Source organism: Rhopalosiphum padi, chromosome 3 (assembly GCF_020882245.1).
Source record: "Rhopalosiphum padi isolate XX-2018 chromosome 3, ASM2088224v1, whole genome shotgun sequence".
NCBI classification, from domain to species: Eukaryota; Metazoa; Arthropoda; class Insecta; order Hemiptera; family Aphididae; genus Rhopalosiphum; species Rhopalosiphum padi.
This window is the reverse complement of record NC_083599.1, coordinates 1,588,400-1,660,488: the sequence shown is the minus strand read 5'-3', so window position 1 is coordinate 1,660,488 and position 72,089 is coordinate 1,588,400. Positions and strand designations below refer to the sequence as shown.

At 27.8% G+C, this 72,089-nt stretch overlaps 1 protein-coding gene and 4 long non-coding RNA genes across 5 annotated transcripts; 3 read left to right on the top strand and 2 right to left on the bottom strand.

Annotated features, from left to right (window-relative positions):
• The first annotated feature begins 1,970 nt into the window (after nucleotides 1–1,970).
• LOC132923889 (uncharacterized) lies at nucleotides 1,971–10,408 on the top strand. The gene is made up of 2 exons (XR_009661274.1): nucleotides 1,971–2,095; nucleotides 10,110–10,408. It is a non-coding gene; the product is annotated as an uncharacterized LOC132923889 (long non-coding RNA).
• Nucleotides 10,409–19,988: 9,580 nt separating this feature from the next.
• Nucleotides 19,989–28,426, bottom strand: LOC132923948 (uncharacterized). The gene is made up of 2 exons (XR_009661279.1): nucleotides 28,302–28,426; nucleotides 19,989–20,287 (listed from the first exon to the last, which is right to left on the bottom strand). It is a non-coding gene; the product is annotated as an uncharacterized LOC132923948 (long non-coding RNA).
• Nucleotides 28,427–31,692: 3,266 nt separating this feature from the next.
• On the bottom strand, nucleotides 31,693–50,476 carry LOC132927480 (uncharacterized). The gene is made up of 4 exons (XR_009661737.1): nucleotides 50,247–50,476; nucleotides 48,115–48,179; nucleotides 34,824–34,935; nucleotides 31,693–32,469 (listed from the first exon to the last, which is right to left on the bottom strand). It is a non-coding gene; the product is annotated as an uncharacterized LOC132927480 (long non-coding RNA).
• Nucleotides 49,012–49,956, top strand: LOC132923796 (uncharacterized). Its single transcript, XM_060987768.1, has one exon. It carries the CDS (start codon nucleotides 49,018–49,020, stop codon nucleotides 49,954–49,956), a length of 939 nt encoding a protein of 312 aa, XP_060843751.1. The 5' UTR covers nucleotides 49,012–49,017.
• A 216-nt stretch (nucleotides 50,477–50,692) lies between the features above and the next one.
• LOC132927406 (uncharacterized) lies at nucleotides 50,693–53,182 on the top strand. The gene is made up of 3 exons (XR_009661719.1): nucleotides 50,693–51,029; nucleotides 52,001–52,327; nucleotides 53,124–53,182. It is a non-coding gene; the product is annotated as an uncharacterized LOC132927406 (long non-coding RNA).
• The last annotated feature ends 18,907 nt before the right edge of the window (nucleotides 53,183–72,089 follow it).

Here is a 72,089-nt window from a genome sequence, read left to right as displayed (position 1 = left end):
AGTATAATAGAATCTCTTTTGTTGCAGGCGACACTGTGTTCTGCGATCAGCCACCGTCGGCATTTTTCTTCGCTGTCTTGTAAACCAGTCGAACTGTCGAATCGATTTCTACAATCATTTGAGTTTTGAACACGATTCAACGTCGACGTACATTCCGATACAGCCTACAGTGTGGTCAGTGTTCTGTTCGCTACGCCATTTGCACGTGTTGTCAACAGTCTTCGTCGCAGTTTTCAACGTTTCGAAGGTCCATACAAGTAAATATGATTTTGTTTAATAATTATAGATTAATTATGTATGTTATAAATTCTAAAACGCGTGTAGTTAAGGTATATTATATAGCAGCGGTTCCCAAACTATCACGGTTCGCGCATTCCTAAAAATAAAAATAAATTATCGCGCCTCCTACAAATAAATAATTAACGATTTCATATTATTTAGTATAACAAAAATTATTTAAAAAAAAAAAACGATGACTTAATATATAATAATCAATGCTATGTGAACAATGGGTTTGTTTCCCGTTTATTATAAGGGGCCGTTACACCAGTATTTGTTTTTTATGTCTATCTCCCACATAATATAGGAACAAAGATACTCCGTATTTCCACGATTATGACTCTCTGGTTCAGTTTAGCGCAAAAGCATCTATTATATATTTAAAAAAAAAGAGTATTTCCTGTTCTCATAATGCTTCAAAATTAGTATAGCTCTGGTATGCACAAACAAAATTCGACCTTTTCCTTGTTCCGTGGCCTATATAAATCGGGCACCGTTCGGGCAGTACGTCAGCTATTGTTTGGTGTGTTGCGTTTGCTTTTTTCGTCACATCTGAATTAAATATTTGCGTTAATGCATATTTATAATTTATTTCATTGCCGTATTTATGCGATAACAGTCGCTCGTAGGAATACATTATTCGTAAGTGTTCAAGTATGTTTCCCAAACAGAACGTATATTCGTAAAAACCCATTTCCCTGTGCGCCATCGTCATTTTCGACACGCACATAGTTACGGCGGGTTACGTTCCGCAGAAAGACGAGTCGTTCGTACGTCGGATCTAGCGCGCAGATGGCACAGTTCCAGTGACTCGTCAGAGTTCCGCGTTACGGCTGTATCATTTTTGTTTGAGCTTCCCGTTTCGTGTGCCGCTATAATGGTCTGACAACGCGTGCGATTCGATTCAGATCCGATTATTCGGTGGCTGTGACGTCGTTGAATGACATACGAATCTGTTCGAAACATTGTACCTACACATTACAAAAACGTTAATAATTGTGTTTGAGTGTTTGTAACGTATAATAATTGTCTATTATACAAGATTGAAATAGTCCAAAGTATTATTCTGTATTATTCGCATAAGAAAAATTACACAGACAACCCACTCCACTCATCTCTACTCTAGGATAGCCGCCACTGGAAACAAAAAATAAATTTTTGCCCCCCACTAATTTAATTTTAGTTCGGTGCCATTGAGGATACATATTTTAATTGTAAATACCTACTACACATCGAACCTGCCTTGTCGTTGTCATCTACAATACATTATACACTTTAATATACAACATGCAAACATTGAGTGTGTGTGTGTGTGTGTGTGTGTGATCACTCTAATGTGTTTTTAATAAAATTAATTTCTCTGTTTTTTTGTAATCGGCTAGAGACCATTAACATCCAACACCTTAACAGCTAGCTACATATTTTAGTTCCGGATAAAAGTATAATTCAATAAATTTAATAGATCAGTGTGGTCTGAGTGTTGAGTATAAATAATTACTTGCGATAAGTATGAAATGGGCTCGTGTAACGTACTATACAAATACCCATGTATAAATAAATATTTTCTACTAATCCGAAAATTATAAAATAAAATGTTACCCTTTTACCACCCAACCCAACGCATAATTACGATACTGGTAAGTTTTAATGTGTAGTATATTCTTATGGAACATGTAGTAAATTGTTTTACACGATTCAACGTCGACGTACATTCAGTTACAGCCTACAGTGTGGTCAGTGTTCTGTTCGCTACGCCATTTGCACGTGTTGTCAACAGTCTTCGTCGCAGTTTTCAACGTTTCGAAGGTCCATACAAGTAAATATGATTTTGTTTAATAATTATAGATTAATTATGTATGTTATAAATTCTAAAACGCGTGTAGTTAAGGTATATTATATAGCAGCGGTTCCCAAACTATCACGGTTCGCGCATTCCTAAAAATAAAAATAAATTATCGCGCCTCCTACAAATAAATAATTAACGATTTCATATTATTTAGTATAACAAAAATTATTTAAAAAAAAAAACGATGACTTAATATATAATAATCAATGCTATGTGAACAATGGGTTTGTTTCCCGTTTATTATAAGGGGCCGTTACACCAGCATTTGTTTTTTATGTCTATCTCCCACATAATATAGGAACAAAGATACTCCGTATTTCCACGATTATGACTCTCTGGTTCAGTTTAGCGCAAAAGCATCTATTATGTATTTAAAAAAAAAGAGTATTTCCTATTCTCATAATGCTTCAAAATTAGTATAGCTCTGGTATGCACAAACAAAATTCGACCTTTTCCTTGTTCCGTGGCCTATATAAATCGGGCACCGTTCGGGCAGTACGTCAGCTATTGTTTGGTGTGTTGCGTTTGCTTTTTTCGTCACATCTGAATTAAATATTTGCGTTAATGCATATTTATAAATTATTTCATTGCCGTATTTATGCGATAACAGTCGCTCGTAGGAATACATTATTCGTAAGTGTTCAAGTATGTTTCCCAAACAGAACGTATATTCGTAAAAACCCATTTCCCTGTGCGCCATCGTCATTTTCGACACGCACATAGTTACGGCGGGTTACGTTCCGCAGAAAGACGAGTCGTTCGTACGTCGGATCTAGCGCGCAGATGGCACAGTTCCAGTGACTCGTCAGAGTTCCGCGTTACGGCTGTATCATTTTTGTTTGAGCTTCCCGTTTCGTGTGCCGCTATAATGGTCTGACAACGCGTGCGATTCGATTCAGATCCGATTATTCGGTGGCTGTGACGTCGTTGAATGACATACGAATCTGTTCGAAACATTGTACCTACACATTACAAAAACGTTAATAATTGTGTTTGAGTGTTTGTAACGTATAATAATTGTCTATTATACAAGATTGAAATAGTCCAAAGTATTATTCTGTATTATTCGCATAAGAAAAATTACACAGACAACCCACTCCACTCATCTCTGCTCTAGGATAGCCGCCACTGGAAACAAAAAATAAATTTTTGCCCCCCACTAATTTAATTTTAGTTCGGTGCCATTGAGGATACATATTTTAATTGTAAATACCTACTACACATCGAACCTGCCTTGTCGTTGTCATCTACAATACATTATACACTTTAATATACAACATGCAAACATTGAGTGTGTTTGTGTGTGTGTGAGATTACTCTAATGTGTTTTTAATAAAATTAATTTCTCTGTTTTTTTGTAATCGGCTAGAGACCATTAACATCCAACACCTTAACAGCTAGCTACATATTATAGTTCCGGATAAAAGTATAATTCAATAAATTTAATAGATCAGTGTGGTCTGAGTGTTGAGTATAAATAATTACTTGCGATAAGTATGAAATGGGCTCGTGTAACGTACTATACAAATACCCATGTATAAATAAATATTTTCTACTAATCCGAAAATTATAAAATAAAAAATGTTATCCTTTTACCACCCAACCCAACGCATAATTACGATACTGGTTAGTTTTAATGTGTAGTATAGTCTTATGGAACATGTAGTAAATTGTTTTTTTAAATCTGTATCAAACCTATCTATCTGTAATTTTCATTTTTTTAATCCGTGTAATAAAAATTCTTAAAAAATAAAAAATAGAAATATGTTTAATTTATAATATCAATTAGCAATATGTCATGTTATTAGTTATAGGTTTTTTTATTTTAAGTATAGTATACTCATTATCTGTATTATATTATTTTTAAATTGGACACTCGGATGACACGTATAGTAATAGTATATCATTAATTGAAATACGTAATGTAATCTGTTGACATTTTAGACTGATGTACTGCATAGATATTAAGATGAATTAAATATTACACTTCCAAAGGTGGGTGGCTAAAGCATCTTAACGCAATAACGCGCCTTTCCTTAAATCCGTGACTGAAAATAGTTAAGTTTTAGGTACACGGTACACTATAAAATTATATTAAATATACGTTCTATATACAAGTCAATAATCGATAGTTGAATAATAATAATGTAATTACATAAAATAATTTTATTTAATAAATATTTGAAAATATTACTCGTCTACGAAATGAGACGGCGGCAAGAATAAATTGGGAGTACAAACGGGATTGGGACAATTGCGTTCTCTCACTCTTACTCTCTCACACACTCACTCAATCACTCTCTCTGTCTATCGTTTTCTCTATCTTTCTCTAACCCATACGCATTTTCGTTTTTTTTGTCCGAGCGAGCGCAGCGAGCTAGTGGCGATGTCGGCATCACTGTAATAACTTTTTATTTCACATTGGTGTCACTGCTGGTTCACTAATAATTGTGGCATCAGAATCTGAATATCAGACACGGACTAAGATGGACTGGACACGAGATGAATATTGTGGTTACAAAATGTATTACAACAGGCGGAGTTCGGGGGGATATTTTCCTTTTAGCATTATTAGCGCCATCTTAATGGATACTTATGGAACTAGATCACATTATTACAAATTTAGTTCCAAAAATATCCACCAAGACGGCGTTAGTAATGCTAAAAGGAAAATATCCCCCTGAACACCGCCTGTTGAACTACATTTCCCACACCCTCCAACCATGTCGTGTCCAGTCCTGTATATCTTAGTCCGTGATATCAGATGTGTTATCATTGACGACGGTAGCTCCCAACTCTTTGCTCTTCGGACCTTCGTTAGTCGGCCGTTCAGTATTCACTAGTCACGAGGTACCTACTCCCTAGTATTTAGTTCTCGCTGAACACGCATTCTTGACGGTAACCTTTAATCGTTGCTTACTGATTGCACTCGCAAGAATTTTAAGGTATGTTGAATTTTGTTTATCTAATTAAATTGTATTGTCTATCATTTTTTAAACAACCACCCATGTATGCGGAATAATTTTTCGAACTATTAAAATTCATAATCAATATAATTTTAATAAATTGACAAAAAAAAAAATTTCAAATACAAATACAATTCAAACGTAATTTTAGACATAATTTTACTGTTAATGAGTTCCGCTTAATGTGATCACATTGGTTAAGATAATTTTGATTCTATTAACCGATTGATTCCGTAAAACATTTTTTTTTTTTTTATGAGTATATTTATATGTATATGTTTAAAATTTTAAAATTAAATTAAAATAAAACACATTCAAAATAAAGTGAAGAAACTATCTATTTTTGATTGTACTTGAGAATCTACTAATATCATTTTCATATTAGCCTGAAATTAAAATCTCTATTCAATTAATATAATATATTCATGATTTATAATTACCAATTTAAAATTAAATAAATAATAATTTATGTACATTGTACCTATAACTTTTGGAACAACTGAAAAGTAACATTTTTGCCATATTTTTGAATAGATCTTTTTAACTTTTTCAAAACAATTCTTGTTTCTTTTTAGTGAAAGTTTAAAATACCAATAAAACCATAAGAATGTTCTTAAAAATGATTCAATTATCCGGTACTTGGTGATTCTAATAAAAGTTTAATTTAACATTAATAACATAAGATCTGGTTTGGGATTTTCAAATATTATTCCAATAAACTGTTAATTCTATAAACCAGTGATCGCATTAAATGGAATTCACTGTATATAATCAGTTAATATATAATGATAAAGATAAATATAATATATGATATGTATAAAAATTACTTCATAATATATATAGTATTAATTTTCTTATTTTCTTAATTTCTTTCAAATACATTGATGTATTGATAATATATTATATTAAAAAAACTTTGTATTTAAGAATTAATGGTATTTTTAGTTTGTTGTTCTATTCTGCTTTTAGCACCAGTCATATATTTTCAAATAGATAATATGATTTCCTTGGTTGTTGTTTCGATTTTCTTACAGCATATGTAAAAAATATATAAACAATTCATTAATGATTTTATCTATTGGAATAAAAATAAACATATCATGTCATGAATATAAATTTATATTAATAAGTTATAAATAATAAAAATAAACAAGTAATTAACAAGTTATGAATTCTCAAAAACTATAAACTAACATAAAAAATTCAGAAGGTTAATAGATTAATTACCGAAAATAGTTTTATTAATGGATTACTGTATGAAAATTGTCTTTGCTCTCAAACCATAAGAGATGTATTTAGAAATTTGTCATGGGGTTCTTCACACTCCCCAATTACTTTTTATTAAATAAATATACCATATTTATAAGTCCATGTATATATTTTGAGTTTTTAATTATTAATTATTTATTTAATTTATATCATAAACTTAATTATAATAGTAAAACCATGATTAACTAACTAGATATATAAGCAGTTCACTAGTAAACTATAGAACTGTTGACATACCTAGTTATTTATTCATAATTACACAAATTATATATTAAAATTATATTTAAGTGTTATGAAAATAACACATGAGAACTTATAGACTGTTAACTATTTATTGTAATTAAAATTGAGAGATTTCAAATCAAAATCTAATTGCCTAGGACTTAGCGCCATTACATTAATAATTTTATCCATATCGAAAGGTGTGTCCTTAAGAATAGACTTCAATGCCAGTCCATTTAACCTATCCTATACCCAAATCAGATTTAAAATATAGTTAGGTTATAACTTTTATATTAAATATTTTCTAATTTCATTGTTTCATTCATAGTTATCTAAGATAACTTTTCAATCTTTTTATGATAGAAAAAAAGATCTTATTGGAGTAGCTGTAGATGATGACATTGTACAAAATATTTAAAAAATGTATATTTGAAAAATATGTCTTCAACAGCTCATAAGTGCTTTAATCCAATTTTGGTATTAACATTTCCATTGCTTGAAAGTTAATTTCAAAATTTTAAATTCTACAAAATAATTCGCCCTTTGAACTGGTTGTAAATAAAATTCAACTAATTTGTCAAATGCCAATCTTTCTTAATCAGTTTAAGTTGAGAATTAAATTTTTTATTCAAACTTTATCAATGATATTTATCATGAAATTTTTTTACTATTATTATGTTTATAAAATGACTTAATTATCCTATATTTTTTTTATCCAAGGTTAAGTAAATAATGAGTAATTTAATAATAAAACATTAAAAATTCATTAGATATACCAATTATTTTGGCTATATTAATATTTCTAAAAAGACCAAGCTTTTGTGATAATTTTTACAATGATGAGTTCAGTTATAATTTTCATTCTACAATATTTATATCGATAGACAGTCCTAATGTGCACAGACCATTATTTTACTAAAACAATTATAAATAATCAATTCATATTGTTGATTATGTATTTACGGACCAAGCATGATGACTAATTAATATTATCATTTATCAATAATAGTTTGATACCTATATTAAATTTTAATTAAGACCTATATTATAATACATAATAATATATTTTATTTTAAATAATTTAAATTTAATACTTGATTGTTTTTAAATGTTAGTAATGTATTTAGTTTTAACATGTTTAAAACAATTAAATTGTGTTCTAATTTTATTTTAATTATTTTAGTTTGTAAAGCAGTATGGATAACCTACGTTTTCTTCATACACAATTTTATTTAAGTGATCAAGTCATAAACGATTATATGAATTTAATCAATGAACGTAATTTAAACGTTTATTGCTTTGACTCATATTTTTTTGTAAGCCTCTGTTCAAGAGGATATGATGGTGTTAAACGTATTGTAGAAAAACGAGAATTTGATTTATTTTCAAAAAAAAAACTTTTATTTCCTATTTATTTAAAAAGTCACTGGACCTTGGTCTGTGTAAACCTTGAATCCAAAGAAGTTCAATATTATGACAGTCTCCAAGGTCGTAATATTGCAAGTCAAGAGACTATATTCAAATTTTTAAATAACGCACTGGCGTTACTTGTCATGACTTGAACTTTAGTCATGAACTCATAATTCATATAGCTTACATTATATAAATTTTTAACGAACTCCACGTCTCCACATACAAATAAATATTTAGCGGGTCTGTAATAACCTAAATATTGTCACAAATTAGTGGGCACATACTTTATAAATTATAAATAAGCAATTATAGCTAATAGATACACACAATTATAAAGTTTGTGATATTTCTACTTTCTACATAGAAACTTCGTACCTATGAATGATTGTGCAAACATTTAAAGAAGACTCATAATTTATTAAATTGTAAGCGTTTTTTTCAAACGATTTAAAATCAAGAATATCATTTTTTAGTTGCTTTGTTAGTGTTTTTATGTTTATGTGAGTTGTAATTTTGTATAATTAAATAAGTAAAAACCACAAAAATTTTTTTTTTCCATTTTTCCATTTATTCGGACTTTTAAAGCCATGCATAAATTATTATCGTTTATTGTTTAGAATGATGCGTAGTTTCTCAATGCTCTTTTACTTGAACTAAAGTGTTTTGCTGCAATAATAGGTAATTCATGTAACGTTGCCAATGATGTGGTAGCATAGGCGTGCGCAGATCTAAATTTCGGGGGGTGCCTACAATTTTTTCGGGCCCTCTTAACAAACATATACATATTTTAATAAATTATAATGCACGAATAAACATTACTTACATTATATCACATATCAAATCAATCAATGGTATTACTAGTACCAACTACCAAGTAATATAATATTTCATTAGATATATTTGGATCTAAAATCTATTTTTAAGATAATTGAAATATTTATTTATTATTTTTACTTTTGTAGTCAATAACATCTAGCTGTTATAATCATAATAAGTTTTAAATTTTATCACGCAAATTTAAAATATTTTATGTTGTATTAATTTTTTTATCCCGAAAGATAATATTTTTTTTTACGACATATCTTAGAAAAATTACCATTTTTATTCTAGTAACATTACTTAAAATATGGATTCATATAATATATGCTATAGGACTTAAATTTTAGGGCCCCAATTACATTTCGGGGGGTGCCCAGGCACACCCGGAACCCCCCGTGCACACGCCTATGTGTGGTAGACTTAATTGTCCATCAAACATTATAAACGCATCATTTAAGAATATAAAAATTCATTAGTTGTGTATATTGTACAAAAGGTTACTAAACAAATTAATAATAAATAAACATTAGCAAAGTAATATTTGGATTTGTTCTCAGACATTTTTTTTAGATTTGTTTAGCAATTTAATATTAAATGATATAAATTGAAAATGACTAAAAAAATTTAAAAAAAACACTTCTTAATATAGAAATTGAGGAGTTACCATTTCATTTCCCCCAGAAAATACCAATTAGGTACGACCTTATATATATATATATTACATATAAATGGTTATTCATGATTGTTTATGGATATTATTAATTATTATAGTAAGGGAACTTGCAATATTATTCTATTTATCTAAAAAAATCATAATAATGGTATAGAACAACATGCTCTTTAACATGCAACCTGCGGCTCTTTGGATAATTATCAATCGAGATCCGTAAAATATAAATTATATTATTCCTGCGTTATTATAGTGACAAATAAAGTTTTTTTATATTTTCTAAATTTAAGACGTATTATTATGTTTTTATTGCCTACCATTTTCTCAATGAAGTAATAATACTATCTTTATTCTAATATATGTACTAATAAAGTAATAATTTATACACCACAATTAAAAAAAAAGGTTGTTCAATCCTGTGCGGCTCCCTGGATATCATAGTTTTGTAATTTTTGAAAAAATGGCTCTTTCCTACGAAAAGGTTCCCGACCCCTGGTATAGAACAAAATAATATTGCATTATATGGTCATAGAATTTATTTATTGTTCATCACAGAGACTTAAAATAATATTTATAAATACATTTAATATGATATAATCGTTATATTACTTGTTGTTACATATAGTTTTCGCATTCAAAATGAAGAAGTCCACGAATAATGGAGAATCTTTGTCCAATCAGCCTCAGAACAATCAGCCTCGAAACTCACAGTCTCGACATGACATCTTTTTCGGCAGGGGCTTTATTGGTTTTAACCAACACGATCGTTTGCCGGTTATAACACGTGTGTGGAGTTTGGCATCGGAAACAAACAATCGGAAACCAACAAAATGGGATGGCAATGAGGAATAATATATTATGTCATATGTGAAGTAGTTATATTATATACTATGAACTTGTACAATATATTACTGTCACACATTATTAATTTTTATTTTTTTATTCTATACATATATGTCTCTGCTATAGCTTTATGACACAATATCTACATGTGAATTGTGTGTATTATTGTCTTAATCAAAAAAGAAAAGAAAAGAATAATTATAAAGTATGTTTTTTGTAGTTTTCTTAGAGAAAACGAACTAATATTATAAAATTATATTTAAGTGGCCATATAAGTAGAATTCTTCACAAAAAAGAATACCAAACAGGTACGCATAATAATTACACAGTATTATAAAAATATATGCGATTGTGATGTATCTCCGACTGACCAATATTTAATTGTTATTTGTTGATACAACTATTTTTATTTTTAACGTGCATAACATAAATATTTAATAAATTTAATAAATGTATAAATATGTATAAAAATAAGTCATTATCTTTAAATTTCTAAATGATTTCAGACAGTGGCGTATTTTCAATAATTTCTTGGGTGTTAAATATTTTAAAAATCATATGATAAAGCTTATTTGTTTAATTTTACTTATAAATTAGGAATAAAGAAATAAAATGAATATAATATAAACAATATTAATTTATAATATTGAAAAAATGTTGCCGTGCCGTTACCGTATCGCCGCAACGAATTTTTGCCCGACTAATTATTTTCATAGTTTATTATAACATCGTTACGAATTCGCGATGTTATTATATGGATAAATGGATTATGCAACGCTGCAGCTTGTGCGTAATAATGAATCGCAGATAAAAATACCGATTTCCCGTATAAACTGTAGGTTTAATAATATTAATTATACTTTAAGTATACCAATAATTAGTACGTAATTAGTTTGAATTTGTATGACCATTTTTGAAATTTTTACGCAACTCGTTCTACGAGAAAAATCCATTTTTGTGTGGGGTGGCTGGGGTAACGTTATTCGGGTTATTCCAGCCCCTCTCAACCGCTTAAACACTGTTTATAGAAACTTCAGGTATACTAATTGTACATAGTAAAATATGAGCTTAAGACGATTAGGTTAGGGACAAAATCACGTCTAGGACTTGGACTGCACACCCTAAAACAGCGGCGGCGGCTCGAAACTCGACGGATTACGGCGACATACATATATGCATTGATTATAAATACTAGTAAGTACCTATTCATAATTAATGGTATAAGATTGTCGTCGGACCACACGAATATACACGACGACGACGACGGACCGCGGGGCACTCTAAACCACGCGATTTGTACGACTTGTCGTTGGCGAGACAATAACGTGTCGTTCGAACGGTCTGTCGAACTAACAAAACAGCGATCACACTGTGCTATCACGAATGACGCGAAAAACGGTGAACCAAACGAAATCGTTCGTCGAGTCGCGACACTGGCACTCGAAACGGTCGTGTAAAAATGGCGAACATACGCTGTGTAGCCGGGCGTCGCCCGTTAACGCACAAACGCGCAAAATATGCATGGGACAAACCCGCACACAGATTTTAAAATACTGGATATCCCATTGCCGCACATTTATATTTTGGACGATTATCGTCACTTATCGACAATTATCTATAACGACATTATTAAACTTTATCTGTAAAAGATTGTATTCACAGTGTACAAATTGGTTTACATTTTAAACCAATATAGGTATCTATAATAACATTTATGTTTAAATTATTACTAATACTACTACAAATTATGACTAAAAATTATTTTTAACCAATTCTATGTAAAATTTTTATATTTAATAAATTTATGTGGTATCGTACCATTTGTTGTATGCGGAATTAGGCTATACCTTTTTATAAATCTGTGCGGTATCGTACTATTTTTGTGTGCGGTGTTGGGTTATACACTTTGTGCGGTATTGGGTCATGTTTGTGCGGTAATGGAAAGCGCCGGTGTAGCCGTGCGGCGAGGAAGGATGCGCGGAAAGGCTCCGCGAAGTCCGAACACTCCGAACGCCGAAAAAAAAGAGAACAACGACGAACAACTACCGGTCAGTGATGGTGTCGGCTGCAACGAAGCGGCGGCATTGACAACTTCGCGAACTTTCGTCTTACAGTCGCACCACTTTAGTGGGACCGGTTGTCCAGGTGGCGGGAAACATATCCGCGTTCAAACAAATTATAATATATAATTTTAATAAAAAAAAATATTTATTAATATTTTTGTATTACGTAAAAGTATTATTATAATAAAAATAATTATAAAAATTATAATATATTATTATATTATAATAATTGTTTTAGTATTAAAATTACAATTTTTGTATTTTTATGTACAATTTCAACACTGGACAGTTTGCTTAAATTTATATAATACTATGGTTATAAATGTTAAAATAATATTATATTGGTTGGCTATTATATTTTAAATAAAACATTGATATTAAGACATCTGGTTATATTATGTAAAATAACCAATTTAATACGCATTTGTATTAATATAAATTATTTTTTAACAAGTATAAAACTATATTGAAATTAAAATATTTATGTACCTACCTACTGTGCTCTACAAAATCTAGTTTTATTTTTAAATTTACATCATCCTATTAACGATTATACATTATTAAAATTATAATTTTTGTATTTTATGTACACTTCAACACTTGGTAATTTACTTTAATTTTTATAATACTAATATACTATGGTTATAAATATTATAATAATATTATATAGGTTGATTAATGGTTATTAAATTTAAATAAAACATTGACATTAAGGCATTTGGTTATATTATGTAAAAGTTATGACAATGTCGAATTGGTTTATATTGAAAACCAACTCGTGAATCGTGATACTTGTAGTTTGTACTACTTTCCCTTATAGTCAACAATTCGCTGATGATATTGAATTAATTTACGTCTTGACATCGTACAATTCGTACACCTTGAACAGTAGGGCATACTTGCAGCGTATATAATGCAGGTTCGTCGTATTCGTCGCAATCGCCATCGTAGTAACCCTCGTCACCGCCTAGACCCATCACATTTTGTTTTCTATAACACAATTATGAGATGTTAATCAGATGTGTAGAAAATATGTTGTCAAACATCCGTTGTTTGAAGAGGGACCGATATTCGTACCCATTACATATTGTTTTGCCGGCTTTGGGTACTCCTTGTCTACACCGGTGTAATGTGATAGCGCACTTTTTACCTTTTTTCTTTAAGCAAACACAAACATTTAAATAAAAATGAATTCAAAAAATATATTAACATTAATAATAACGTAATAGGTACGTAGTCAAAAAAAAAAATAAAAATAGAAATAAAAATAATACTTACATCACAGTAATTTATTATTACGCGTCAAATAAAAATAAATAAATATATAACAAAAATCCAGTTCTTATAACTTTTTAGCACAAAAACGTGGTCTTAATGTCAGCAAATAACTATTTAAAGATATCTCATTATTTTGATATTTTTTCCGAGTATTTATTATAAATGCAATATTTTCTTCTTGCTCTTTACGAGGTTTGTTAATATTTTGCTGTTTTATACTATACATTTTTAAATAAGATTCACTTTAAAAATCCAATAAAATATGTATAAATTGGTAAATACTAAATAGATGGACGAGATATTGAGATGTATTATATAACTGAGCGTTGTAGTGGCTATGGAAAGATTCTGGTCCATTGGTCGTCCTTGCTTCTGTTGAAGATTCAGTTGCTCATAAAATCGGTAGAAAAGCGGCATCAGATGATAATATATAATTATTGTGACCTAACCCAAATAGCATTTCCGTAATCATAATGTTATTAATATATTATTATTCCATGTCAATAAAAATATTATTTTAAAAACATTACAATTTCATAATTATAACACTTATATCATAACATTATAATAGATATGATTTTAAAATATTATATAAATATATTATTAATTGTGTATTTATAATATTATTAAAAAAATATTATGTAAATATATTATTAATTATGTATTTATAATATTATTAAAAATATATTTTTGAAACATAATTATGATATTATGATTATAATATAATTTTTGTAATATAATAATAATAATTATTAAGTAAACAAAAAAAAAATCATTTTTAGACCAGTATTTTATATTTGGTAAAAACAATAGATTAATGATTGTATTAAAATCATGTCTACGTCGTGTAGTTTAAATTTAAGACAGCGGGTAAATCCACTAGAATTATTTCATTTATTATGGGCAACGCCGAGCCGCTGCGCTTGGCGGTTGTCCCGCATACGCATGGACAACCAATATTATATTATTATTTGTTATATATACCCAACAAAAACACTCCGTCAACTCCGTGTAAAAAACGCTAAGTAAAAAAAAAAAAAAAAAAAATGCCATAAAATGTGTGATATAAGGTGGAATCTAAGTAAATGGTCTAATGTGTAAAATGTATTTATTAGTAATTAATTCAAATTTAATAAAATTGGGTATTTATATTAATTTATAATATGAATTATTTTAACTAAAATTTATCCAAATTTAGTTTACTTGGTCGGAAACAAATTTTTATTTATCTTAATGGGGTCTGCATTATTTATTACATAAACTTAGTACTTGACTATACATTTTTAGGCTGAATGTTCTGAAAGTAATGATCACTTAAATATCCACAGTTTTTTGATCATAACTAAAATATTATTCAACCGATTCTATTGAAATTATAAAAGCACGTAGCCTATGAGTTTCTCGATCGATTGATACCAAATTCTAACGATTTGGTCCATTTATTACACCTACAGCCTTTAATAAAGAATACCAAAATATTAACACATATTAAATGGGAATGTTTAGGTTTCTGTATATATACACGGTCGAGTGCTTCGCCTTTTTTTTTTTTACTTAGCTCGCGACACTACCGTGTCGCTGGATTATAGAATAGACTATACGACTCCATATTTCCATAATCAATGTTAAAAATAAATGTTATTATTATGTTCATATTGTGTAGTATATTGTACAATTTTTTAATTTAAGAAATTATATCAAGTCCACATATTCGTACACTTCTAATAGGTACGAGCAGTATAATAATCGTTTAGTAGGTACTAGAGATCAGCCCGGTCCCGGGTCAACCCGGACCGGATCGAGAAAGCCCGGACCGGATCCGGGTTAGGTCCGGTCTTGGTCAAAATATTTTATATTCTTGGTTTAGGTGTTCGGTTCGGGGCACAGTCATATTATAATGGGTTAGGTTTGGTTATATGTTTTTTTTATATAACTGGGTATGGTCTGGTCCGGTCTTTTTTATATTATAATGTACTTACTATATACTTGGAAAAATGGTATTATTTGTCAATTTATTTATAATGATTTATAAATAGCATTTGTTCGTATTTCTTAAAATATGGCCATTCGCTCGTCATGCTCTTATCGGTTATTAAATAATAATAATAATATTATTATGTTCCATCAGTACAGGAAATTATAAAAATAAACGTTGTTTCGCGTTTAGTGTTTACTATCGAATGTCGAATAATATAGTACCAGTGTGGCAGTGTCTAATACTCTAATAGGTACTTATTACTTAGTAGTCACTAGTCACTAGTCGTAGTCGTACGATGCCATAACTCATAACACTGTGCCACCAACATAAAGGTAAGCATAATAACCATTTTGAGTACCACTAACTATTAAGTATTAGTTATAAATGTTATAAATTATTAGGAATAATAAATTAAATATTAATTACACACAGAACACATTGATAATGATATACAGTAGACGCCGCTTTTTAGACTCACGGATATAAGGTTCAGTCGCTTATTAGACTCAAAATCGTCTGGGACGGTCCGGACGTATCCAAATACATTAAAAAAAAAATCGGTTATAAGACTCAACACTTCGGTAATAAGAGTAAATTTCGTAAAATAAACAGTAGAAAATAGACTTTTTTCGTTATAATTTAGAAAAAAATTGGTATTGCAAAATTAAATAATATTCGTGTTGATTATTTCTAGTTTTTGTTGGTACCTTATAACGTATAATAATTTTTATCGCAGATAAAAGTTCACATTTATCGTAACGATTATCGTTATTATAGTGAGGTATCTGATTAACTGGCGGCTGCACAGTTATCGTAATTCGAGTACTTTAGATCTGTAAGGAGAGCTGTCCATCACCGTGGTACTAATTTCAATGTTCAATACGAATACGAACAGTATATTTTCGGAATATTGGAACAAAATAAAAACCAACCTCGGAAAAAATATCAAAATAATGAGATATCTTTAAATAGTTATTTGCTGACATTAAGACCACGTTTTTGTGCTAAAAAGTTATAAGAACTGGATTTTTGTTATATATTTATTTATTTTTATTTGACGCGTAATAATAAATTACTGTGATGTAAGTATTATTTTTATTTCTATTTTTATTTTTTTTTTTGACTACGTACCTATTACGTTATTATTAATGTTAATATATTTTTTGAATTCATTTTTATTTAAATGTTTGTGTTTGCTTAAAGAAAAAAGGTAAAAAGTGCGCTATCACATTACACCGGTGTAGACAAGGAGTACCCAAAGCCGGCAAAACAATATGTAATGGGTACGAATATCGGTCCCTCTTCAAACAACGGATGTTTGACAACATATTTTCTACACATCTGATTAACATCTCATAATTGTGTTATAGAAAACAAAATGTGATGGGTCTAGGCGGTGACGAGGGTTACTACGATGGCGATTGCGACGAATACGACGAACCTGCATTATATACGCTGCAAGTATGCCCTACTGTTCAAGGTGTACGAATTGTACGATGTCAAGACGTAAATTAATTCAATATCATCAGCGAATTGTTGACTATAAGGGAAAGTAGTACAAACTACAAGTATCACGATTCACGAGTTGGTTTTCAATATAAACCAATTCGACATTGTCATAACTTTTACATAATATAACCAAATGCCTTAATGTCAATGTTTTATTTAAATTTAATAACCATTAATCAACCTATATAATATTATTATAATATTTATAACCATAGTATATTAGTATTATAAAAATTAAAGTAAATTACCAAGTGTTGAAGTGTACATAAAATACAAAAATTATAATTTTAATAATGTATAATCGTTAATAGGATGATGTAAATTTAAAAATAAAACTAGATTTTGTAGAGCACAGTAGGTAGGTACATAAATATTTTAATTTCAATATAGTTTTATACTTGTTAAAAAATAATTTATATTAATACAAATGCGTATTAAATTGGTTATTTTACATAATATAACCAGATGTCTTAATATCAATGTTTTATTTAAAATATAATAGCCAACCAATATAATATTATTTTAACATTTATAACCATAGTATTATATAAATTTAAGCAAACTGTCCAGTGTTGAAATTGTACATAAAAATACAAAAATTGTAATTTTAATACTAAAACAATTATTATAATATAATAATATATTATAATTTTTATAATTATTTTTATTATAATAATACTTTTACGTAATACAAAAATATTAATAAATATTTTTTTTTATTAAAATTATATATTATAATTTGTTTGAACGCGGATATGTTTCCCGCCACCTGGACAACCGGTCCCACTAAAGTGGTGCGACTGTAAGACGAAAGTTCGCGAAGTTGTCAATGCCGCCGCTTCGTTGCAGCCGACACCATCACTGACCGGTAGTTGTTCGTCGTTGTTCTCTTTTTTTTCGGCGTTCGGAGTGTTCGGACTTCGCGGAGCCTTTCCGCGCATCCTTCCTCGCCGCACGGCTACACCGGCGCTTTCCATTACCGCACAAACATGACCCAATACCGCACAAAGTGTATAACCCAACACCGCACACAAAAATAGTACGATACCGCACAGATTTATAAAAAGGTATAGCCTAATTCCGCATACAACAAATGGTACGATACCACATAAATTTATTAAATATAAAAATTTTACATAGAATTGGTTAAAAATAATTTTTAGTCATAATTTGTAGTAGTATTAGTAATAATTTAAACATAAATGTTATTATAGATACCTATATTGGTTTAAAATGTAAACCAATTTGTACACTGTGAATACAATCTTTTACAGATAAAGTTTAATAATGTCGTTATAGATAATTGTCGATAAGTGACGATAATCGTCCAAAATATAAATGTGCGGCAATGGGATATCCAGTATTTTAAAATCTGTGTGCGGGTTTGTCCCATGCATATTTTGCGCGTTTGTGCGTTAACGGGCGACGCCCGGCTACACAGCGTATGTTCGCCATTTTTACACGACCGTTTCGAGTGCCAGTGTCGCGACTCGACGAACGATTTCGTTTGGTTCACCGTTTTTCGCGTCATTCGTGATAGCACAGTGTGATCGCTGTTTTGTTAGTTCGACAGACCGTTCGAACGACACGTTATTGTCTCGCCAACGACAAGTCGTACAAATCGCGTGGTTTAGAGTGCCCCGCGGTCCGTCGTCGTCGTCGTGTATATTCGTGTGGTCCGACGACAATCTTATACCATTAATTATGAATAGGTACTTACTAGTATTTATAATCAATGCATATATGTATGTCGCCGTAATCCGTCGAGTTTCGAGCCGCCGCCGCTGTTTTAGGGTGTGCAGTCCAAGTCCTAGACGTGATTTTGTCCCTAACCTAATCGTCTTAAGCTCATATTTTACTATGTACAATTAGTATACCTGAAGTTTCTATAAACAGTGTTTAAGCGGTTGAGAGGGGCTGGAATAACCCGAATAACGTTACCCCAGCCACCCCACACAAAAATGGATTTTTCTCGTAGAACGAGTTGCGTAAAAATTTCAAAAATGGTCATACAAATTCAAACTAATTACGTACTAATTATTGGTATACTTAAAGTATAATTAATATTATTAAACCTACAGTTTATACGGGAAATCGGTATTTTTATCTGCGATTCATTATTACGCACAAGCTGCAGCGTTGCATAATCCATTTATCCATATAATAACATCGCGAATTCGTAACGATGTTATAATAAACTATGAAAATAATTAGTCGGGCAAAAATTCGTTGCGGCGATACGGTAACGGCACGGCAACATTTTTTCAATATTATAAATTAATATTGTTTATATTATATTCATTTTATTTCTTTATTCCTAATTTATAAGTAAAATTAAACAAATAAGCTTTATCATATGATTTTTAAAATATTTAACACCCAAGAAATTATTGAAAATACGCCACTGTCTGAAATCATTTAGAAATTTAAAGATAATGACTTATTTTTATACATATTTATACATTTATTAAATTTATTAAATATTTATGTTATGCACGTTAAAAATAAAAATAGTTGTATCAACAAATAACAATTAAATATTGGTCAGTCGGAGATACATCACAATCGCATATATTTTTATAATACTGTGTAATTATTATGCGTACCTGTTTGGTATTCTTTTTTGTGAAGAATTCTACTTATATGGCCACTTAAATATAATTTTATAATATTAGTTCGTTTTCTCTAAGAAAACTACAAAAAACATACTTTATAATTATTCTTTTCTTTTCTTTTTTGATTAAGACAATAATACACACAATTCACATGTAGATATTGTGTCATAAAGCTATAGCAGAGACATATATGTATAGAATAAAAAAATAAAAATTAATAATGTGTGACAGTAATATATTGTACAAGTTCATAGTATATAATATAACTACTTCACATATGACATAATATATTATTCCTCATTGCCATCCCATTTTGTTGGTTTCCGATTGTTTGTTTCCGATGCCAAACTCCACACACGTGTTATAACCGGCAAACGATCGTGTTGGTTAAAACCAATAAAGCCCCTGCCGAAAAAGATGTCATGTCGAGACTGTGAGTTTCGAGGCTGATTGTTCTGAGGCTGATTGGACAAAGATTCTCCATTATTCGTGGACTTCTTCATTTTGAATGCGAAAACTATATGTAACAACAAGTAATATAACGATTATATCATATTAAATGTATTTATAAATATTATTTTAAGTCTCTGTGATGAACAATAAATAAATTCTATGACCATATAATGCAATATTATTTTGTTCTATACCAGGGGTCGGGAACCTTTTCGTAGGAAAGAGCCATTTTTTCAAAAATTACAAAACTATGATATCCAGGGAGCCGCACAGGATTGAACAACCTTTTTTTTTAATTGTGGTGTATAAATTATTACTTTATTAGTACATATATTAGAATAAAGATAGTATTATTACTTCATTGAGAAAATGGTAGGCAATAAAAACATAATAATACGTCTTAAATTTAGAAAATATAAAAAAACTTTATTTGTCACTATAATAACGCAGGAATAATATAATTTATATTTTACGGATCTCGATTGATAATTATCCAAAGAGCCGCAGGTTGCATGTTAAAGAGCATGTTGTTCTATACCATTATTATGATTTTTTTAGATAAATAGAATAATATTGCAAGTTCCCTTACTATAATAATTAATAATATCCATAAACAATCATGAATAACCATTTATATGTAATATATATATATATAAGGTCGTACCTAATTGGTATTTTCTGGGGGAAATGAAATGGTAACTCCTCAATTTCTATATTAAGAAGTGTTTTTTTTAAATTTTTTTAGTCATTTTCAATTTATATCATTTAATATTAAATTGCTAAACAAATCTAAAAAAAATGTCTGAGAACAAATCCAAATATTACTTTGCTAATGTTTATTTATTATTAATTTGTTTAGTAACCTTTTGTACAATATACACAACTAATGAATTTTTATATTCTTAAATGATGCGTTTATAATGTTTGATGGACAATTAAGTCTACCACACATAGGCGTGTGCACGGGGGGTTCCGGGTGTGCCTGGGCACCCCCCGAAATGTAATTGGGGCCCTAAAATTTAAGTCCTATAGCATATATTATATGAATCCATATTTTAACTAATGTTACTAGAATAAAAATGGTAATTTTTCTAAGATATGTCGTAAAAAAAAATATTATCTTTCGGGATAAAAAAATTAATACAACATAAAATATTTTAAATTTGCGTGATAAAATTTAAAACTTATTATGATTATAACAGCTAGATGTTATTGACTACAAAAGTAAAAATAATAAATAAATATTTCAATTATCTTAAAAATAGATTTTAGATCCAAATATATCTAATGAAATATTATATTACTTGGTAGTTGGTACTAGTAATACCATTGATTGATTTGATATGTGATATAATGTAAGTAATGTTTATTCGTGCATTATAATTTATTAAAATATGTATATGTTTGTTAAGAGGGCCCGAAAAAATTGTAGGCACCCCCCGAAATTTAGATCTGCGCACGCCTATGCTACCACATCATTGGCAACGTTACATGAATTACCTATTATTGCAGCAAAACACTTTAGTTCAAGTAAAAGAGCATTGAGAAACTACGCATCATTCTAAACAATAAACGATAATAATTTATGCATGGCTTTAAAAGTCCGAATAAATGGAAAAATGGAAAAAAAAAATTTTTGTGGTTTTTACTTATTTAATTATACAAAATTACAACTCACATAAACATAAAAACACTAACAAAGCAACTAAAAAATGATATTCTTGATTTTAAATCGTTTGAAAAAAACGCTTACAATTTAATAAATTATGAGTCTTCTTTAAATGTTTGCACAATCATTCATAGGTACGAAGTTTCTATGTAGAAAGTAGAAATATCACAAACTTTATAATTGTGTGTATCTATTAGCTATAATTGCTTATTTATAATTTATAAAGTATGTGCCCACTAATTTGTGACAATATTTAGGTTATTACAGACCCGCTAAATATTTATTTGTATGTGGAGACGTGGAGTTCGTTAAAAATTTATATAATGTAAGCTATATGAATTATGAGTTCATGACTAAAGTTCAAGTCATGACAAGTAACGCCAGTGCGTTATTTAAAAATTTGAATATAGTCTCTTGACTTGCAATATTACGACCTTGGAGACTGTCATAATATTGAACTTCTTTGGATTCAAGGTTTACACAGACCAAGGTCCAGTGACTTTTTAAATAAATAGGAAATAAAAGTTTTTTTTTTGAAAATAAATCAAATTCTCGTTTTTCTACAATACGTTTAACACCATCATATCCTCTTGAACAGAGGCTTACAAAAAAATATGAGTCAAAGCAATAAACGTTTAAATTACGTTCATTGATTAAATTCATATAATCGTTTATGACTTGATCACTTAAATAAAATTGTGTATGAAGAAAACGTAGGTTATCCATACTGCTTTACAAACTAAAATAATTAAAATAAAATTAGAACACAATTTAATTGTTTTAAACATGTTAAAACTAAATACATTACTAACATTTAAAAACAATCAAGTATTAAATTTAAATTATTTAAAATAAAATATATTATTATGTATTATAATATAGGTCTTAATTAAAATTTAATATAGGTATCAAACTATTATTGATAAATGATAATATTAATTAGTCATCATGCTTGGTCCGTAAATACATAATCAACAATATGAATTGATTATTTATAATTGTTTTAGTAAAATAATGGTCTGTGCACATTAGGACTGTCTATCGATATAAATATTGTAGAATGAAAATTATAACTGAACTCATCATTGTAAAAATTATCACAAAAGCTTGGTCTTTTTAGAAATATTAATATAGCCAAAATAATTGGTATATCTAATGAATTTTTAATGTTTTATTATTAAATTACTCATTATTTACTTAACCTTGGATAAAAAAAATATAGGATAATTAAGTCATTTTATAAACATAATAATAGTAAAAAAATTTCATGATAAATATCATTGATAAAGTTTGAATAAAAAATTTAATTCTCAACTTAAACTGATTAAGAAAGATTGGCATTTGACAAATTAGTTGAATTTTATTTACAACCAGTTCAAAGGGCGAATTATTTTGTAGAATTTAAAATTTTGAAATTAACTTTCAAGCAATGGAAATGTTAATACCAAAATTGGATTAAAGCACTTATGAGCTGTTGAAGACATATTTTTCAAATATACATTTTTTAAATATTTTGTACAATGTCATCATCTACAGCTACTCCAATAAGATCTTTTTTTCTATCATAAAAAGATTGAAAAGTTATCTTAGATAACTATGAATGAAACAATGAAATTAGAAAATATTTAATATAAAAGTTATAACCTAACTATATTTTAAATCTGATTTGGGTATAGGATAGGTTAAATGGACTGGCATTGAAGTCTATTCTTAAGGACACACCTTTCGATATGGATAAAATTATTAATGTAATGGCGCTAAGTCCTAGGCAATTAGATTTTGATTTGAAATCTCTCAATTTTAATTACAATAAATAGTTAACAGTCTATAAGTTCTCATGTGTTATTTTCATAACACTTAAATATAATTTTAATATATAATTTGTGTAATTATGAATAAATAACTAGGTATGTCAACAGTTCTATAGTTTACTAGTGAACTGCTTATATATCTAGTTAGTTAATCATGGTTTTACTATTATAATTAAGTTTATGATATAAATTAAATAAATAATTAATAATTAAAAACTCAAAATATATACATGGACTTATAAATATGGTATATTTATTTAATAAAAAGTAATTGGGGAGTGTGAAGAACCCCATGACAAATTTCTAAATACATCTCTTATGGTTTGAGAGCAAAGACAATTTTCATACAGTAATCCATTAATAAAACTATTTTCGGTAATTAATCTATTAACCTTCTGAATTTTTTATGTTAGTTTATAGTTTTTGAGAATTCATAACTTGTTAATTACTTGTTTATTTTTATTATTTATAACTTATTAATATAAATTTATATTCATGACATGATATGTTTATTTTTATTCCAATAGATAAAATCATTAATGAATTGTTTATATATTTTTTACATATGCTGTAAGAAAATCGAAACAACAACCAAGGAAATCATATTATCTATTTGAAAATATATGACTGGTGCTAAAAGCAGAATAGAACAACAAACTAAAAATACCATTAATTCTTAAATACAAAGTTTTTTTAATATAATATATTATCAATACATCAATGTATTTGAAAGAAATTAAGAAAATAAGAAAATTAATACTATATATATTATGAAGTAATTTTTATACATATCATATATTATATTTATCTTTATCATTATATATTAACTGATTATATACAGTGAATTCCATTTAATGCGATCACTGGTTTATAGAATTAACAGTTTATTGGAATAATATTTGAAAATCCCAAACCAGATCTTATGTTATTAATGTTAAATTAAACTTTTATTAGAATCACCAAGTACCGGATAATTGAATCATTTTTAAGAACATTCTTATGGTTTTATTGGTATTTTAAACTTTCACTAAAAAGAAACAAGAATTGTTTTGAAAAAGTTAAAAAGATCTATTCAAAAATATGGCAAAAATGTTACTTTTCAGTTGTTCCAAAAGTTATAGGTACAATGTACATAAATTATTATTTATTTAATTTTAAATTGGTAATTATAAATCATGAATATATTATATTAATTGAATAGAGATTTTAATTTCAGGCTAATATGAAAATGATATTAGTAGATTCTCAAGTACAATCAAAAATAGATAGTTTCTTCACTTTATTTTGAATGTGTTTTATTTTAATTTAATTTTAAAATTTTAAACATATACATATAAATATACTCATAAAAAAAAAAAAAATGTTTTACGGAATCAATCGGTTAATAGAATCAAAATTATCTTAACCAATGTGATCACATTAAGCGGAACTCATTAACAGTAAAATTATGTCTAAAATTACGTTTGAATTGTATTTGTATTTGAAATTTTTTTTTTTGTCAATTTATTAAAATTATATTGATTATGAATTTTAATAGTTCGAAAAATTATTCCGCATACATGGGTGGTTGTTTAAAAAATGATAGACAATACAATTTAATTAGATAAACAAAATTCAACATACCTTAAAATTCTTGCGAGTGCAATCAGTAAGCAACGATTAAAGGTTACCGTCAAGAATGCGTGTTCAGCGAGAACTAAATACTAGGGAGTAGGTACCTCGTGACTAGTGAATACTGAACGGCCGACTAACGAAGGTCCGAAGAGCAAAGAGTTGGGAGCTACCGTCGTCAATGATAACACATCTGATATCACGGACTAAGATATACAGGACTGGACACGACATGGTTGGAGGGTGTGGGAAATGTAGTTCAACAGGCGGTGTTCAGGGGGATATTTTCCTTTTAGCATTACTAACGCCGTCTTGGTGGATATTTTTGGAACTAAATTTGTAATAATGTGATCTAGTTCCATAAGTATCCATTAAGATGGCGCTAATAATGCTAAAAGGAAAATATCCCCCCGAACTCCGCCTGTTGTAATACATTTTGTAACCACAATATTCATCTCGTGTCCAGTCCATCTTAGTCCGTGTCTGATATTCAGATTCTGATGCCACAATTATTAGTGAACCAGCAGTGACACCAATGTGAAATAAAAAGTTATTACAGTGATGCCGACATCGCCACTAGCTCGCTGCGCTCGCTCGGACAAAAAAAACGAAAATGCGTATGGGTTAGAGAAAGATAGAGAAAACGATAGACAGAGAGAGTGATTGAGTGAGTGTGTGAGAGAGTAAGAGTGAGAGAACGCAATTGTCCCAATCCCGTTTGTACTCCCAATTTATTCTTGCCGCCGTCTCATTTCGTAGACGAGTAATATTTTCAAATATTTATTAAATAAAATTATTTTATGTAATTACATTATTATTATTCAACTATCGATTATTGACTTGTATATAGAACGTATATTTAATATAATTTTATAGTGTACCGTGTACCTAAAACTTAACTATTTTCAGTCACGGATTTAAGGAAAGGCGCGTTATTGCGTTAAGATGCTTTAGCCACCCACCTTTGGAAGTGTAATATTTAATTCATCTTAATATCTATGCAGTACATCAGTCTAAAATGTCAACAGATTACATTACGTATTTCAATTAATGATATACTATTACTATACGTGTCATCCGAGTGTCCAATTTAAAAATAATATAATACAGATAATGAGTATACTATACTTAAAATAAAAAAACCTATAACTAATAACATGACATATTGCTAATTGATATTATAAATTAAACATATTTCTATTTTTTATTTTTTAAGAATTTTTATTACACGGATTAAAAAAATGAAAATTACAGATAGATAGGTTTGATACAGATTTAAAAAAACAATTTACTACATGTTCCATAAGACTATACTACACATTAAAACTAACCAGTATCGTAATTATGCGTTGGGTTGGGTGGTAAAAGGATAACATTTTTTATTTTATAATTTTCGGATTAGTAGAAAATATTTATTTATACATGGGTATTTGTATAGTACGTTACACGAGCCCATTTCATACTTATCGCAAGTAATTATTTATACTCAACACTCAGACCACACTGATCTATTAAATTTATTGAATTATACTTTTATCCGGAACTATAATATGTAGCTAGCTGTTAAGGTGTTGGATGTTAATGGTCTCTAGCCGATTACAAAAAAACAGAGAAATTAATTTTATTAAAAACACATTAGAGTAATCTCACACACACACAAACACACTCAATGTTTGCATGTTGTATATTAAAGTGTATAATGTATTGTAGATGACAACGACAAGGCAGGTTCGATGTGTAGTAGGTATTTACAATTAAAATATGTATCCTCAATGGCACCGAACTAAAATTAAATTAGTGGGGGGCAAAAATTTATTTTTTGTTTCCAGTGGCGGCTATCCTAGAGCAGAGATGAGTGGAGTGGGTTGTCTGTGTAATTTTTCTTATGCGAATAATACAGAATAATACTTTGGACTATTTCAATCTTGTATAATAGACAATTATTATACGTTACAAACACTCAAACACAATTATTAACGTTTTTGTAATGTGTAGGTACAATGTTTCGAACAGATTCGTATGTCATTCAACGACGTCACAGCCACCGAATAATCGGATCTGAATCGAATCGCACGCGTTGTCAGACCATTATAGCGGCACACGAAACGGGAAGCTCAAACAAAAATGATACAGCCGTAACGCGGAACTCTGACGAGTCACTGGAACTGTGCCATCTGCGCGCTAGATCCGACGTACGAACGACTCGTCTTTCTGCGGAACGTAACCCGCCGTAACTATGTGCGTGTCGAAAATGACGATGGCGCACAGGGAAATGGGTTTTTACGAATATACGTTCTGTTTGGGAAACATACTTGAACACTTACGAATAATGTATTCCTACGAGCGACTGTTATCGCATAAATACGGCAATGAAATAAATTATAAATATGCATTAACGCAAATATTTAATTCAGATGTGACGAAAAAAGCAAACGCAACACACCAAACAATAGCTGACGTACTGCCCGAACGGTGCCCGATTTATATAGGCCACGGAACAAGGAAAAGGTCGAATTTTGTTTGTGCATACCAGAGCTATACTAATTTTGAAGCATTATGAGAACAGGAAATACTCTTTTTTTTTAAATATATAATAGATGCTTTTGCGCTAAACTGAACCAGAGAGTCATAATCGTGGAAATACGGAGTATCTTTGTTCCTATATTATGTGGGAGATAGACATAAAAAACAAATACTGGTGTAACGGCCCCTTATAATAAACGGGAAACAAACCCATTGTTCACATAGCATTGATTATTATATATTAAGTCATCGTTTTTTTTTTTAAATAATTTTTGTTATACTAAATAATATGAAATCGTTAATTATTTATTTGTAGGAGGCGCGATAATTTATTTTTATTTTTAGGAATGCGCGAACCGTGATAGTTTGGGAACCGCTGCTATATAATATACCTTAACTACACGCGTTTTAGAATTTATAACATACATAATTAATCTATAATTATTAAACAAAATCATATTTACTTGTATGGACCTTCGAAACGTTGAAAACTGCGACGAAGACTGTTGACAACACGTGCAAATGGCGTAGCGAACAGAACACTGACCACACTGTAGGCTGTAACTGAATGTACGTCGACGTTGAATCGTGTAAAACAATTTACTACATGTTCCATAAGAATATACTACACATTAAAACTTACCAGTATCGTAATTATGCGTTGGGTTGGGTGGTAAAAGGGTAACATTTTATTTTATAATTTTCGGATTAGTAGAAAATATTTATTTATACATGGGTATTTGTATAGTACGTTACACGAGCCCATTTCATACTTATCGCAAGTAATTATTTATACTCAACACTCAGACCACACTGATCTATTAAATTTATTGAATTATACTTTTATCCGGAACTAAAATATGTAGCTAGCTGTTAAGGTGTTGGATGTTAATGGTCTCTAGCCGATTACAAAAAAACAGAGAAATTAATTTTATTAAAAACACATTAGAGTGATCACACACACACACACACACACACACTCAATGTTTGCATGTTGTATATTAAAGTGTATAATGTATTGTAGATGACAACGACAAGGCAGGTTCGATGTGTAGTAGGTATTTACAATTAAAATATGTATCCTCAATGGCACCGAACTAAAATTAAATTAGTGGGGGGCAAAAATTTATTTTTTGTTTCCAGTGGCGGCTATCCTAGAGTAGAGATGAGTGGAGTGGGTTGTCTGTGTAATTTTTCTTATGCGAATAATACAGAATAATACTTTGGACTATTTCAATCTTGTATAATAGACAATTATTATACGTTACAAACACTCAAACACAATTATTAACGTTTTTGTAATGTGTAGGTACAATGTTTCGAACAGATTCGTATGTCATTCAACGACGTCACAGCCACCGAATAATCGGATCTGAATCGAATCGCACGCGTTGTCAGACCATTATAGCGGCACACGAAACGGGAAGCTCAAACAAAAATGATACAGCCGTAACGCGGAACTCTGACGAGTCACTGGAACTGTGCCATCTGCGCGCTAGATCCGACGTACGAACGACTCGTCTTTCTGCGGAACGTAACCCGCCGTAACTATGTGCGTGTCGAAAATGACGATGGCGCACAGGGAAATGGGTTTTTACGAATATACGTTCTGTTTGGGAAACATACTTGAACACTTACGAATAATGTATTCCTACGAGCGACTGTTATCGCATAAATACGGCAATGAAATAAATTATAAATATGCATTAACGCAAATATTTAATTCAGATGTGACGAAAAAAGCAAACGCAACACACCAAACAATAGCTGACGTACTGCCCGAACGGTGCCCGATTTATATAGGCCACGGAACAAGGAAAAGGTCGAATTTTGTTTGTGCATACCAGAGCTATACTAATTTTGAAGCATTATGAGAACAGGAAATACTCTTTTTTTTTAAATATATAATAGATGCTTTTGCGCTAAACTGAACCAGAGAGTCATAATCGTGGAAATACGGAGTATCTTTGTTCCTATATTATGTGGGAGATAGACATAAAAAACAAATACTGGTGTAACGGCCCCTTATAATAAACGGGAAACAAACCCATTGTTCACATAGCATTGATTATTATATATTAAGTCATCGTTTTTTTTTTTAAATAATTTTTGTTATACTAAATAATATGAAATCGTTAATTATTTATTTGTAGGAGGCGCGATAATTTATTTTTATTTTTAGGAATGCGCGAACCGTGATAGTTTGGGAACCGCTGCTATATAATATACCTTAACTACACGCGTTTTAGAATTTATAACATACATAATTAATCTATAATTATTAAACAAAATCATATTTACTTGTATGGACCTTCGAAACGTTGAAAACTGCGACGAAGACTGTTGACAACACGTGCAAATGGCGTAGCGAACAGAACACTGACCACACTGTAGGCTGTATCGGAATGTACGTCGACGTTGAATCGTGTTCAAAACTCAAATGATTGTAGAAATCGATTCGACAGTTCGACTGGTTTACAAGACAGCGAAGAAAAATGCCGACGGTGGCTGATCGCAGAACACAGTGTCGCCTGCAACAAAAGAGATTCTATTATACTATATTATAGGCATATACCTGCAGAGGACCCAAGAGAAGGGATCGTCGTGGCTCGGGTGTGGTGCTATTGTGTTATTGACGTGAGTGTACATAGCGTGTAAGTATATAAATATACATCATGTACCTCAGTTGTATATACGTTTATGTCGTAGGTATAAAATTTAAAACTACCTGTACTATACGGGGTGATTCTTTTATCATTAAACACTCATATTATTTCGAAAAGTATTGACTTTTTAACATTTTTTTTTCAAAATATATATTTTTTTCATGCCTTTCTCCAACTGTACTTATGATATTTTTATTTTTTTTACATTTTTTTTAGTTAATAGTGAAACCACTATCGACTTTTGCTTTTCAAATGGCAACCCACGAATCATCCTGTATATCGTCGGATCCATCACATGTGCGATATGGCAGATATATTACAAACACTCTTAGCTACCCTCAGTAATAGATACACATACAATTTATGTGCATACGGTGTCGCATTTGACCTTGTAGATTATTCATTTCTAAAACGAAATAAATTGTACTTTTTGTTAAATAATTTTGTTAGACTTATCTAAAAGACTTATTTATTTCATTATATGTAATATATATAAATATGGTCAAATGGACCATAATAATGCGTACTCGTTGTTGCGCACGTTCGGCGTACAAAAATGTATACAGTTTATAACATTCAATTCGGATTCCGGATGCATGCTGGGTAGGTATATACTCGATACACTAGCTGTTTGTAAAGAATATTTTCGACCATCATTGTATGTAATATACTAATATAAAATACATTAATGTACTATATTATAATATGTGTCAATTGTGTTGTACACATCAGGCGACGATTTCTCTTTCGATCTTAAACAGAAAGAGACCGCTGAGTAAGGTACAGCCACACACGTGTTTCGGTGAATTTTACCATACCTCTTATGCTCACAATAATAAATGTGACCGATGAAAACGTTCGGGTACCTACTAAAAAAAAACACGATGGGCCAGGAACGGCAAATAGGCAGGGCGCTGGGTTATGCATTGTACTCGGCACGCACCATTAATAAAATACACGCCGACCGATATGAGTTTGTGTGTATTTATGTATACTCGTATATAGCACTCAACAGGAAGTGAACAGGGTTGCCGAGCAAATCCTGCATGTGAGTGTTAATGTATGGGTGGTGAGTGTAGACTTATACTATTGAACAAATAGCCAATAGTTAACTCGTATAAAAAAAGATAACTCAAATGTAGGTATATAGTAATAATTATTAAATAATATAGCGCAATACAATAAATAGGTTACGGCCCTTTTGGCCTAACAAGTAAAATATATTATGTAAAATAAATAGTCCGACTAAAATGCCGGTTTGGCACAACCAGTATAGTAATAATAATAATAATACGTAATAATTAACAAGTGCAAGTATATAAAGAAATTACATTCAGAAAAGTATAAATAGTAAATATAATAAATACACGGCTCTTATGACCTAACAGAATAAAATATGTGTGTAATAAGGTATAATTATATAATTATATAAAAACGGCACAGATTGTCGGTGCACATTATAGCTGCTACCTAGCAATAATAATACTTATAATACAAATTGATACACACAATACACAAATAATTATCGATAATATATATAAAAAAAATAGGGCCATTAGCGCCCATACAAAATTATACAGTTTTTGTGGCGATTCGCGTACACAATATAATAAGTAAAACAAATTAATGTGATGATTCGAGCGAACACAAAATAGTGGCGAATATCGCCTATATAATTTAATGAGTATTGGCGATTCATTTTCACTCCAATACAAAAATATATAATAAAAATAATAAAATAATGCCGATTTGTACCTATGTATATGATAAAAATTAACCCTTAGGGCTCTCAACTCACAATAATAAGGAAAAATAATAAATTTTCTATTAGAGTAAATACCAAAAAAAATTTGAAATCACATTATATTATTGTATTCACAGATGTTACCGCGACAACATACCGATCGAAAAGACCAGGTAGCCGTGTTATTCCGCGCACGAAACGGTGGCGAACGATAGTGCGTCTCTAAACAATATAATTATACTAACATGAGTACATGACACAATAATAATAATTAAACAAAAATTAAATATATAAAACATTAAACAAATATGTTATACGTGTCACACAGGCTTCATAATTTAATATCATCATAATACTATTAAATATGCCATTCTCGATACTTAATAAATATATATTGTATAGTATTATTAACTTAATTCATTGTTGTGAAATGTTTCATTAATATCGTAACTTACATTCGAAAATTGCATTTTTATTTTATTTAAAACCCTCAAAATGATAAGTTCTCGTCTTGATTCCATTATAATTTAATCGTCGATGTTTACCAGATAAAAAATTATATTAATATGCATTTTCACATCATGGAAAATATGATTACTATCAACAATAGTTAAATAAGATACGCAGACTCAAGTGTAATAAAATTTAAAAATAATATAACCAATATTTTAGATACCGATTAATCGTATAAACATATTATAGCCTTTGATAATTAATAATAAACAAAAAGATAAAGAACGTCGATACCCTTAGCCCCGTTATTTATATTTAAAGATACTTAACTATAACACCTCTTAAATTATTAAAAGGTAAAGTTTCATCAATAAGCAACATACAAGCTTATTTTTGATTCTTTACGTTTTTTTGATTTTAATATTAAGTATGATAAAACTTGTACTAGTTGTACTACATTTTCAAGATAAATTTAAAATTTTATAAAAATTAAACTATCTGACTATATTATTTTATGGACAATAAAATAAATGGTTGATTTTATCGTAGAATAAAAAATAAATCTGGAACGCGTAAAATATCCAAAAATATTTTGTCCGAACCGTATTTTAGCCGAAAAATATTTAATCCGAAAAAAATCTACATTTGGCGCCGGACGTCTGAGTGAATATCAAAAGAATAGATTAGAATGCACAAAAAAATGTGATTATATTGTGACCAATCTACGATTTCTCTTTGGATCTTGAATAGAATAATGTGTGCTCAGCCAGAGACCCATACCCGAATGGTCACACACGCGTTTCGATTAATTTTCCTTGCCTTTTATGTTCACAATAATAAATGACTGTGGACTGTGACCGATGAAAACATTTGGGTACCGAGTACCGACGAACTGCGTTTTATCCGCACGCATTTTACCTTTTTCATAATATACGATTGTGTTCGTTTTAACCGGGCAATAGAACATACATTTTGGGTAAGATATATAAACGAATCCATACTTACTGCGACGTCGCCAGATTAAGCAGTGTAACATGATTGCGCCTGACCTATCATTTTTACATACGAAAAAACCACACGACTGCGTTCGAGCCTATAATAATATAAACATATTTTATCATATATTTTTTTCATTAACATATTTTCCCAATATATATTTAAAAAAATATTTTTGACAGATATTTATGATGTCATGTATGATAAAGTAGGTATACAGTCGAATTCGGTTAACTTGAACTTGAACTTCGACTTCGAGTTAACCAAGTCCGAATGTATTTTTAAATAGTGTATTGGAAAATTGTTAGATGGCATATTATAAACTCAAATGCAATCGTGTTGCGTTTATCGCGGGTAAAAAGGTAAGGCAGCGCAATCGTGTTTCACCGAGATTAAGCATAAATTAATTAATTTAATTTTTAACCCATAAATGTTTAATTTAGTTGCAACTAATTAGTATTAGTAAAAATAACATTTAAAAAAAATATCGTAATTTAATTTAGGACAGGCTGGGTATCATTAATAAAATAATAAGTAATGCCCTAAAACGTTAATTGATGTACCTATACAATTTTTAGTCAATACAAAAATAATTTGCAATATGTTAGGTAGTTAGGTTTATAAAGCTGGCTAAGTCGCTAAGTTCACTTAAATAATTAATTAATTCGTCAAGTGTAATTTTATCCTTATAATTGTTGTATAAACTGATAGGTATGAAATTACTATAAAAGATGAAATAATACGACATTAATTATTACCATCGTATTGTTCGTATTATCAAATGTGAATATATTGCATAATCGTGTAATCGTATTTAACACGCGCAATCGTTAACCAAAAGGGTACGCGCGCAATAGTAATTCGTATTCAATAGTATAATTCCTCTAGTCTCTACCATAATATTTTGATGTATCGCGTACTCCTTTTAGTTTTCTCGAAAGAAAAGAACATTTTCAGATCTATCTAAGTTGCTATCCAATTAATTGGATTTATTTTATAAAATATATTAGTACATTTAATACATAATAATTAATTAATTAATATATTATATACTACAACTACACAATACGTTATCGGTTGCTACCACAGATGTTGTTTTATATTATATCTTTGTGGTTGCTACTTACTCGAACGATTAACGCGCGCTCGTCTGCAAGGAACCCTGGTTGTTACAACACACGAATTGGACGATGATCAAACTGACTCAACGAAAGTGAAACTCGATGCCGTCTCGGCAAGCTGTTGTTAAAAAATCAACGTTTTTATTAAAAAATTATATTTTAAAATATTTTTTATCCTTATATATTTTTAAGTTTTTTACTTTTTTGAATCAAAACATAGAGTTTTAATTTCATATTCTAAAGTAGAAAAATTTTTTGAGTATTTTGATACATAAAAATTTAGGGCAAGTAACTACTCATAAACTTATGAGTTATCCGTGTTTACAGTTTAGACAAGCGAAGAAGTGGACAAACATTTTGCGGGGTTAAAATTAAGGATAAAAAATATTTAAAAATATAATTTTTTTAACAACTTGAAACAATGTAAAAAAATATTTTCAAAAACATGAATACTATTTGAAATAATGAGTGATTCATGAAAAAAGAATCACACTGTATATATACGTACATTTATCGAAGTTTTAAAACTAATTCGAACAGGTCTGTAATTTTATTACAAAGTTCTAATAAGACTAAACCACATACACGATTATGAATTAGAAACAAAATGATTTTCAATGAAAGGTACTCTAATAAAAAAGCTGAATTAAAAAAAATATGTCAAATTTTGAGTAGGTACCTACAAATATTGACTAAAAAATATAAACCTATGCAATGATTGCAATGTTATAAATAATTTTTTTTACCATTAAATTACCATATTATATTATATTTTGTTTTATTAACTAATTAGTAATTACTAATTACAGATATACTGTTATACTAATCACCTATTTTGTATTTACTTATTATTATAAAATTACCAAATATTTTTTTTATTGTTTTTAATATAATTGCGTATAACTATTAGGTTAGGTTAATTTTTAACTATTATTTATATACATGTATATAATAATTATTATAATAGCTAATAAAAATAAAATAACCAATGTATAAATCTTTTATTTGTGTAAGTATGTGGGCGAGGGAGGGGGGATAAATAATTTTTACAAAATACCTAAGACTGATATTTTTATTGAGAAGCAATTCATTATTTAAAAAAAATTTTAATTAAATAATTCTAATTAACCATAATTATATGTAGATAATAGACATTATTATGTGTCTGTAAAATTATTTTTTATAACTATAACATATGTGAGTATTTATGTTTTATAGTGAAGTTTATGGACCACTACTTAATTCTATACGAGAGGTAATTAGTGTGTGAATTCTTTGGAGGCAACAGGCAACACGTACATAATTATGAATTACCTAGTCATCGGTGGCAACTAGTGTATATTAACTTTTTTATTTACGATTAGAATGGAAGGCAATTTGTATATTTTGGAAGGCAACTAGTATACTAACATATATGCACCGGGCCAATCAGTGATCAGACAGAAATGCCGAGTTTGACGTTTTGGTTTATGTCTATAAGGGGCTAGGTAAATTGGGTCCGCGATAATTTGTGTTAATTTTGAAAGTGGTAAGTCGGGCGTACATTTAGTAAATTTAGTAAATTAGCGTACTAACATTTTTTCCGGGACATAATTTTTTTATTATTTTTACTATGTATCATTTACTCCGAACATATTATAAAAGCCATATATATTTTTTCCGGGACCCAATTTACTGATATAAGGTCATTTAGGACCCAATCCACCAATCCACGTCGATAAGTGTTGCACTTGTAAATTCGGGCAGGCATGGACCAACACATTGTATTTATTGATCAACTGATGATTACAGGTTAAAGTGGCTGATGGGTATAATACATTATAATTTATATCAGTTTCGGGAATTTTATGTAACGAATTATAATGTAATGTAACTGGTATTTAATTTTGAATAATTGACCATCAACGATAACTTTTAAAATGCGAAAATAAATTATTTATTTATTTCTATAATATAATATGTATTAATAAAATTAATTGCAGGTTAGTGTTATATTGGTTATAATATTTCTTCAATTACTCCACACTATTATATTCTTCTAAATGATATTATTTTCACATCATCAGTTTGAGTAGTTTGATAACTATTATAGTTATAATATTATATAAATGTAATATATAATGATATATAAATTTTTTTAAGACCTTATCATCAGTTTGATAACTTAGAATATTAAATAAAGTATAGTACATAATATGTAGGTCTTACACCGTGTTGGAACTAATGTACGTACACATGTCTTTAGCCGTGTCGGAACTAAAATAATATGTACCTTTTCCATGTAGGAACTTACACGTCACATATGTATAGGAATTAATGTATGTAATTTTTTACCTGCAGCTACTCTCGTGTAGGAACTCATGATTCCCCGTAAATTTAACCTATTTAGAGGTAGTCAATTAAGTAAGCATAACATAATAGGTTTGTTCGTATGAAAAAAAATGTGTACACTAATTAGTTTAGTATCTGCAGGGGAGGACTGGGAGGTAAACGGCCCAGTATTCTACAAAAATAAACAGCCGGCCCAAACCCGTTTATACCATCCTCTACTATGAATACCTACTTTGCTACCTATTTTTTCGAATAGTTTATGAAATATTATGTAATGTACAATGTATATTATATTATTATTAACCATATAATTATTTGACTACGAAGTATTAACTTATAATAGTATCGTACCATTCGTACCTACCGACCGGCAACCAATAGCAGTAGTTTTTAACTGTTTAGTATTTAAAATTTAAAAATACATTTATTAGTAAATACTATACTATATGGGCATCGCCCATTTGCGCCAAAAAAAATTAATTCGTTTTGGTTATAGCCCATTTACGCCAAAATAAAAAAGGCATGTTTTTTCCGACCGCCCATCATTTGTGCCAAATTCTCCTGGTATAATTATAATAAAATAATATATTTTTTTCTCAAATAATAAACAACAGTTAGAATTTTATTTAAATTATAGTCAATTTTAAATATAATAATCAATAATATTTATAATATTATAATCATTTATAATTATAATTTTCTATTGCTTTTAAAGTAGTTTTTAATCTTTTTTTAACTTGTGAATTTTGTTTGGGGTTAGGTATATTTTTAATACTACTATTGACAGACTTATAAAAATAACTTTATTATACGTTACAGAAACGGTGTCTTTTTAATATAGGAATTAACCAATTATTTAATGTAAAATGTTTAAACAGGTAAATTTGGCACAAATGGGCGGCCGAAAAAACATACCTTTTTTTATTTTGGCGCAAATGGGCTTACCCAAAATGAATTAATTTTTTTTGTCGCAAATGGGTAACTCCCATACTATATAATATTGTCAATATTAATCATCATGAGCCCCCGGCCCGGTGTGCTATGGCTTAGTGTCTGGGTAAAGTGTAAGAGGTTTGATCAGATATTGAGATATCTGTGTTCAAAACATACTTTTTGAAGTAGATTAATCAGCTACTAATTTTTAAAAATTTTAATAAATGATTTCTATCTACTGATGAGAAATGATAACTGTTTGCGCCGCCACCGATAGTACCGTTATATCGGACTAATTAAAAGGTAGGCCGAATTCACGGGCTTCGAATCTTATCGAAGACGGAGAGTCAGCCTTGATATAATATTATTATAATATATATTTTTAACTACAAAATAATTTAAAATTTGACAATTTTTTTCAAATGCTATTGTAACGAATTATCTACAGGAACCTTGAATTAAATTTTCACGCTTCTTGACCCAATAAATTTAATAACTAATTTATTAATAACTATGGAATAAAAAATTGAAAATGTCCGTAAAGAGCTCAGAAAGAGTGAAAATGTTATGAAAATGTTATCAAGTATAGCAACTGATAAAATAGACATATAGTGTAAATTATTTAAAATATCTAGGTACAGTTATTTGTTTTTTTAATTATAACAAAATAAGAAAATCGCTAGGTACATGATAAATCGAGTGAATACCAATGTTGTAAAAATTTGAACTTTTCAAACACTCATAAAAATTCTATTTTAGTTTCTGGTAGAGATAATTTTTTTATAAAATTAGACAAACTTACGAAGAATCTTATATTAAATTTTTAAATTTTAGATTTAAAAAGTTTTAACAAAATAATTTGCACATTTTCTTCATTTGTTTGTATTTTATATTTTGTCAAAATTCGAACTATAAATGCTTATAAAAAAAAATGTGATTACTGACTATGTATAAAATGTATTATTAATATTTTTCAATTATTATAATTTATATAAAGCACCTCGTCCTTAATTTTTAAGTTTTTATTACCCAACAAATAACATTTGATTGACATTCATAGAAAAAAAACTAAAAAAATTGGAAACTTAAAAAGTAAATAGTTAAAAAATAATTTTAGTATTTTAAAAATGTTATGTTTTAGTGATTTATATCTAAAACCCAATACTCAACTACGTGTTTTCGAGCATTATGACAATATTATGGACGTTTAAAATGTTTGTCCTGTACAAACTATAATACTGTAACTCTTTAGTATGAATGGGTCAATTCAACACCATTGTCACCGGTGGGCGGTGACCTACCCATCGCCTGACATGATAAATGGTTTTGGGGTTCAGCATTGAGATGATAATATAGTCCGTGTACGTGTTTTATTGTAAAACTGCATTATATTATTGTAGGAGAGAGTTCAAAGGCAGTGCTGGAATATTAATCCCTGTATTATATAGTGTTATTCGATGGCCTACAGAGTCGTATTCTATTGTATCCACAGTTATTTTTTTCATTTATAAAATATAAAAGTATACAATAACTATAGTGAATACTCTGAAGGAGTTAAAAATAAGCCGATTTCGACGTATTCGTATATTATTATTATATTGTATCATTTTTGATTTTATTTTCACAAATCATCGACTGAATTGAATAAAAACTTGGAATCTCCATATGCTGTATAGAAATATAGAATAGATTTTAGAGAGTACGTATTTAGTGGAGTAGTGGAGACCAAAAAATTTACCACTTACCCATGTAGTAGATAATTTTGGCCTCTTATCTTATCTACCATTCGCATAATAATAGTTTCATAAATCACTATACAATTTGCGCTGAAGTCAATTCGTGGTTTCGAGGTCTAATTTCTCCCACCAAGTGAACTTGTTGTAATCCACCGCGCGTTACTGTTTAATAGGTAATTTACTCAATGATTAGTCAAAAACATAAAAAATAATAACTTTGAACGATTGTGTTACGTCCATGATACGCATGGGTCAGAGAGAGATAGAGAAAACGATAGAAAGAGAGAGAGAGAGAGAGAGATAGAGAGAGAGTGAGAGTAATAGAACGCAATTGAATAGTGTATAGTACCGCATCATGCTATTCACAATAAAAATATTATTTGACTGTATCCCGTTTGCCGTTTGGAGGACAATTTATTCTTGCCATTATCTCATTTCGTAGTCTAGTGTTTACTTTCCAAATCTTTATTAAATTATTTCATTTAATTACCTTATTATATATTCAATTATCGATTATTGACTTGTATATAGAACGTATATTTAATATAATTTTGTACTTTTGTAGAGTACCGTGTACCTAAGACCTAACTATTTTCAGTCACGGTTCCAAGGAAAGGCGCGTTAAGATGTTTTAGCCACCCGCCTTTGGAAGTGTTAGGTATATTTAATTCATCCTAATAGCTATACATTTAAAATTTAAAAATTCATATTAATAATTATTGTTTTTAATTTCATAATTAAAAATTTAAATTAATTCGATATACAAACTCGAAGAAAAAATTTCAAAACCATTTGTTCTGATTATTAATTCCTATAGGTAGATCTTAAAAGTTGAATTTGATTTTATAAATGTTCATTTTAAAATGTTGATTAAAAATCTGGTCGGTTAAGTTAGTATACACAGCAACATCATGACGTTTAGGCAAGACTATGGGACATGATATATTTTTGTATAACGACAAACCCATATTCATATACTATACGATATCGCTATAACCTATAGCCAAATACTTGAAATACTCGTGTTATATATTTTATATACTACAATAAAACAATACGTACAATACATGCACATAAAACTATTATAATATAATACCTACATGTTATAATACAGTTATGATAAATGTGTAGGTACAACAGTATAATAGTGTATGGGAGGACTTCATCGGCATACCGACGCAAACAACACGTTTAACAATTATGTACAAATGTAAAATGTTCCTATATAAATAAAAATTCTTTTTGACTGTGAAGTTTTTAGCTCTTGTAAAATAAATACTAGGCGTGTTAGGTATTTATTTTTTTGATATTCTATTAGGTGATTAAAATTTTACGAAAAAAACTCAAAACTTATTGGATTGTATTAAACAATTTTATTAATTTGCTTATTATAATAATATGCAAGTGCATTTAATATAATTTTGGTTATTATTATTATTATAATAATAAAATAGATATTTACAATTTTAATACAACGATAGGCCTATATAATTATGAAAAATAAACATAGATTAAAAATCAAAAATAAGCTCATAACACTACTGCTAAGTGCCAGTATTCTCATATATGACAGTGGTGCATTATAATTTATAATATTATAATTATTATTATTAGATATTTTATTAGTATATAACCAAAATGTGTTACAATTATACAAATAGACAGATTTCGAGGTACCTAGTCTTATATAATTTTATAAGATTATTTGGAAAAAAATAAACTCATTAGCAGTTACGAGTACTTTACATTTAACCAAAAACCGATAAATACTGCAGCGTATTAAATTCTGCCTCCGCCGCGACGAATCAATCCGTGACATCCCACACAATATAAAAAATTTCTGTAAACTAGAGAACTAGCCACATACGAATTTTAGTGGTATAATTTATTTCGACATAGTATGTATAATAATAATTTAAGTCAAAGATAATGTGTAGAGTTTGATTGTCATATAATATTGAATAAATATTTATAAACAACCAAAAACTGACCATAATTCATAAAATATTGTACTTACGGCTTACGCCTAGTAAGTATGTAGTTCATAAACCATTGAGATATAGGTATATAAGTCGTAAGTGCATTATTGGTGTGTTTTTAATCAAAATTATTTGTTGTCATTTAAATAACAACATTAAATCATCATTGAACATTTGATTAATGCGAAAAGGTTTTGGGATTCACCCCCCCCCCCCAATCACAAACCTATTAGTAAATATAATTCAGATAACTAACTCAACATATTTATATCTATTAGCATATTTTATAAACCATATATTAATTTATATATGTTACAGTTAAAATGTTAAATTATTTAGTTTATGAAATTACTAGGTAATTTATAAAATAATTAAAACGTTAAAAGGTAATGTACATAATTTATACTTAAACTAGTTATTTTATGTATTCCTGACTTCCTGTCATCACTTCGTTAATGTGTCAAATTGAACAAAATATCATGTATAGGTATATAAAAATATATAATATAATATAATATCATACAATATCGTTATTACTTATTTTGCTGTCTAGCATAGTAATAAATTAGAATAGATCGATAAGATTATCGTTGTTGTAATTAATATTGTCATTAAAATTGGTAAGGTTTAAAGTTTAGTAATAGTTTTCGGATTTACTATAGTTTTAATACGCATTCAGTGTTGGTTTGAATGGTTCGTCTGTCTTTATCATATTATTTTAAGTATAAATATAGCCAATATAAGTAGTTTACAATTAATTCGAATGAATAATATTTGATGAAAGAAAATTTTATATGATTGTTAAAAATCGTTCATTGAAAACAAAAAGTATAACTTTAACAAAAGAAAAACACATACAAGTTTGATGATAGAAGTGAAAAAAATAAAAATAAAAAATAAATCTTGTTAGTCGTGCGGCAACTGTACAGTCACTGGGGACTGGTCAGGGTTTCTTTAAGTGCACTTGTACCAATAAATGTGATACAAAGCGCGCGGTGTCTTTGCAGAAAAAAAGAAATACTGTGTAACTCTAAATAAAAAACGTCATACAGCCGACGACCGAATATCGGCCTATGCCCTATGTAGTTTTACGTGTAAAAGTAGTTTGATTTATACAATGATTTTAAAAACTTTAAATAGTATTTCTGAATTTTTTTTTCAAAATCCCATATATATTTATGCACTTAGAACGATGGTGTGATTTAAAATATAATATATCTTGTTGTTGCATACATTTTACATATTATAAATTATAATTTAGTAAAATTATTGAGTTCGTGACTCGCGAGTCGCGTTGCATTAACGCACAAACAAAATTTTACGAAATTGACTAATAGTTTTATTTACTATAAAAAACTAGAAAATATATTAAAATATTATAATTAAACAAGTGTCATAAACACAAAAAACACTTAAGGTTACATAAAAAAAATTTTAAAATATTATATTTTAACAATTGAAATCATTGTGTTAATCTGGACACTTTTGCACGTAAATATACGCCGATGTTTCGACTTCGGAACTATGATGTCACACGCATATTTTCAAATGCCTGTATTTCATTGAATAATTAGAGTTTAAGTGCGAGACCCACACCATATTTCTTAGATAATTACATACAATTATAAATCTAAGCAAACTTGTTTTTAGTGTTGTGATGTTCTTTAAGAATAATAAAACATTTGCTTTATTATAATTAGTCACCATATATTTCAATAAGCTTTTAATTTAAACTGATTAAAAATGAAAATGGATCATTCCAATAATAGTTTTAATTATATCAATGGGCTAAAAAAATTAAATAAATGAAGAATACCTACACATTAAATCATGATGAAAAGCATAATTTAAAATTTGAAGTCTTAGATAGGTATGAATTATTTATTAGGAAACTTGTATTCAATTTTCAAGCATCTTGAACCAAATAAATATTATCCACTTAAAAAAAAAATCGAAAATTCTAAATGTTTATCAAAGTTCAAAAAGAAAATATTAAAAAAAATATTTCATGTTGGAAATTTTAACATAAATATTTTGTAAACTTTTTAGTAGTTATTCGTTATTTTTTTTTAGTTATATTGAAAAAAAAGAATCGATTTTGTCAAATACGAGTTTTGCATAAACATTCGCGTTATTCATGATTTTTTTTTAAAAAAAGCGTTCGCAATTCTTAGATTTTTACATTGAAAAGTAATGAAAATAACCTATTATTATAAAATAATAGGGTTAAAAACTCACGATTTGAGTACCAAAATAGGTAGACGAACCTTTTTGATTCGTGTTACTTTTTCATCTACAGTTAATTATTGTAAGTAGCTCCTAAAGTAATATTGCCATAATAATTAATAAAGATATGCCAGGTTATATAAAAAATTGAAATGTAATTGTTTTAATATTATTAATTTCACCTATATTATATAATAAAAACGTTTTAAGAAAAAAATGTTATCCTTTAGATAAATTTATATTTTGAATTTTTATCATTTAATTCTATTCCCTCAATATACTTAAACTAATGAAATATGTTAAATAATTGTATAGAAAAATTAAACATAAATAAAAATAATGATGAAGGTAAAATGAATTATTAAAACTAGGGCTAGGATTTCTTTGCATTTGCATGTTATTTCCTTTATAATTTTTTCATAATAATTGCACATCTGTGAATTTCAAATACATTTAAGAGGACGTTATACCCGCATGTGTTGTCTCTGTCTCACTAATGTTGATCATAGTAACTTTTTGTTCAGCATAACACTTTTTGTGATGTTTACTTTAATATTAGAGTCAATTAACCTATTATCAAACTTAAAGATAATAATGTTATCTGGGGCATCTCATAGGCTTTTATTGGTATTTTAATTTTTAAGCGAGTTACGAGCATTTTAAAGTTTTAATATTTTACATAACCATAATTCACATAAAAATTAAATGTTAACGAAAATTTGCTAATCTACATTAGTAAAACAGAGACAACACATGCGGGTATAATGTCCTCTTAAACTATAATAATAATAGTTTATAGATGTTACCTTGGTCATCAATATAAATTTATTTTTCTTTAAATAATTAAGAATTGAATTAAGAATATAAAATAATATATTATGCTCGTTGTATGTATCAAATTCGAAGTGATGATTTCACAAATTTATTATTATTTATACTTATTTATACATATTATACAAAATCCCAATACCACACTGTCCTATGTTTCTATTGACTATTGAGTCTCTTAATCTCAGAACAGTCAGAACCCATGTGAAAAGTGCCTATAATATTAGTTAACATTTAATAATTAAATGCATAAAAACATTAGTCATAAGACCAGGTCCACACAGGGACAACAAAATTAAAACAAAAATATTTGAATTATTTTAAAACAACTTAGGTACCTAGTCCCGTCTGATTTAAAAGTTTAATTTTTGCTCCCAGCATTTAAGTAAAAATATATAAAAAACAAAAATTAATTAATCATAACTTAGATTTACAAAATAAAATCTATGAAAATTATTTTCAATTAGTATTAATACAATTTTTTTTTTTACAGTAAAATTAATGTTATTTTAAATGAAGTGGTTAAAATTGAAAAAAAAACATGTTTATGTGATGGTAAATCATATAAAATAAAAAGAAGGAGTTACAGATTGAAACGTGGACCCAATCAAATTCTTGCGGTAACCAGAATAAACACAAGATTAATATTTATCGTAAAATGGACAAATTCAGAGGATGAGGTGAATTTAATTGACTCCGAGGAATTTAATAAAAAATGGCCCAACTTGGTATTGGAACTTGGTATTATCAAGCCCGACTAATTTACACATCACCAAGTGGTGAACAACGGACGATGAGATAAACCTAAGGTAAATCTGGAGCCATATAATCACTTAAGTATTTAAATTTGTATATAAAAATGGCTTTGTATGAACTTATGTATTAATGTATTTATAATTTAATCTTATTGTCGTGGTCAATCACTATGACGTTGTCCTAATAAACACATTTAATAGGTATATATTAATATATTATACGGCTCTTTAATACAGTCAAGTACCTATCAAAGTAATACTTCCATTTTTATGCATGATTATTAACTTTACTTTTAACATAGTTATGTAATCGCCATTATAATGTAGCTATATCGATAGTGTACTACAAATACTACAAGCATTCATCATATTAAAACTAATAATTAAGTTAAGTTTTTATAACTAGGTATAAAATATCAATTTTTACTCTTCAAGCAAAGATTTAAAACAGTGAATGCTAGAAATTGTTAAAAAAAAAAGTTGTTGCATTTCAGAATATTTCAAAAAATACAAATAATACTACACATTTATGCATTGAAAACCTTAAAATATACATCTCATGTTCTCTTAGAATAATAAAAAATATGTTCAAATTCAAAATACTGTACACTGATTCTTTAATAAAATTTAAAACCATTTTATTTTGGTTAAAATTTAAAATATGTGAATCATATCTTCTAATATGATGTAACTATAAAATGCACCATAATCTTTTTCCCGTGCATTCTCTGCTAAACAAATCTTTACTTACCCTTGTCACTGCATATGCTTACAAAAAATAAAAATGTATGCTGGCCGGACAAATATTGAATTATAATACTTAACATGTTTGCTTATTTTACTTAGTTTAAATATTTTATAGAATTTTGTATAAGATTATGAATGTTTGTATATTATTATAATTATATATTTTATTATTTTATTCTGTTTCAGATCCTGAAAATGTTGTATTTTTTAGAAAATTAATAAAAGCTGTAAATAATTCATTTAATAATGTAAATAATTTGATAATTTTATGAAATTTAATATTAATTAATAAACTAAAATACATTTGCAAATTTAAATATTTTTAATTATTTAATTGGTTCTCTTGAGCTTTATAGAAAGACATCTTAAAATAATTGTTATTTTAGTCAAAGGTTGATGGTTATATTTCTGATTTTATAGTGGAGAGTAATTGTTTATAAGAATGCTAAATTTGCCGGAACAAGTTGGAATAGAGTTCTGGTTCATAATATTGGTTTTTGCATCAGTTCCGATTAGTTAAATTAAAATTTAAGTATTTTGTACAAGAAATGTATTAAATAAATATTGAAAAAATAAAGAAAGTTACTACTAGGTAAGATGTTCCCAACAGTATTATCAAAGTGATTAAAATTATTTGTTATTCTTTTAATAAAAAAAAAAACTGCATGCAGATAGATTGGACATGTACATGTATTATGACTACTGACTAATTAGGTATAGAACTAGGTGCTTACATAATATTATTGTGATACATATACAAATCATCTTAAATCTAATAGGTATTAAATGAATCAATTTGTTGTTAATTTTTATATTTATAGACAATTTGATTTTATAATTTACAAATTTATAAAATATGATTTTACTATTTATTTCTTATTAAATGTTAATGTCATACCTACTAAATGTAATGCCCCTAGCTTATCATGATATCACAATCACATACTACAATTTTCTCATGTGGTCAAGAACTATCTGATTAATTACACCCAACACTAAACAAAGATTTTTATATAGAATTATAATTTAAATAAATAAAATAAGTATTTATTAGAAATACAGGGGCGGACTGGGACCCAATCGGCCAACTGTTCTGCAAAAAACATTGTCCCTAGCGTAAAGCATTATCACACCTAGTGTACAAAAAAATTTTTACCTCATGTTTTTTTTTAGTTCTCAAATTATTAACTAAATAAAATATATTTATATTTATGGATTTACTGTTATTTAATTTTGATTCTCTTTAAAATGTAATTTATCATATATATATACTGTAAAATTAATTTTTTTTTTTTACTGATGTATCAAAAAATAATTTATAATAAGTTTTTTTTTTTAATTATTAAATATAATTAAATTAGTATATATAGATTTTATTTTAAATTACTGTTTAATAATATGAATATAAACATTGTTTATATAAATTAAAAAAAAATACTGGTAAACAAACTAACAAATGCTATTATAGCTCATACATAAAATATATATGTAGTATGATAATTACATACCTAGTAAACAATTTCAAAAAGTAACTATTTAATAAACACATAAATGTTAACAAATAATAATTACATGTTCCTCAAACTTATGTTTCTAACGAGTTGTTGACTATTAATTATTTTTTAAATCATAAATTAAGTATGACAAATTATTTTACATGTAGGTACCTACTAATAAAATAACAATTAAGTTAAATAATGTATACACAATATAATAAGAAAACATATAATAAGTAATATATAAATTAAAAAAGTTAACTCACCAAAGAATTTTCTCTTACAGCTACAGTTAAGCAACTTTAGTATTTTGGTTGCGTTACACAATCATCTAAATATTGGGAATACCATAGTAAAAAGTAATTAGATATATACTAATAATATCAAGAGAAAAATGAATTCAGATTTTATTTTAATCTGCAATTTAATATTAAAATATATGATGTATTCAGGGGCGGACCCAGGGGGGGGTTTGGGAGGTCAGCTGACCCACAGTTTTTTCCTCGGTAAAATGTGGCCTCTCAAAATGACAAACTACATAAATATGTACAATATTACAATAATCAAAATAGAAATAATATTAAATAATAATATGGGTGTTATAAGTCATTTACAAAATATATAAAATAGTTATTACTTACCTATTACGAATGTACTTATTAGATATGGGCTGATGAGCAATACTTTTATTCTAATTCTGAAGTATCAGAACCAAGATTTATTATAAAATTTATATCTAAAGAATAAATATTTATTAATAATAATTAAAATTCTCCTGTTAGATTTTTTTTTTTTAATATTAAATACCTGATTCATATTAAATAATAATTAAATTATAAAAGAAAGATTTATCAATTATTAAAAAGAAAAATTATCTTATAGGTAGGTCATAAGATAAACTAAGAATTTTAAAATGCAATATAATATTATATTTATAAATGCATTATTTAAATTTATATTTACTATTTCAAAAAAATGAATTGAAATACAAAAGTTTTGTGTGTCGTTATAAAATTGTTAGTTTCACTTTTCTCTAATTATTATATAATTATATTTAATAAAGTAAGTCTTGATTATACAATCTATATTTTATAGATATTATAACAGAATATGACATTCTACCTCCAGCTTCTTTCGTAAAAGAGGAATTATTAATACAAACATCTTACATGCCAGACGATTCAAAACATAAACAAACAGATTTGATACCTTTCAATGATAATATACCACAAATGGACAATTGTTCTTCTTCTCAAACCAACAAACAAATTGAACTTGCCCAAAATGTTTCATACTCTACATTAATTGATAGATGCCATGATTATCCATCAGATCCATATTTATTTATTGATACTGTGTTAACACCTCAAATAATCAGAACTCTTGTTGAAATAGGGCCTTGTCAACCTGGTTTTAATAGTAATAATTATGTTTTTGAAGAAAATGAGTGTGGCAAAAAATTTTCTCCCAACTGGTATAACCAAAATGTTAAATCAGGAATGAGCTGTAAAAGAAATTGGCTAGTATTTTCCCCAAAAGCTAACAAAATGTTTTGTTTTCCTTGCTTTTTGTTTCGATCTGTATCTCAGCATAGTTCTCAATGGTCTAATCCTAATAAAGGTGTTTCTAATTTCCGCAAAGGAAATGAAAAAATTATTAAACATAAAAAATCCAAGGACCACAGAGATGCAGAAAATGAATATTTAATTTTAAAAAGCAGAATTTCAAAAGACATTACAATCCAACAAAATTTAATGAAAGTTCAAAAGTCTCAAATAGAATTTAATCGAAGTGTGTTAAAACGATTAATTGATCTATCTTTATTCCTTTCAACAAATGGTCTTCCATTTCGAGGACACAGAGAGGACATTAATCAAGATACACAAAGTAAAGGACTTTTTATTGAAATAGTTAAACTTGTGTCAAAATATGATGCTGTTCTAGCTAAACATTTGGCCGAGTCAAATCGAAATGAGACATACTTGAGTCCGAAAATATACTGCAACTATATGTATACAAATATAATAATAAATATGTATAATCTCTTCTCAAAATCTAAAGTAGGTACTCAAAATTATTTAAATATTCCAGGTAAGTTTGTTAAATGAATTTCAATTTGAATTAATTAATAATATCAAAGTTTGTAAGTAAGTTTTAAATTGTATTAAAAGAATAGTTATGACTTGTGCTTTATCTCTTCTAGTTATAATAAATGTAATCAAAATAAGGTAAATCGCAGCGTAGCGACCGATTTTGTATTGTACATTTGATTGAACCTTCTACACAGTGGCCTCTCGTAAGTGAGGCAAACCCACAGTACTAAAATCCTGGGTTCGCCACTGGATGTATTGATGTAATATAAGTATAGTATACAGTATACTCAATTCTTTATACTTACCAACGAATAAGTTCAAAATAAATTTTGTTTTGACTCATTGGCAATAGCCTGCAAATTTACCAGTTTTTTTAAACGAAGTTTTTCAGCTCAGCCCTTTGGTTTCCTTTCCATAATGTATTATTGTATTATGCAATATTAAGTATTAAATCATAGCTGTATTTAATTCTACAGTAAGCAAACAAATTATTTCATACACGAGGACGAGGTTAGGTGCACGACACTACGGCAAACACAGAAATCAGTCAGTAATACAATAGAAACAATCATACTGTCATAGTATCATGACTAAATATTAATATTGTAATAGATATTTTAGGAATATGTTTCCCGGTATTCTCCGGCGGTGGTCGACCGCTGATAGCACAATAATATAATTACATAATATTACATAATACTCCGTTTCGCGAGTGGAGGTAAACGAGTCGCACTTCCATCTTATCTGCCGTCGTCAATAGCACGGAGGCCAAATTTCTTGCACTGTTGGTGCCAACTGTTTATGGAATCCCAAAGATGTAAGGTACAAAGATAAATTAGCTAGGGGAGATGCTGTTCGTCAATTAGCTGTGTCATTTAACACAAGTGAAGGTGAAATCCAAAGAAAGTTACAAGGTTTGAGAAACTAGCATTGAGCATGCTGGTGAAACTAGAAATAAAAAAAACATCTAGAACAGGCCAAAGAACAGACGAAGTATGTATAAAAGCAAATGGGTATACTTCGAATCCTTGAAATTTTTATCCACCGAGGCCAATGTTGGTAGAAAAACAGTCAGAAATCTAACTATTGTAAGTATTGTAAATAAATAAGTTATATATATAAATAATATACATTTTAACCCTTTCACTACCGGGCACCGGCTACCGCATTAATTTTTAACTAAAAAAACGAATATTATAAATACACTTATTAGATAACGAATACCAAGTTTCATTGGTAGACAGTAGGTACAATAAAATTTCATATATATATTTCATATGCAACCGTCCAGCAATTCAAAAATGTCTTGTGGTTTTAATTTATTAGCCATAATTAGAATGAAAAATCAGGAATAGAATACTATTTTGTATAAACTATTCAAATATTGTATACAATACTCGTTACTCGACAACAAACACCATATAATATATAAATAAAAATGTTTATAATAATAAATATCAATAGGAATTATTATAAATGTGTTTATGCATGTAAAAAAAATATATCAGCATTGATGATAATTTTAACAGTGAAGATAAGTAAAAACAGTGGTAAAGATTTACCAATTGAAAGTTTAACAGGTGTGATTCTCGCTAACTCATCTATTGATATAATTCTTCATGATACTTACTATCTAGTGGGTACTTCATTTTCACTATGTTTTAACTATAGGAATAGTATTTGCTATTATTGCTAGTTAAATTCACGGATTATCTATTTTTACTGGATTTTCAATAAATATTTTTATTATTCTAATATTTTTTAGAGTAAACATAACTTTTATCCCGCTAGTTTTAACTTTTTACTAATTAAGACAAATTTCTGAAAATCAAATAATTGAATTTATTTGAACTACCTCCCATTAATATTATTTTTATTGCTATACATTCACTTCATCTTCTTTGCTTAAAAGATGAAATTAAATGTCCAATTTTAACAATTAAAATGTTTGGTTAATATTGAATTTGAGTATTATTTAATAAATTAATTAAATAATACAATTACCGACTAATTGAAGTCTTATTTTCAATAAGTATTAATAAAAATTTTTTTTTTACAGTAACTTGACAGTTGACATCAATGAAATTATTAATTGGGGCTCAACAACTTGTATTTGTGATGATCAATCATATGAGATAAATTTGAAAAGAACGAGATATAGTTTGACTCGGGGACTTGAACCCGATAAAATTGTTGGAATAACAAAAAAAGACGATCAATTAACGTTTATTATGAAATGGAAAAACGCTAAAGATGGCAAAGGTGGATTTCATTAGTGCCAAAGAGGTGTATGAAAAGTGACCAGACTTAGTGTTCGAATACTATCAAGCCCGTCAAACTTATACGTCATCTAGTAGCGAAAAAAAATTTATGGGATAAATCTAAGGTAAATCTGGAGCCACATAATTACTTAAGTATTTAAATTTGAATATATAAATGTTTTATACAAACTTATTTATTAATCTTATTGCCTTGGTCAATCATTATGACATTGTTATAATAAACACATTTATTAAATATCTATTATACAGCTCTATAATTCAGTCAAGTACCTATCAAAGTTATACTTCCATTTTTATGCATGATTATTTACTTTACTTTTAACATTGTTATGTAATCGCGATGCTAATTTAATGTAGCTATACCGATAATGTGCTAAATTGGTTAATGATATTTTTTTATTATAAAACATAATTAAAATAAACAAAATTACCTTTTCCAATTATGAACCATTTACATGGGAAAAACTACATAACCAAGTAAACAAATAAACCATTAAAAGCAATCTTTATTTTAAAATTATATTAAAAAAATTAGTTACTCGCCAATAATCAAAAAAATTTAAATATCAAGATTTCAAACAATAATAAATTACTTTTGTATTATATTTTTGATAAATCTTTCCTAAATATGTGAATCATATCTTCTAATATGATGTAACTATAAAATGCACCATAATCTTTTTTCCGTGCATTCTTTGCTAAATAAATCTTTACTTACCCTTGTCACTGCATATGCTTATAAAAAATAAAAATGTATGCAAGCAGGACAAATATTGAATTAAAATACTTAACATGTTTGCTTATTTTACTTAGTTTAAATATTTCATAGAATTTTGTATAAGATTATGAATGATTGTATATTATTATAATTATATATTTTATTATTTTATTCTGTTTCAGATCCTGAAAATGTTGTATTTTTTAGAAAATTAATAAAAGCTGTAAATAATTCATTTAATAATGTAAATAATTTGATAATTTTATGAAATTTAATATTAATTAATAAACTAAAATACATTTGCAAGTTTAAATATTTTTAATTATTATTCAATTAGTATTAATACAATTTTTTTTTTTACAGTAAAATTAATGTTATTTTAAATGAAGTGGTTAAAATTGAAACAAAAAACATGTTTATGTGATGGCAAATCATATAAAATAAAAAAAAGGAGTTACAGATTAAAACGTGGACCCAATCAAATTCTTACGGTAACCAAAATAAACACTAGATTAATGTTTATCGTAAAATGGAAAAATTCGGATGATGAGGTGGATTTAATTGATTCCGAGGAATTTAATAAAAAATGGCCCAACTTGGTATTGGAACTTGGTATTATCAAGCCCGACTGATTTACACATCACCAAGTGGTGAACAACGGACGATGAGATAAACCTAAGGTAAATCTGGAGCCATATAATCACTTAAGTATTTAAATTTGTATATAAAAATGGCTTTGTATGAACTTATGTATTAATGTATTTATAATTTAATCTTATTGTCGTAGTCAATCACTATGACGTTGTCCTAATAAACACATTTAATAGGTATATATTAATATATTATACGGCTCTTTAATACAGTCAAGTACCTATCAAAGTAATACTTCCATTTTTATGCATGATTATTAACTTTACTTTTAACATAGTTATGTAATCGCCATTATAATGTAGCTATATCGATAGTGTACTACAAATACTACAAGCATTCATCATATTAAAACTAATAATTAAGTTAAGTTTTTATAACTAGGTATAAAATATCAATTTTTACTCTTCAAGCAAAGATTTAAAACAGTGAATGCTAGAAATTGTTAAAAAAAAAAGTTGTTGCATTTCAGAATATTTCAAAAAATACAAATAATACTACACATTTATGCATTGAAAACCTTAAAATATACATCTCATGTTCTCTTAGAATAATAAAAAATATGTTCAAATTCAAAATACTGTACACTGATTCTTTAATAAAATTTAAAACCATTTTATTTTGGTTAAAATTTAAAATATGTGAATCATATCTTCTAATATGATGTAACTATAAAATGCACCATAATCTTTTTCCCGTGCATTCTCTGCTAAACAAATCTTTACTTACCCTTGTCACTGCATATGCTTACAAAAAATAAAAATGTATGCTGGCCGGACAAATATTGAATTATAATACTTAACATGTTTGCTTATTTTACTTAGTTTAAATATTTCATAGAATTTTGTATAAGATTATGAATGATTGTATATTATTATAATTATATATTTTATTATTTTATTCTGTTTCAGATCCTGAAAATGTTGTATTTTTTAGAAAATTAATAAAAGCTGTAAATAATTCATTTAATAATGTAAATAATTTGATAATTTTATGAAATTTAATATTAATTAATAAACCAAAATAAATTTTAAAAGTTGTCTAAAAGAATTTGTATTTATTGTTTTAATACACTTAGTATTTTGACAATATAACTAGTTTACAAGTTTATAGATTGATAATGTTATACAATATAGAAGTATCATTATTTACAAGAATTATAAGGATTTTTAATAATTAGTTGTGACAGGCATTGTAAATTTAAATGTTTTTAATTATTTAATTGGTTCTCTTGAGCTTTATAGAAAGACATCTTGAAATAAATGTTATTTTAGTCTAGGGCTAATGGTTATATTTCTGATTTTATAGTGGAGAGTAATTGTTTCTAAGAATGCTAAATTGACCGGAACGCGTTGGAATAGAGTTCTGGTTCATAATATTGGTTTTTCATCAGTTCCGATTAATTAAAATAGAATTTAAGTGTTTTGTACTGGAAATGTATTAAGTAAATATTGAAAAAATAAAGAAAATTACTACTGGTAAGATGTTTTCAACAGTATCACAATCAAAGTGATTAAAATTATTTATTATTATTTTTATAAAAAAAAGAACTGCATGCAGATACATTGGACATGTACATGTCTTATGGCTACTGACTAATTTACATTAACTGCCCTACAGGTAGTTCATACCATCTTGGTAATAATCTCCGTGTCACACTAAGTTATAGTTGTAGGTATTAGGTACATAATATTATTATGATACATATACACATTGTCATAAATCTACAGGTGGTTTATGAATTAAACTGATAATCACAGTCACTATCAATAGCATATTCTGAATACTCTGTATATCAACTATATATATATTGAATAATTTTGATTGTAAGAGGTGACTATGTCCAAATAAAAATTATACTATATTTAATGTCATACCTACTAAATGTAATTATCCAAATTATTTTTTAAAGATAAGCATTAATATCCACTGTCTATTAAAAATAAAATACGTTCTCTTAGTAAAAAATAACTATCTTTATATTGAGGTCAGCATTCATTCAGTAACATTAATCCACTCATGGTTCCTCACTACTAGATATTAAATATAGCTGTCCTTACTCTGCTCTAATCAAATCTCAATTACCTATTACTTATTTTTTAGATTATTAATTTAAATATATGATATTCAATAAACTATAGGTTACCAACCTATATATATATATGTATATTAATTAATTAATTAGCACTAATACCATAAATTATTTTACGCTAATTGTAACACCCCCAGCTCATCATATCACAATCACATACTACAGTTATCGCATGTAGTCAAGAACCATCTACTTAATTGCACCAAACACCAAACAAAGATTTTTAAACTTAATATACTTAGAATTGTAATTTAAATAAATAAAATAAGTATTAATTAAAAATTTACGGGCGGACTGGGACCCATTTGGCCCACTGTTCTCAGTTCTGCAAGAGAAATTGTCCCTAGCGTAAAGCATAATTATACCTAATGCACAAAAAACATTATATTTCTTCATTTTTTTAAGTTTTAAAATTATTATTAATAAAATATATTTATGTTATTAAATATATTGTGATTTAAGTTTGATTCTCCTTAAAAGGTTATATATATTGTAAAATTAAAAATTTTTTTTACTAATGTATCAAAAAATAATTTATAATAACTAAGCTCACCAGCAATATCGCGAAGAATGAAAGAACAATTATATAAGTCCTTAATATATCATGGTCAATGTTTTTTTTAAGTCAAGAAATATAATAATAATAATTATATAATAAAAGTACATTTTGTTTATCATCAATATTTTCATAAATAAATTTAGTAGTATTGTATAAATGCATTGGAGACATTAAGACATTATTGTTAAAGCCAAATTGGTGTTATTGGAATGAACTGTATAGAAACAAAATTTCTAGATAAGCAATCTAGAAATTTTGTTTCTATTCTATTGTGGCAAATAGTTTTGTCTATTACACATAGAGAATTACACCATTATTGTTGACATAATATTACAAAATCATTATTTTAATTAGCTATGTTTATGTGCATTTATTAAACCTTCATACTTAAAAATATATTCAATTACAACTAGAATAATTAGTATTGTATGCTCAAAAAAGTATTAACACTTAACGATTCGCGTTCATACAATTGGGAATATAATAAAGCCAATAAAGGTGACGATTCGCGTACACACGATATTATACAATAAAGCAACGATTTGCGCTTGAAAGTGTTAACACTGCGTTGAACAATACGGACGAACTTTTTCGGGTCTTTTGTACAAACGACGGTACGAGCGAGATTGGCGAAAATTACGGCGGCCGTGCTAATCTGCGCGCACCGGCGAGCCGGTTACGGCGGCAGATAACACGCCGATATGTATAATTCACGTAATGCAATATTATATAATTCACAGGACAATAATAATTATAATAAACAAACAAAAATAAATATAAAATAGTGACTGGGCGCGTGAGTGTGTGTGTAATAGGTCGGTCGGTGATGACCGTGAATCGGCTTTTTAATCGGCTTTTTTATATTTGTATATTATAATTAATTGACTAACGGCGGCAACGGTGGCGCGAACAGTTATACTTATTTAAAGTTTTGACAAACGGAGAAGTGGACAAACATTTTGCGGGGTAACCCCTTACCACTCCACTCCGCGCAACAAAACTTTAAATACGTATAACCCATAAACTACTTTACTTGTTTTTTTAACAACTTGAAACAGTTGAAACTATGTAAAAAATATTTTCAAAAACATGAATACTTTTTGAAATAATAAGTGTTTTATGATAAAAGAATCACCCTGGATTATTTTCGATACTATTTTAATCTTATTAAAACAAGTTTGAAAAACAAAAAATTGTCAGGTGTGGGGGGGGGGTTCGATCGAACGCTCCCTTTCGGGAACCAGAGCTTTAATTTGGCGCCTCAGACCGCTCGGCCAACCTGACTGTATATATATAATTTCATAAATTGTTAATATTTAACCTTAAATACATTTTTTTTTAAATTAATTATATAAAAAATTATTTCTAACATCTAAATTCTACTTATTAATAAAAGTAGCTAGGAAAACTAGTATTACATTAAATAGTTAGACGATATAAAGAACAACAAAATATTCATGCAATAATACATTTAAGAAATAATGTTATAATGATAAACTTAAACTTAAACTTAAAATTAGTAAAAACCTAATTGATTAATTTTAACATATAATGGAACTATTAAAATTAAAAAATTCCTGCTAGATAATGAAATGTTTTTTGGCCATGCCTTTTAAAGTAAAGAAGATATGTTTATTAAACCATTGCAATCTTGAAATCACCCAAACTTGATCTAGTCCAGTCGGCAGTCAAATTGGCAAAAAGTTCGGAACTAATTCCACGAAAGCTGGATTTTGGATTCTTTTTTAGTTTATATCTTACTTATAAACATACTAAAAGTCCTGACACCTACCCCTTGTGCGTAGCCCTCCACCCCTCTTCAAAGGGGGGCGCCCCTTTCACTATTTTCACTTATAACTCGTCAGATTTTCAAGTTACAATAAAAATACCTATTATCAAAATTAAAGACCATACAATTTACTATGGAATAAATTTACTTTCAATATGTTGCGGTAAGTGTTATATTTTTAAAAAGTATAAAAAATAAAAAAATTTTTATCTTTTTTTTATTGTGTTTGAGCAAAAACCGTCAATCATACGCTAAAATGACCTATGACAAAAGTTACCGAACAGATAATTTTACTTAACAACACTTTAAATTATTTTAACAATTTTAATAATTATCGTATGTAACAATATTTTTTATATTGGTAATGACGATATAATTGAACAATTTGTTGACTATTACAAAATATAAGAATCAGAAATATAATTATAATGTACTAAAAAAAATTTTCGAAAGCTGAATTTTGGTATAAGAGTAGTTCATATCTTACTTATAAACATACTAAAAGTCCAGACACCTACCTCTTGTGCGTAGCCCCCCCATCCCTCTTCATAGGGTGGTGCGACACAAAATAACACAAAATAATAAAATACACTGATAATTATTATTAGTTTTTATTAGTCCTTGTGATTTCTGTTATAACAAAAGACAAATAGAGGTTATTTGATCTAATTGTAATGTAAAGTTACCATTACCAATATAATTTAAATTGAAATAAATATTGCATGTGTTATTTAATTTATGAATACAATCTAAAGTAAATATACGGTTAGAAAAATATTACAACATAATATTTGAATTGCAAAAAAAAATCACATTTATAGTTGTACATAGAAACGTTATTACAAATGGATCTAATAATTATGTTCAAAACATAATAAAAATCAATAAATCATATATGTAAATTATAAGTGTATGGTACTATTTCATTATTACTTACAATTTAAAACAAAATGTAATATATATATATATATATATATAGGTACCTACATTAATATACTTCACATACAGAACTCAATCATATTATATATTAATTATATTCTCATACTCATAAATATTATATCAACACCAAATTCATTACTAACAAGTTAAATAATATAACAAGAACTAAAAACCAATATTAATTATGTAATTAAAAATGGATTGATAAATCAATTTCTCTGTTATTTTTTTTGTTTTTTGACAGAATTTACGTATTTTCCGAATTTTTTGAATTTGAGTTTTTGTTCAATCTTTTTGAAATGAAATTTGAGTACTGACTCATAAATGCCAATACGAGTATTAAAGGTTCTATGCTCGAAATGCGTAGGATTATTATTTATCCCGTAATCAGGGTACGGAAATAGTCGAAAATCGAATCGCTTGTTTTTTTGTATACGCATACGTTTTTTATGGTATACCGGGAGTATAACGATAACGAATTATCTTTTTGAACTTTTTTTCGTTTTTACTATTTTTCAAAAATCTAAAATCTATGTATTATGAAGCTCGTTACGAGGATTTATTTAATGTCTTACAACTTTTATCTTATCTCTCACGGTTTTCCCGTAAAACAACTCGCAAATGAGAATTTTCATTTTTCGAAATTTTCAATTTTCATTCGCGTTTTTTCGATCAACTGATGGTCGAACGAATATTTTGGATATATATTTTGGATAATATTTTGAAAATATCTAAAATATACGAATTATGAAGGTCGCTACGGGGATCATTTAATGTCTTACGACTTTTGCATCATGTATGGCTTTAAAACTAAATAAATGTAACAAACAACAGTAAAATAATATTACAAAACAAATAGGTATTGTATTTAATTTTCAACTTAATACAAAACATTATACATGGAAAAAGTTATTGGACAATTTTAAAACTGTATTTTCGATTACTTCAAGCAACTGTATCTAATATTATTTCATTGTATACTGCAGGAGTCGCCAATTAATATTTTTGAAGGGCCACATTAGGAATCTGAACATTGGTCTAACATTGGAACCATTTACGTATTTCACTATTTGTACGATATATTTTCATAGGCGAACTATGGGTCAGGCAAGTCAGACCATGGCCTGACTACAAATTTGTATATATTATATATTTTAATAATTATTCAGGCATTATAAATAATTTATTTATACATGTAAACGTATACATTTGTACGTTTTATATAATACTATAATATAATATAGTATATTAAACTATATTTATAACATAAAAGTGATTTTTTTTTTAAATGACTAATAGTATATTTATTTAAAATTAAAAACTTTATTTTTCGCATATAAAATTTGTGAAATTTTCCGTTTAAATGTTTCGTATCTACTGAACGATTATTATACCACTCGTATAGAAGTGTACGAATATGTGGATTGTGGACTTGATATAATTTCTTAAATTAAATTGTACATACTACACAATATGAACATAATAATAACATTTATTTTTAACATTGATTATGGAAATATGGAGTCGAATAGACGTATAGTCTATTCTATGTACTAGAATAATCGGTTTCATTAATTATTGTTTAATTTAGACATTTGACATTTATTTTTTTATTAAGGCAAGTATTAGCTAGGTATTTAATTTTACGTAACAAGTCGCTAGTCGGTAATGTTTGTTACGTGGTGATATACCCATAGAAAATTATTGTCAATTATACGCACATAAATATTTTCATATTATTTCTTTTACTATACATTCATATTTTTATCATTGATAGTGGTTGTTCACAAGATTCTTGTGTATTACAAAATTATGTAGAGGTAATTATTAATTAGAATTTTTTTTTTATGTATAGAGGATAAGTCAAATATTTTAATTATTATTTAAAATATAATACCATATTATTATTATACATCACCAAATAATTTATTTATAATTAGCCCCCGTTAGTCGCATCGCTGTTTAAAAGACTGGGTATTTATAATTTTTCAAATTACTCATTGTAAGTAATTTACATTATTTCGTGTACTTTAATACCTTCATTGTCCAAGAGGCAAGAAGTCCAGCTATCATTTAATGCTATTTAAAACAATTTTCCTATTGTTTGATGAATTTGCATGTATTTTTAATGTCACAAACCTGTCAAAAAGACTGTGTGTGACAACTCGGATAATAATTATTATTAATAATTATTTAAAATACAAGAATATCTATATATTAACATTAATTTTATGTTAAAAATATTATGTCACAATAATATGTATAATATTATATAAAAAAATAAAATAATAATGTACAAATCTTGTCAATAATTATTAAGTATAAATGTATATAATAGTGATAAAAAATTTGTAATTTTAAAAATTACACAATACAAAAAGTTTAATATATTATATTTTATGCTATACATATTATGGTATTATTGTCACGGGATACGAGAAAAGTCACAAGTCCTGCGCTATATTGTCACAGACACGTATGGCGTTTCTGTGTGATCTCGTAATATAAATCGTCCCCTTCATCACTGATAAAAGATTTTTATTGAAGTTTATCGTTATCCGCACGCGGCAACTCGACCGTTACTAATTTATTATATTTAACCCTTTATGAAAAATTTACATATAAGATATGAGCGCATCTCATTACAATACTAATTACTACTAATATCTAATTTAAATTCTAAATTTTTTAACTCATTTTATTACCATTGTAAAAGTTTGGTCTTTGCTGTCTCGCAACTTAGATATTACCTACAATTGCAGTGACCGCAACTGTCATAATGTGCTTATCTCAAAAATCATCCATGACCGCGACGTCCGCAACTATAGTATGCAGCCGTATTAATTGTACTAACTTTGGTACAAACTACAAAGTAACACGTTTACCTGGCTTGGGTACGCATTTCATATTTTCATGTACGTCCTACACGAGCGGTGACGGTGATGCGGTGGTAACGGTCACAATTCAATTTTTTTCATTATTATAAAATATTATGCTCTCCGTCTCGCGGGCCCCTCTACCACAGCCCGAAGATATCGATATCGGTATAATCGGCGTGCGCACACGCACTATCACCGCTACTAACACACTGAACTAATTAGCATTTAATTACAATATAACATAGAGTATTATACCGGTCAAATGTGTTTATCATTATTTAATAACACCTATATAACGTCGTCACCTTATTTTATTCGGTGTGTGATATAGTTAGTATATACCCGACGACCGAAACTTTTCTTTACTTTTTTTCTTCGTCTTCGCCATATACAACACGCCTAAGTAAAAACAAAACGTATCACCGAAGGCATCTTGGGGACAAGCGCTGTTATACATTTTTATTTATTATATATAATATATATTTGTTATTATTTTTATGCTCACCGCCCACCGCCGATTCACTTTTTAACCAAATTTAAAAAAGGCCGATTCCCTTTTCGTCCAAACCAAGATTTTATATAATATATTATGTAAAAAAAAATAAAATATTTGGTATTATCTATTGGTATCTATATATTAACATTAATTTTATGTTAAAAATATTATGTCACAATATGTATAATATTATATAAAAAAATAAAATAATAATGTACAAATCTTGTCAATAATTATTAAGTATAAATGTATATAATAGTGATATAAAATTGGTAATTTTAAAAATTACACAATACAAAAAGTTTAATATATTATATTTTATGCTATACATATCGAAAATTATTAAAACCTTTGTAAAATATTTTGTCATAAATTATTTGATCGGTGATCGTCGTGTTTGATTGTGATGGTAACTACCATAATAATAAAGATATAATGTATATAATATATATATAATTATTAATTATATACCTATTATTTTTTTTTTTTTTATAAAATATAGTACATATTGTGACATATTAAAATATAAAAGTAATGTCAATATATATATATATATTCTTATATATTTAAAAAAAATGTCTATATTTTATTTTACAACATTTAATGCAACTTAATATATAAAATATATACCAATTATTTTATTTTCTTACATATATTATATAAATTTTTCTATTGGCCGAAAAGGGTACGGTCCATTTTAAAAATTCGGCTGAAAAGAAAAGGCTTTTGGTCGAAAACGGTCTTGTCCGGATTATTAGACCCAATATGAAAGAAAAAACGCACGTACACAGGTAGGTAAACTACATGACGGTGTGGCATCCACATTACATTTTAGAGAGTAATAGAACCCAATAACTCCAGACTACAAATTCTTTATACTATATTATACGAAAAGTTTAATGTGCACGTGTTGTATCTATTGTATGACTATGTAGTATAATAAATTTATAAAATATATAATATTTGGCTATACCTATAGACTATACGGTATAGATGTTTCATTTTACAAAAATATATCACATCGTGGTTTTACCAATATATGTTGTCGTACTGGTACACTATCATAACTTATATGTTAACTAAATTGTCCTCAGATGAAATACGTATAATATGGATGGTACCTTTTTTTAGGTAATATAAAGTTTCTTTTTTAACTAGTACAACGCACATCTGTTAACACAACCGTATGTATGTATAAGATATAATACTTAATATATATAGATATAGTACTTAATAGCAGACATGAATCCTGAGCTGCCGCGCACCACCGCCGCCTGAGGTCCCTGGTATACATTGTCCGCCTGCCGCTGCTGACTCCAGCGCCCTACATCATATTTATCACAAATAAATTTTATCTGTGTGTGTATTAACAAAGCACACGGTTACTGTGCACGCGTGGTGTATTATCGCAAATGTTATAAAATTTAATATCAAAAATCGCCACCAAAGACCCTAGCGCCAAATATTATTAGATATCACAAAATAAATATTATTTATGCCTATAAACATTAAACACGATGTATTAAATAGAACAAAAATATTTAGTATCGTTAATTAATATTCTTTCAACCGGATACTGATAATTTATATTTATCAATTGCGGGCACCCGCAAACACAATAGTGTTTTGTCCATCGTCTATAAAATTTATAATGGGTCATGATTCGAAATAATGCATAGATTTTACAAAAAAACGCAAAAAAACATGAATAATCCCTATACTACGCGGGTTAAAGTAGCAACCATAGCGTACGCAGCACCACCTGTGGCCGATTAATCGTGCGACTCGTATCGGTACGTTTTTCATGCGGGCGGCCGTACTAGTTTGGTCTCCTTATTCTAATCTTCGTGGTCTCAAACTACGTTGACGGTTGATAATCATTTAAGATTACTATACAGTATATATGGTATATAAACTTACATAAAATAGTATTTATTTAATAGCTCTAAAGCCAACTTCAATATAAAAACATGGAACTTGTACATAGCAAAACAATTTCCAGATTTGACTATTTAAAAACCGTGAACTTCAAATTTCAAATTACATTTTTTAGGTACTCATTATTATATCATACTAATTACTACTAATGTCTCATTTCAATTCTAAATTTTTTAACTCATTTTATTTTACTGTAAAAGTTTGGTCTTTGCTGTCTCGCAACTTAGATATTACCTACAATTGCCAATTGCAATATGACCGCATCTGTTATAATGTGCTTATTATCTTGAAAATCATCCACGACCGCAACGTCCGCAACTAGTAGCTATGCAGCCGTATTAATTATAGTAATTTTGGTACAAACTACAAAGTAACACGTTTACCTGGCTGAGGTATGCATTTCATGTGCGTCCTACACAAGTGGCGATGGTGATGCAGTGGTTGCAGTCACAATTCAATTTTTTCATTATTATAAAATATTATGCGATATCGCTCTTGTCTCACGTGCCCCTCTACCGCCGCCGAAGACAACATCGATATCGGTATAATCGGCGTGCGCACACGCACTATTACCGCTGCTAACACACTAAGCTAATTAGCATTTCATTAATAAAATATAATATAGATCATTATACCGGACAAATGTGTTTATCATTATTTCATAACACTTATTTTATTTGGTATTTCGGTGTGTGATACACCCGAGACCCCACGACCGAAACTTTTTTTTACTTTTATCTTCGTCTTCGCCATGATACAACACGCCCGAGTAAAAACAAAACGTATCACCGAGGGCGTCCTGGGGACAAACGCTATTATACATTTTTATTTATTTTTAATAATTATTTATTATTATTATTACTATTATATACATCGGTATTATTTATTATATATATATATATTTTATTATTATTATATACGCCGGTTACCGATCATCGTAGCCGCTTCGTGATATACAATAATTGTATATAATTTATATATATAATTAGTAATTAGTTCATAATACCTACGATAGGTATTATTATTGAATTTTTTGTGTGAACTTCATTTGAGGCAAAGTATTCACGTCGTGTTGCTTTCCTTGCCAGAAACTAAACATTATTCTTTTCCCGTTTTAATATAAAAAAATTAATTAACTCATATACCACGTATTAATTATTCTTTCCCACTTCCTTTTTTCACTATCGTGCGGGACGTTACAGTGGCGTAATATATACGTGGTAATAACTGGAGCCGCCGCGAGAATAGATTCTATGACGTCACGCGAAAACTTCAAATTACTATAACTTATAAGACTAGTATTTAAAATTTTGATGTGCGGAGTAGTGGTACGGGGTAACCCCGCAAAATTTTTGTCCACTACTCCGCTTGTCTAAACTTTAAATACGTAAACTAATAAACTACTCGCCCTAAATTCGAGTTTTATGTATCAAAATATTCAAGAAAATATTTTGCTTTGGAATATGAAATTAAAATTATGTTGTCATTCAAAAAAGTAAAAAAACTTAAAAAAATATAAGGATAAAAATTATTTACAAATACATAGTTATTTAATAAAAACGTTGTTTTTTTTAACAACTCGAAACTATGTAATAAAATGTTTTCAAAAACATGAATACTTTTTGAAACAATGAGTAGTTTATGATGAAAGAATCACCCTGTATATGTATATATATATACTAATTATGTATTGGATATATATATATTTACAAAATTTGAATTTTATATTTAAGACCTCCGAAAAATATTCTGTTTTTTAATAAGTTTTTAATGACTTTATATGTTATATCTGATAAAAATATTTTCATAATCGTTAATATATTTTTTGAAATAATGTATGTCTAAGTTACATAGACCAATTGCAGTATAAATAGCAGTTAATTATGTCAAACTTAATGAGATTCGTGATTGTATAAATACAATTGGACTAGTTTTATCATATAAATTAGAATTATGATCTTATGATTTCATACTGCGATGGCATATACTACGCAGTGTGAATTAAGATTTAAGACCTTTCAATTGATAGTCCAGGTAGGGATGGTTTATCCGATAATGGACAAAATACTAATGTGTTAGCGGATGCCTACACTTTTAGTAATTTACATTTGCATATTATTACTAGTTAAAAAAGAAACTTTATATTACCTAAAAAAAGGTACCATCCATATTATACGTATTTCATCTGAGGACAATTTAGTTAACATATAAGTTATGATAGTGTACCAGTACGACAACATATATTGGTAAAACCACGATGTGATATATTTTTGTAAAATGAAACATCTATACCATATAGTCTATAGGCATAGCCAAATATTATATATTTTATAAATTTATTATACTACATAGTCATACAATAGATACAACACGTGCACATTAAACTTTTCGTATAATATAGTATAAAGAATTTGTAGTCTGGAGTTATTGGGTTCCTATTACTCTCTAAAATGTAATGTGGATGCCACACCGTCATGTAGTTTACCTACCTGTGTACGTGCGTTTTTTTTTTCATACTGGGTCTAATAATCCGGGCAAGACTGTTTTCGACAAAAAAGTACTTTCCCTTTCCGGCCGATTCACTTTTCGACCAAATTTAAAAAAGGGTGGTACCCTTTTCGTCAAAAAGAAAAATTTATATAATATATGTAAAAAAATAAAATAATTGGTATATAATATTTTATATAATTTGCATAAAATATTTTAAATTAAAATATATGCAATTTTTAAAAATATAAGAATATCTATAATTTATATTGACATTACTTTTATTTTAATATGTCAGTATGTCACAATATGTACAATATTATATAAAAAAAATAATATACAACTATTAAGCTATTAAGTATAATAGTTATTTATATAATATATAAAAAAAATAAAATAATAGATTTATAATTATATGTATATTATATACCTATATATTATGGTAGTTGCCATTACAATCAAACACGACGACCACTGATCAAATAATTTATGACAAAATATTATACATAGATTTTAATAAATTTCGATATGTATAACATAAAATATAATATATTAAACTTTTTGTATTCTGTAATTTTTAAAATTGCCTATTTTATGTCTTTATTATACTTAATAATTATTGACAAAAACTGTATATTATTATTTTATTTTTGTTTATGATATACATATTGTGACATAAAATAAAAAATTAATGTTGATATATAGATTTTCTTATATTTTAAATAATTTTTTTAATTTTATTTTACAAGATTATATTATGCAACTTATACTTTTAATCATTTTCAAAATTATATGATTACATAATTGTTATAATTTAAAAAAAAATGTATACCAATTGTTTTTTTTTTTACATATATATTATAAATTTTTGTTTTGGCCGTAAACGAAAGGGTGCGTTTTTGGTCGAAAACGGCCTTTCCCAATAATCCGTATCTGTGGCGGCGAAAGTGGAAATGGCCCAAGTCTCCCCTGCTGGGTACCGCTGCTGATATCATTTACCTTAATGTCCTGCCACCGAGATTATCGCCAACGTATATCTTAAGATATTGTACTATATATATAGTACATAGTATATATACATAATGTTCCGTGATGATTTACCCGTTGCAATATCTCCTGAAATAATTGAGATATCATAATTTTTGTTTTTTAATAAGATTCTCAAGGACAAGAGTTACGAATATCTGAAATATCTCGTGTTTTAATTTATTTTAATGTTTTGGTAAGAAAGATAAAAAATATGTATTTTTTTATTTAATTATTTTCAATAAAGTAATAAGAGTACATTTTTTTTGACGATATTGACGTTTCAACATTTAAATTTCATTGATTTTCTGACTTAATATTTTTTCTAGTTTCGAGGAAAACTGCGAATTACCGTGTTTGCCGACCGTACGACTCGTACGAGTACGCGGTTCACATGTTTGATACCATGTTTGTATACCACTATCGTATTAAATAATTCTCAGTTTTTCAAAATTAGAAAAAATGTTAAAAATTTGGAGATTAATTATATTAAAATGTTGAAACGTCAACATTTTCAGATCAATAGAATCTATATAATGGCTATTTTAAATTATTTTTTTGGAAATAATTTATATTTGTCATATTTTAATATTATAATTACAGCTATTATATTATGAACTCATGAATCTGTGAGGGGTTATTAAATAAGAAATAAACTAATGGAAACAGATATTTATAATTATAATATATGAGTGTATATATACATTAGATATTTGTATTTGGATATAAGTTAACATAAAAAGATCACTCGTTATAACACTTGTTGTCTCCGGCTTACAGAAGTACGGCGCGCGACGTAGACAAAACGCGTTTACACATTCTGAGTAGATCTCGCTTAATGTTAGTTCTATAAGTAAGTATATCATAATTTTTTTTGAATTATAAGAAAGACTACAAGTATTTCGTATTTTAATTTTATTTAATATTGTTTCCTTATTAAAACCTTTTTTATAGTAAAATTATTACTATTTAGTTCTATACCTCTTTTTTAATTTTATGGTAAATAATTTCCAAATATTGACCACTAAAGCAATACGGGAAAAACTGATTCACAATGTATATGTATATCTCAAATATGTATGCTTATTATATAGGCCTACTGTCAACAAAATAATAAAATAAATAACAATGTATATTGTATGCTAAAAACTACATCCGCATTGATATTTAATTGTAGTTATTCCTACATTTATAAATTGTATTTTAAATATCATAATATATTAATTTTTTTAATTTTCTTAGTAAGGCACTACAAGCATAAGTCTACTTTACCTTATCGAAAAGTGTGATTTTTCTTAGAAATAATATTAATTTATTTTAAAGAACGAATAAAGGGCTCTTACGGTCTTACAGACACTACGTATATACGTTGGTTTCTTCATCTCGGTACAACAATAAACTAATAATTATTAAATTAATTTTATAATTTTAAAATTGATGACTTTTAATTTGTACACTTGGAATTTTTGTTTCAAATTAATCACAACAAAAATTACAAAACCGTCGATTTTTTAATTACGGTTTTTTTTTGTTGTTGATATATTTGATTTTTATAAGTGTTTGTTTATAGTGAACTAGTTTTAGCCTTCTCTACAATATTTCAACTGCATGTCTCAACTATAAGCCAAGTATTTTTTTAAATTATAAATTATAATATATCATAATATTTATAATAATATCATATAAATAATATTAATATACAAACAATTAATTTAATCATCATTCAAATTATATGTATCAAACTATTCAAACTAATATTTTAAAATAGTACATTAGTCTAAAATGTCAACAGATAATATTATTTGAATTAACAATAACGTATAAGTCATAAATTAATAACAATTAAAATAGCATGATAGTTCTCTATCAATAATTCACTGTTTACACATACAATTTTCGTTTGAATTAGTCATAAAGTATATTGTTAAAAAAAGAGACCATAATAATGGTCCTTAATCGGCTTTTTTTCTTGGTATATCTCGGCATTGAATAGGTTACGATAATGATTGTTGACTAATGGCTGATATTGAGTTCAATTTTAATTGAGTGATAAAACTGTTGAACAAAAAAAAGAACTCTGAGCGGAAATATACTTTCAACCTATGTTATAAACTTATAAAGAATATTATATTTTATATTTATATTGATATTAGTTGTTACTATATTAAATATTTTTAAATTTTCATAGTGTCAACTGTAAAGTTAATAATAATATACGCAGTGGTAAGAAAAGTCTCTGCGTGGACATTTTTTTTTGAATAGTAATAAAATTACGTTTAAATAATATATTATTAATATTAGAAACTAAAATAAGTTTCCAGGTTTCCGTAAAAACAGCTAATGAGAAATCTTCTAATAATCTGTTTTTTTTACTCAAAAACTAAAATATTAAATCATACGTGCACAAATCAAAAAAAATTAAAAAAATTAGACATTTCAAATAGCATAAAAATGTACTTATAAAATAATTTGAAAATTATATCGTATATCTATAATAAAAGCTTCAATTAATATTTTATTGAAAATGTCAAGTGTGTATAGTCATTATTAAATTTTTAATTAAAACCAAAAAAACTAAAATCGGTCTTTCTAAAAATTGGTTTATCGTATTAACGATATGTATATTATTATACAAATTACTCGATGGACATGTAGGCTATATTAAAAATTAGGCAACGATAAAACATAAAAAACGATTATTATATTATAGTTTAACTTAAAAAAAAAAGAAGTAATGCAGAAGCAGTATTAATATTAACAGTTTATATTTTAATCGTATAAATATATATATATAATTTAATATATTTCCAACGGTTAGGTATATTGTCACCAGTATAGCAAAAAACGAGCTCCCTTTATATCCAATTATACAATGTTATTATTGTTGCAGACAAATCTGAAGTTTGAGATACGACACGACCTATACCTACTTATTGAATTGCTATTCATGTGGTGGACTACAATAAGTACACGACTGTGTCTTATTTTGTACGGTACACAAAATATTTACACTATATAATACGGTGTATAACATTTTTGATTTCCGAAAACGTCTGTGAACAATGAACGTAGGACTGTATGAGTACCTATAGCGAACCGGACGCGTATTCCCAAACCCTATAGTGCCCCAGCGCCATATAATATATGAATAACCTACTCTCTTGGTTCGTTTGAAAACCGCGCGTAAATATATAATATGAATTATTATCAAAATTATAAAGTTCTATATTTGTATAAGAATATTATTATGTTAATATGTTGTAACGGTATACGAATATTTTTATACCTTAGCGATTGTAAGCGAATAAGCAACAATATTGTCGGTCAAATGTTTTATGTTTAACGTTTAACCAATTATTACTGACAAACCATACCATTATACTAATTATGAAAAATAATATAATATATGAGCAGTTAAAACGTCTTTATATTATTTATGCATTACATGTTTACAATGTACATATTATACAAATAACTACCGCCCGCACACACGCGTGCGCCTAATCTAACGCTAATATAGCTGTATTATAATAATTAATATACATTAGAACAATTTTAATTTTCGACTTAAAAGAGGCTAATTAAATGCGAGAAATGCTGCATTCCGTGGCTCCAAAACCCTAATTCTATAATTTATAATTTATATGATAAAAACTAGTCCAATTGTATTTATACAATCACGAATCTCATTAAGCTTGACATAATTAACCGCTATTTATACTGCAATTGGTCTATGTAACTTAGACATACATTATTTCAAAAAATATATTAACGATTATGAAAATATTTTTATCAGATATAACATATAAAGTCATTAAAAACTTATTAAAAAACAGAATATTTTTCGGAGTTCTTAAATATAAAATTCAAATTTTGTAAATATATAAATATCCAATATATAAGTATAATTAGTATATATATACATATACAGGGTGATTCTTTCATTATATAATATTATACATATTGTGACATAATATTTTTAACATAAAATTAATGTTAATATATAGATATTCTTGTATTTTAAATAATTTTCAATATTTTATTTTACAAAATTATATGTAACTTATACTTTTAATCATTTTCAAAATAATATAATTATATAATTGTTATAATTTTAAAAGTTATATACCAAATATTTTTTTTTTTTTTACATATATTATATAAAATCTTGGTTTGGTCGAAAAGGGAATCGGCCTTTTTTAAATTTGGTTAAAAAGTGAATCGACGGTGGGCGGTGAGCATAAAAATAATAACAAATATATATTATATATAATAAATAAAAATGTATAACAGCG

What these genes read in the sequence shown, in the direction of transcription:
- LOC132923796 (XM_060987768.1), top strand. Translation starts at nt 49,018, where the DNA reads ATGCCAGACGATTCAAAACATAAACAAACAGATTTGATACCTTTCAAT.